Source organism: Castor canadensis, chromosome X (assembly GCF_047511655.1).
Source record: "Castor canadensis chromosome X, mCasCan1.hap1v2, whole genome shotgun sequence".
Classification (NCBI taxonomy): domain Eukaryota; kingdom Metazoa; phylum Chordata; class Mammalia; order Rodentia; family Castoridae; genus Castor; species Castor canadensis.
The window spans coordinates 143,499,026-143,559,973 of record NC_133405.1 but is presented as its reverse complement, the minus strand read 5'-3'; the positions used below and the strand labels follow the sequence as shown (position 1 = coordinate 143,559,973).

At 36.6% G+C, this 60,948-nt stretch overlaps 1 protein-coding gene across 6 annotated transcripts; it reads right to left on the bottom strand.

The window, feature by feature from the left end:
* Positions 1–10,118: 10,118 nt before the first annotated feature.
* Positions 10,119–51,223, bottom strand: LOC141419727 (eukaryotic translation initiation factor 1A, Y-chromosomal-like). Of its 6 annotated transcripts, none has more exons than XM_074063257.1 (6): positions 43,415–43,948; positions 39,780–39,905; positions 28,779–28,884; positions 22,861–22,911; positions 14,672–14,763; positions 10,119–12,255 (listed from the first exon to the last, which is right to left on the bottom strand). In XM_074063257.1, the coding sequence occupies exons 3-6, from the start codon at positions 28,794–28,796 to the stop codon at positions 12,072–12,074; spliced, it is 345 nt and encodes a 114-aa protein (XP_073919358.1). In that variant the 5' UTR covers positions 28,797–28,884; positions 39,780–39,905; positions 43,415–43,948; the 3' UTR covers positions 10,119–12,071. The 6 variants fall into 6 exon arrangements, with proteins under 6 accessions (XP_073919358.1, XP_073919357.1, XP_073919356.1 ...); XM_074063260.1 differs by lacking the exons at positions 39,780–39,905; positions 43,415–43,948 and adding exons at positions 26,205–26,552; positions 50,314–51,213 and having other exon boundaries at positions 11,442–12,255; XM_074063256.1 differs by lacking the exons at positions 39,780–39,905; positions 43,415–43,948 and adding an exon at positions 50,314–51,223.
* Between the last annotated feature and the right edge of the window lie 9,725 nt (positions 51,224–60,948).

Below are 60,948 nucleotides of genomic sequence, written 5' to 3'. Positions count from 1 at the left end.
AAGTGGCGGTGGGAGGAAAATGTATAGGAGAGGAGGGAAGACCCACTTCCCATGTGAGATGTAAACAAACACACAGGCCTGGGAGAGCGGGAGCAGTGTCACCTCCCCCAGTGTGCTTGGAAAGGGGAAAGCTTGTAGCAGAGGATCATGCACAGGAGAACTCTGAGTAAACAAAGCCTGTGGGGCCAGGTGAGTGCTAAGCTCACCCCTGAGATCTGCATAAATAACGCCTCCAGCAACAGCAGGCTGACAGCAGCGGGCAGGCAAGCCACAGCCACAGATACCATTCACAGAACTGTCTCCAAACTTTTTTTTTCTCTCTCCCTACCTCTGATGAGAGAACAACCAAACTACACCTGCATGCTGAAAAACTTACTGAAACTGTATTGCATTTGAACTTGGGACACTTTGTGGGTTTTTGTTTTTGTTTTGTGCAGTTTTGTTCTACTTTATGCGTCCCCTTTGATGAGAAAACTGCAGAACAACATCTGAGGCACCATCTCCAGGACTGGAGACTGTTTTTAGAATGCTATTTTATTTTTCTCTCATAATATTACTCCTCACAGTAATTTTTTGGATTGTTTTCCTAGGATTGAAATTTATATACCTTAATTAAATTTCAACATGTACTTCTATTAATACGTTACTACTAATAGAAGTCATTTCTCTTTTTTGTTACAATTGCCCTATGTATTATATTCACAGACTTTCTCCACGCAGCCATCAATGTTAAATATTCTGCTTTCTACATGCACATATACTTTGAAAATTATAAGGGAAAAAAAGCTATTACATGTATCCAGACACTTGTCATTTCTTTTTCTTTTCTCCGCTTGAAATTCTGCATCTCCTTCTCTTACATTTTCTTCAGTCTGGAAAACATCTGTTTTAGCACTTATTTTAGACTAGATCTCTGAGCAACAAACTGTCTTAGCATTTCCTTCACCTCATAATACTAGTCTCCCTTATGTCACTTGGAGGATTACCATCACTAACAGGATTTCTACACAAATGAATAATCATTAAATTAAGAAAAAATCTAATTATTATGCCAACTGTTAGAGCAATAATACCTTTATTAAACCTTTACTTCTACATGACTAATTTAACTCTACTACACTAATTTTATACCTGATTATTAATACCATAAAAACCAAATGACAATACTATAATAATACTCAACCATTTGCTCCTACTCTTCATTATTACCAAAATATCATTACCACTACCACCCATAATATTTACCCTAAACTAGGGCTTTCAGAGGCCCTAAAGTAAGTTAAATTAAAACTTAATTCCTGTTGTAAGTATTGCAAGACTTTATTGAACATCAAATGAATGCAAATCAAATACTTTAATTAAGCTAAAGCTTTACATTGGTGGGATATCCATCCATGAAGTTTTTAATTAACGGCTAATCAACTGGCTTAAAACAACTTCTCCTACTGAATAGGGGAACAAAGGTGGGAGAAGCTCTGGCAGAATTGAAGCTTTTCCTTTGAATTTGCAATTCAACATGAAATATCACCTTGAAGCTTGGTGAAAAGAGGGCTTGACTTCTGTCTTTAAATTTATAGCCGAATACTTAACTCAGACATTTTACCTCTATGTTCATTAACCATTGACTATTCTGAACTAATCAGGAAGATATTGGAACCATTTATATAATGTCTGGTGCTGAAACAAGAATAGTCAGTACTGTCTTAGGACTCTTGATTCACACTGTGCAACCAGGAACACTCCTAGGAGGTGATCAGATTTATAACGTTATTGTCCTAGCTATAGGTACAATATTTGCAATTATAGGAAGCTTTGTCCGTTGAGTCCCACTATTTTCAGGGTACACATTAGATTCTACATGAGCAAAAATCCACTTTACTGTTATATTTGTAGGAGTAAATTTAACTTTTTTCTCTCAACATTTCCTTGGGCTATCAGAAATACCACAATGATATTCTAATTCTGGAACTCCAGCCACACTGGAGAATAGTTATCACGTTTCCTCTGACATATGAATTTTTAGCAAAAGTGACACGAAATAAAAGACGGCACTATTAGGTATGTGGAAGGAGAAAAAGGGATTGGGAAAGTGTGGAGAGGAAAGGGAAAGAAACTGATCAGTGGTGGCTCGTGCCTGTGATCCTGCCTACTCGGAAGGCTGAGATTGGGAGGGTCACTGTTTGAGGGCAGCCCTGGCAAGAGACCTCATCTCCAAAACAACCAGAGCAATATGGACAGAAAGTATGACTCCGGTGGTAGAGGGCCTAATTTGCAAGTGTGAAGCCCTGACTTCAAATACCAGTCCTATGAAAGAAACAACCAGAGAGTGGATGACTATGAACAAAATACATTATTCTTATGTATGGAAATGTCATAATGAAACTCGTTACTTTGTACAGCTAATGTACATTAATAAAAATGGCCAAAAGCAATGGTAAAACTGATACGTACTGCCATGTGGACTAACCTTGAAATACTACGCTGAGTGAAAGCTGAAAGAACCCAAAAGGCACTTACTGTTTGGCTCCATTTATGTAAACACTCAATGCAAGTTAAGTATTTTCAGATAAAAGGAAAACTGAAGGATTCCTGGGGCTGGAAACATGGATTCTGCTCAGTGAGCAGTGACAGAGATATTTAGGAACCTCAGAGAGGTGGTTGTACAGCAACCACTTCTATCACGAATGTACTAAATCATTAGGTGAAATAACCCAGACGCCCAAACAAGACCTGGGTGTTTTCTCTCGCTTGTGCAACCCGAGCAGGGCAGCAAGTCATGAAAGTAAAATGGAGACTACTAGGGAAGGGAAGGCTTTTTTAAACCGAGTATGTCATGGCCTTACATTCAAAATAATCACAAACTGTATTAAAAGAGAAAGAACAGTCTGGCAAGACAAAATGGTTTAGAAGCAGGTCCAGATATGGTAGTGAGATAGGGCCATAAGTTTAAAACAAGTATAATTAATACACCAATGGCTATCACTGACAAAAGTACAAACATAAAAGAAGAGAGATGAGTAATCTAAGAAAAGAGATGAGCATCAGAGAAAGAAGCAAAACAAAATGTAGAATGACTTTGCTAAGCTCACTGGTATGCTGGACATAACTGAGAATTAATCTATAGGTGTCAGGGTAAAGCAATAGAAGATTTCCAAAATACAAAGCACAATGAAAGAAACCAACTGGATGTGTTGGCACTTGCCTGTAATCCAGCACTCAGGATGCTGGGGCAGGGGAAGCACAAGTTCAAGGCCAGCTGGGGCTTCATAGTGAGTTCAAGGTCAGCCTGGTCATAGCATGACCCTGTCGCCTCCCCCCAAGTAAAGAGTGCAAAACTTTAAAAGAGCAGAACAAATATCCAGGAAGTGTAGGACAACCACACAGAGAGCAAAATCCTGTAATGGTAATAGCAGAAGGAACAGAAAACACACACACACACACACACACACACACACACACACACACACAGTTTGCAGAGGGAATTTCAATTAACAGAAACCAAGTCCCAGATATCAGGATGGTAGAGACTTGGCATAACTGTACCTGTAATGGTAATAGCAGAAGGAACAGAAAACACACACACACACACACACACACACACACACACACAGTTTGCAGAGGGAATTTCAATTACCAGAAACCAAGTCACAGATATCAGGATGGTAGAGACTTGGCATAACTGTACCTGGAAATATATTCAAAACAGACAAAATAAAAAACCTTAACATACAGCATAAAAACACTTTGCCTATAGGAAAGCATCTATGTCTTATTCTCAGGAATCATGCAAGCAAGACAACCCAGGAGCAATATAATAAATGTGCCAAGAGGGAAAATACACACTAAACTACAACTTACATCTTGTCAACTGTCCTTTGAAAGGGAAGGAGAAGAACAAGGATGATAATCTTCTAATTTTAATTTACAAATTAAAAGGAATTCTAATCAGACACTGGGCAAGAAATGCTAAAAAGAAGCTTGTCAGAGAGAAGGGAAAAGGTAAGCAAAAGAGTTGCACACCAAAACAGAAAAGGACAAAGAATTAACTTCTTAACTGATTTAAGAAATTTACTTAAACTAATAATAGTGAGAATATATGCAGTGATCATGGTTTATGTGCAAGCGAAATAAGTGAAAGTGACACAAGGGACAGGAAGGAGGAATCAGAAATATTTTGTTACGTTGGATACTTGCACTACTTTTAAATGGTACAGTACATTTGAAAGTGAACTTAGATTAGTTGTATATGTGTATTTCAAATTTCAGGCAACCACTTTGAAAAGTTTTAAAACAAGTATAATTTCTGCAAGATAGAGAAATATAGAATCACATAATTTACCCTAGTAGGAGGTTATAAGAGCAGAAGACAGAAACGGGGACATAAGAGTAGGTTACCAAGCAAACAGAAACAGTAACAAATACAATAGAAATTAATTTATGTATAGCACTTTAAGTGTCCATGATCACAGGGGCTGCCAAAACAGCTCAAGTGGTAGAATGTCTGCCTAGCAAATGTGAAGCCTTGCATTCAATCCCCACTATTGCCAAAACCAAAACAAAATAAAAAGTCAGAGATTTTCAGATTAAAAAACAGACTCCACTGTATGTTGCCTAAAAAAATGACTTGCCATGTTTTTACAAGTACAGATCAAAAATAAAAGAATCGAAAAATCTCACCATGCTGGTACAAATCAAAGAAAGGTAGGGAAGCTCTACTAATTTCATGAGAGATTTCAAACAAAGCAAAATTGTAAGATATAGAGAGGGGTATCATATAAGAGGAAACTGGCCAATTATACAAGTAGTTGAAAGAACTCCTAATATTGCAGTGCCAAATGACAGAGCCTGAGGCAAACATGAAGCAAAAACTAGTAGAAATGCAAGAATAGATGAAATTAGTATTTTCCTGTTTGACTCTAGCACTGCTTTTTTTTCTTTCTTATTTGTCTTAGAGGTTTTGAGGTTTACAAGTTGTTAGTCTTTGATTCTTTCCTATTTTTCACTTGCTTATCTACAGTGAGATTTATTCTCTCCCAAGCTCTCATGGATGTGACTATCTGTCTTCCTCTTCTCTGTAAGATTCCTTTAAGAATCCTTTGCAATGGTGACTTGGTGGTCATAAATTACTTTAGTTTGTGCTTCTCTTGGTATTTATTTCTCTGTCAGTTTTAAAGAATAACTTTGCTGGATATAGTAATCACAGTAATCACCCAGAGTGCTTGAAATATATCATTCCATGCTTTCATGACTGTTAGTTTTTTAGCCAATAGGTCGAATGTAGTGTTGGTAAGTTTGCCTTTGGGAGTCACTCGGCACTTCTTACAGTTTTCAATAGTCTTCCTTTGTTCTGTCAGGGTCTCAGTGGGCACCATGTCATATTGACTGGGGAGGTAGCAGCCATATGAGAGATTCTCGATTTGGGGATTGACCACATTGCCAATGTGCAGACTAAAAACCTTCAGAGAAAATATACTTTTGACAGCTAGCATTTCACCTTCATTGGTTCAGCAAGAACACCTGGCACAGCCCGCATTTTGCATGAACTCATTTGGTGAAAGCTGAGAGAAAACTCAATAAGCTACAGTCATGAGCCGCTACTCCTCCCATACAGGACACCTGGGACACTCAGAGATTAGACTGTCATATTCCATCGCATCCACCCCTGATTGATTTTCCAAGTTAGGACAAGTTTCACTCAGTTTTCTCTTTCAATGTATTTTATCACTTATTGTTTGGGTTTTTTCTTTTGTGTTATCTTTACAATTTTATTTTTTATCTCTCATTTTTCCTTATGGTTTTATTCCTTTGATCTACTTTTCATTGTTTTTTCCATTGCTAGGAACTGAGACCAGGCCCACATATTCCAGAGTTGGGTATTCTTCCTCTGAGCTATCCCCACAACTCAGTTGAGAAGAATTAAGTCCACCTCTGGCCACAACCCATTCCTACTCAAACTCTAGCAGATTTTCTTCCTTAAAGAACTGGGATGATAAAAGTTGCAGACTTAGGAAGAGGCTAAAGTCCCACTAGCCCACAGTATCTGCAGAAAGAAAGAAAAACAGTAGTAGCTAACACCATATCTACACTTGTGCTGTAGATTGCAGCCACACCTGGTCAGATTGCTTACAGCTAAAAAAGAATGAAAGTGAGCACCACAGATGGGAAGATTTCAGGGCCTTCCAGAAAATTGGCAAAAATACTAGGTAAGAAAGATACAAGTTAACTTGCACCTGGTACCAAATGGACCTAACAAATACCCACATTATTACATTCAAGAGCTGTTAAATACACATTTTACCTAATAGCACATAGAACATTCTCTAGGATAGATTATGAGTGCTCATAAGCCTAGTCTTAACAATTTTTTAGAAACGGAATTCATGGGAAGTTTGTTTTCTGACCATAATGAATCAAGTTAGAAATCAAACACAAAAACTTTAAACACCATACAAATAGATGGAAAATAAACAGCTTATTTTTGAACAACAAAGGAATTAAGTAGGAAATAAGAAAAAATAAGTTCTTCTTGATAAAACAAAAATGGAGACACTAAATATCAAAACCCATGTGATGTAGCAAAAGCACTACTAAGGAAGTTTATAGCAGTCAATGTCCAAATCAAGAAAGTACACCATAAAAAAAAATTTAAAGACATGAAGGAACAGATTACCACTGCATCTCAAGATACAAGTGAAACAAGAGCGGTCTTCATCCAAAAGTAACAGAAATTAAGATCAGCGCAGGAAAAATGCAATGGAGACAAAAATATAAAAGATCATTGGAATAAAGTTCTGGTTCCTCACGAAAGGAAAATGAAGGACACGAACCTATGCTAAACGAATTAAAACACAACAAGAGAGATAACTCAAACAACATCTGAGGTAAAAAGAAGACATTCCAACAACATCATAGGAAAACACATGGACACTGCTCATCACATGCAGATTCACAGCAGTGCCACAACCGAAGAAAGATGTATTTCTTTCACCTCTCCCTCCTGCATAGTGTACAAATGCCTGTCACTAACAGGTAGGGCAAGCAAACCTTTGAGCTACTCCTGTCCCTCTACAGTGCAGGCTGATGTGACACTGAGCAGTGTAAATAGTCTTATTGTTGCCCCATCCTCGAGGTACTGCCAGAAGAATTCCAACAGAAAGTTTGCCTGGCCACAGATTCATCATACTTCAACTTGCACCCACAGGCCACTGAGCTGAAGAAGTCTAGGAGAAAAGCCCTGGGTATTACATGAGCAAAGAAGGTCCCAAGAATTTATTTGCCTAGCTCAAACCATATCCAGTTACCATTTGCTCTGTAATGGACACAACAGCTGACACAGGCAGAAGGGAACCCCAGGCTTTTGCCCCAATCCAGGTGTGAATGATTGTGGGGTTAAGGTACCATTTCTGAGAAAAAAACAAAACAAAACCCTAAGTACTAACAGCATTTGCTGTCACCACATCCATGTGACTCTTACTGCCAGGTGACGCACTATGTTATCTGAACATGCACTGCTGCCCTGACTGGTCTGAGTGTCAGATAGGTGGTGATGAAGTACCTAGGCCCATACCACTGTATGGAAGACAGTTGTATCAGGTCTGCGCTACTGTTACAGACAGAGCCAGAGACTCTGACAAATAACCCAGCTTATGCTAACAATGCCTAAAACCATTTAGAACATAATCAAAACCATGAAACCAGAAAATCTCCACACAATGTTTTCAAAACAACTCCTTCAAGTAGAGTACATAGAGCTGTGTCTTATTCCTGCTTTAATGTTTAATTGCAATTTTAGACTTTCCAGGATGAAATGGTAAAATGGACTATCAATCAAAAGCAAAAGTGTTTCACAACAAAGATCCACAAATTGCAACCACAGTTGTCTTTTCAAAGAATCTTTAGACAAACCGTATCGCTAGAAGAAAAGTGTTAGAGGAGTTTTACACTCATGAAGCACAATTCTAAGCTTTAGGCAAAGTACGGCAAGAGGATATACCCTGTAAATTCAGCAATTTCCTTTAATGTATTACTCTGAAATGTGAGTTTTGATTACTCATCAACACTGACAGTAAGTCAGCTCGTTAAATCTGCTTACTAAGTGTTAAAAGCAGTACTTACTCTCAAGACACATCCCACTTATGTCAGTGTTCAGAACTCCACAGAGTAAGAACTTCAAACTACACCGTGTACTTATATTTCTTATTTTACTTATTTCAGGAAATAAATAACCCGGCCTCGTATCTTCAATCTATGGTGTTGGTGTGTTTGTGATGTATGGCAAAATGGGACACAGTCAAATGCAGGTTTATTCGTCTTCATAGTTGTTACCTTTTTGTTACAAAGCCATGTGAAGTTGTATTCCCTTATTTTCAGTTGTGAAAATAATTGGGAGAATGTTTTACAAACTGATCAATGACTCTGTTTCCTTAAAGACGTAGACGATTGAACTGTGTGCCAGATCTTACTTTATTAGAGTTAACAAATTTATAAAATAAGCAAATCTTAAAAAGAGAGACTATGATACAAATTGCTAGTCAGATGTGCCAGTATGTGTATCATATCAGTATGTGTAACAACATGCCAGTAACACAAAGTAAGAAGACCAGATGCTCAACGTGACACTTTATTATGGTTTTATTTCTGTGAGTCTTGCATCAGGAAAATAGAGACCTCTTTTATTATGAGACTGGCTCTTCACTTGTACAATGCAATTTAATTAGAGTAAAATGACATTTTTACCTAACCAATTTTGTAAAAGTAAAAGTAAATGTTTTATGTACCACTACAACCTGTCTTTTTTTTTTTTTTTTTTTTACCCCCTCATTGCTTGCTCTTTCCCTGTCACCCTGCCCCTATCATTGCAGTGCATGGCAGTATATTGTCTGCATATACAGATGGAATGTTTCAATAGTTTTCATGATGTTTTTCACATTCTCTTACCCTTTCCCACCTCCTTGTAGTTCCCTCAGACAGACCCACTGATGCCATCCCTAATCACCTCTAATGGTCCCTCATTTCAACACAATTGCTGTGGGAATTAAGTTTCCAACATACATACTTTGGCGTTAGGGGAGAAGGGGGTCACATTCAAACCACAGCAATGCCCAATTATTTTGGTACACCTTACTAGATTAGAGCCTTTATGGGGTAAGAAAGCTGTCTCTTTTTGCCCAACTTCCCCTCCATCTCCTCTCTGGTCTTATTAGGGGGTTTGGAGTGGTATATTTTGGGGATATGAGTAGGGGAAAGTTGAGTTGGAAATAATTCTTAATTTGAGTTTAGGTATATGTTTATGTGATGTGCACTTACTTTTGTGAATACCTGTCTTGTTTCTAAACTTTTCTATGTAAATACAACAGCATAGTTATTTTCACTTTCTTTTTCCCTTAAAACCTCAAGATAACTGGTTATCACTTAGTATTCAATTTCTCCAGCTGCTAATGTTACAAACCCCAAATTGCTACCCATGCTTTTAAATTTACATTTTGAAAATGCTTTTTTTTGGTACAGTGGCAATGTAAATGACAAACAAGAATGTATAAAATATCGAAGTTTTAAGAATACACATGGGTACATGCATTTCAAAAACAGATCGATATTCTTCAACTCCAAATGCAGATTTATGTTGATGAATTCTAAAAATTTATAAATTAGATTTAAAAAGTCTCCAGAGAACGTCCAGATAATTAGAACATAACGGTTCTGAAAGCGGCTAAAATCCATTCTGGTCACAAGGGAAACAACTGAGTGATGGCATTCGTTTACTAGAAATGAAGTATTGGTTTATCAGTGCACATGGTAGCATTACATCTATGTTTTCACATGTCAGTTAACACAACATCTTCAGTCTTCAAAGAAATATAACAAATACTTTTTTTTTTTTTCATCCAGTCCTCCATGGTAACATCTTTTTTTTTTTTTTTTTTTTTCATTTTTCTTTTATTATTCATATGTGCATACAACGCTTGGTTCATTTCTCCCCCCTGCCCCCACCCCCTCCCTTACCACCCACTCCACCCCCTCCCACTCCCCCCCTCAATACCCAGCAGAAACTATTTTGCCCTTATCTCTAATTTTGTTGTAGAGAGAGTATAAGCAATAATAGGAAGGAACAAGGGGTTTTGCTGGTTGAGATAAGGATAGCTATACAGGGCATTGACTCACATTGATTTCCTGTGTGTGGGTGTTACCTTCTAGGTTAATTCTTTTTGATCTAACCTTTTCTCTAGTTCCTGGTCCCCTTTTCCTATTGGCCTCAGTTGCTTTAGGGTATCTGCTTTAGTTTCTCTGCGTTAAGGGCAACAAATGCTAGCTAGTTTTTTAGGTGTCTTACCTATCCTCACCCCTCCCTTGTGTGCTCTCGCTTTTATCATGTGCTCATAGTCCAATCCCCTTGTTGTGTTTGCCCTTGATCTAATGTCCACATATGAGGGAGAACATACGATTTTTGGTCTTTTGAGCCAGGCTAACCTCACTCAGAATGATGTTCTCCAATTCCATCCATTTACCAGCGAATGATAACATTTCGTTCTTCTTCATGGCTGCATAAAATTCCATTGTGTATAGATACCACATTTTCTTAATCCATTCGTCAGTGCTGGGACATCTTGGCTGTTTCCATAACTTGGCTATTGTGAATAGTGCCGCAATAAACATGGATGTGCAGGTGCCTCTGGAGTAACAGTCTTTTGGGTATATCCCCAAGAGTGGTATTGCTGGATCAAATGGTAGATCGATGTCCATCTTTTTAAGTAGCCTCCAAATTTTTTTCCAGAGTGGTTGTACTAGTCTACATTCCCACCAACAGTGTAAAAGTGTTCCTTTTTCCCCGCATCCTCGCCAACACCTGTTGTTGGTGGTGTTGCTGATGATGGCTATTCTAACAGGGGTGAGGTGGAATCTTAGTGTGGTTTTAATTTGCATTTCCTTTATTGCTAGAGATGGTGAGCATTTTTTCATGTGTTTTCTGGCCATTTGAATTTCTTCTTTTGAGAAAGTTCTGTTTAGTTCACGTGCCCATTTCTTTATTGGTTCATTAGTTTTGGGAGAATTTAGTTTTTTAAGTTCCCTGTATATTCTGGTTATCAGTCCTTTGTCTGATGTATAATTGGCAAATATTTTCTCCCACTCTGTGGTTGTTCTCTTCAGTTTAGAGACCATTTCTTTTGATGAACAGAAGCTTTTTAGTTTTATGAGGTCCCATTTATCTATGCTATCTCTTAGTTGCTGTGCTGCTGGGGTTTCATTGAGAAAGTTCTTACCTATACCTACTAATTCCAGAGTATTTCCTACTCTTTCTTGTATCAACTTAAGAGTTTGGGGTCTGATATTAAGATCCTTGATCCATTTTGAGTTAATCTTGGTATAGGGTGATATACATGGATCTAGTTTCAGTTTTTTGCAGACTGCTAACCAGTTTTCCCAGCAGTTTTTGTTGAAGAGGCTGCTATTTCTCCATCGTATATTTTTAGCTCCTTTATCAAAGATAAGTTGCTCATAGTTGTGTGGCTTCATATCTGGATCCTCTATTCTGTTCCACTGGTCTTCATGTCTGTTTTTGTGCCAGTACCATGCTGTTTTTATTATTATTGCTTTGTAATATAGTTTGAAGTCAGGTATTGTGATACCTCCTGCATTGTTCTTTTGACTGAGTATTGCCTTGGCTATTCGTGGCCTCTTGTGTTTCCATATAAATTTCACAGTAGATTTTTCAATCTCTTTAATGAATGTCATGGGAATTTTGATGGGAATTGCATTAAACATGTAGATTACTTTGGGGAGTATAGACATTTTTACTATGTTGATTCTACCAATCCATGAGCATGGGAGATCTCTCCACTTTCTGTAGTCTTCCTCAATCTCTTTCTTCAGAAGTGTATAGTTTTCCTTGTAGAGGTCTTTCACATCTTTTGTTAGGTTTACACCTAGGTATTTGATTTTTTTTGAGGCTATTGTAAATGGAATTGTTTTCATACATTCTTTTTCCGTTTGCTCATTGTTAGTGTATAGAAATGCTAATGATTTTTCTATGTTGATTTTATATCCTGCTACTTTGCTATAGCTATTGATGATGTCTAGAAGCTTCTGAGTAGAGTTTTTTGGGTCTTTAAACAAATACTTTTTAAAATGCAAACAAACCAATCTGCTTTCCTTGGCAAGCTAAATGAAGTCTTACTCTTAACAGCTGACGACCAAGATCCCGAATGTAGAACGACCCTGAGAATACTCGGGATATAACACATTGGGTTCAGCTTAGATCTGGAAGCAAGAAGAACAGGAGATGGATGACAATAATCATTACAACATTCTACGCAATGTAAGACGCCCTTAAAGTTCTATGAACATTCTGTATATCAAATTTTCCTCTATTCCTCTCTGTTGCCAGAATATCTTTCTCGCTTTCAGAATGTTATATGTTATGCATAATATCCTTATACGTGTTACACACTATCCATAATATCCACAATACAACTCAGCATCTCCTTCCTTCTCTGTTTCTAGAGATCTGCTGTGTTGAGGCTGATCATACACACTAAGGAATATATATAATTCTTTCCGAATAGAAGTATCACTAAACCAAATTCTCTAATTTGAGTCAATCTGGTCACAGGAGCAACACTAAATCTACCCTAACTTAATTTTAATTTAGTGTAATTTAAATTTTTGCAGATGTTCAAACCTGTAAAAAGAGAGCTGCTCTAGAAGTAGTAGAGTCCTCAGGTCTTAAACAAAAGCAGCCTTTATGAAATAGTCAAAATACCAAATTTCCTTGATAGTCCCACTTCTTTCCAATCCCTTCCCCTCTCAGCCCACTCAAAATGTTCCAGAAGAAATAGTGGCATAGATTATATTTTCTGGAAAACATGGTTACTGTGCCTACACTCTCATCTAGTCTATCATCTGTGCACACAGCTTTGTATTAATACATACAGTCTGGACAGGATCTTTAATTATCTAAAACTAAGGTCAGCTGACAAAATGTTCAGATCTGCCCTTAAGCCACAACCAATAGTGACATGATATGTCAGTCTCTTGTCTCAGGAAAGTATCATTAATATTGTTTTGTCGTAAGACTCCTTTGGCTTAGGGTCCCGAAAGAGAATTGTACAAAGAAATTAGAAGAACATGTTCACTACTCACCATTCTTCCTTTTTACACTTAGATAGCTTTAAGACTTATGTAACATTGGAGTGATGTATGTTTTAAAACTTGTACATACAATTTATAAACACACACACACACAATAGTGGTACAGAATAGGGGTAGAGGGTATGCTATTTTACAGTGTAAGTAATGTAAGTGGTTTGGAATAATGTAAAAATAGAAAATAGGATGGTATGATAAACCACGTATAAACAAATGCAAGTTGTAAAATTAGCTGATGTTTACTTGAATTGAAAATTTTCAACTTCTTTGAATAGCTTGAAGATGCTCTTACAAAGACATTAGGGAATAAAATTTTAGAGATCACTGTTTTTGATCAAGGATTCTCCATGAGGTGTGAACATCAGGGTCACCTGAGACCCAACTGACTTCCCCAAATTGGCCCTGTGCATTTTTGACAAGCTCTGGTAATTATGCCACATGCAATCTTTTTTGAAAAGTTACTCTACGTATTCTAAAATTTCAACTTAGTGTCTAATCAAACACTCATTATTTTGGCTTTATACATTTTCATTACTGGGGAATTAAAAGAAGAACCTCACTGAACTGTAAGCTATACTGCCATCCCAGTTACACACACACATTCACAGTATAAGTAATGTAAATGGTTTGGAATGGGATAGTGTGTATGTGTGTGTGTGTGTGTGTGTGTGAATGGATAGGTATACATACGCTTAAGAAAATAAATATTTTTGACTTAAATATACTGCAGATACAACAATGAAGGGCTAAGGATAAAGGTGAGTGGCAGAGGGCTTGCTAAGCATTACTTATACATGTTTATGTTTACAAACATAAACATGAATATAAACACATAAGCAATTGTCATAATAAATGTGTATCAAGGAATTTCATTTAAATGTAGAACAGCAAAAGAACACTAAAAAACATAGTACTCTTGTGAGCTCACTACTTTATGCTAGGAAGAACAGCCGTTTTTCACAAATTAATCACACAGCAACTCCAAGTGAGGTTTAGGGCAACAGTGATACCTGATAAAATAACAGGATCCTGACAACATGCCTCCGTTGAAAGAAGGTTGTCAAAGGATGCTGCAATTTCAACGCTGTATCAAATAAGTCTTTTTAACACAAATATTTTGTTTCAGAAAAGGCATGAGCTCAAAACTGCTAAAATTCTTGGAAGACACTATGCTGACCCCTCTACCAGCAACGCACACACACAAAAGAAATTGTCAACGACTACCTCTTTACGTACTCTTCCTTAAAACAGCTAGGATTATGGCACGGCTTCTGCCAAAACTAATCCTGATTTTGAGAGAAAGAAATATCCCAAGGGATTATAAATCAGAGAATAAACAGCTTGTTTCTGGCTAGTTCCAAATATTCAAGTACTGAATATTCAAGCTCAGAAACATATCCTAAATTTATGTATTCAGCATAATGAAGCCAAAGGAAAATATCAGGGTAAGAAGGGGACTTTCTCCCAGATAAGACATATAATCCATAAAGAACATACACAAAACATCTGTAAGGGTCATAATACTTACATCATCAATGTCTTCATCATCATCCCCGACATCATCAAACTGGATTTCATCATCCTCTCTGGGACCAAATGTGTCCGTTTCATTGACTTTAGCTAAACATACAATAACAAAAATGCCCACTGAATAATCAAAATATTATTAAGTATTATTAAGAAAAGAAATGGGTCTGACATAAAACAATACACATTCTTTATTTCAATTCATGCAGGTTTCTTTACCAAAAATCCCAGAGATCAAATTAATAAAAGTCCCCCAGATGATCATTCATTTAAAAATTGTTACAAAAACAAGAGCCATGTGTTCTTTTGTTCAAAAGAGTATTTTAGTAAAGCCGACAGACTCTGATTAGACTCACTGAAAACCTTCAAAATATCCTTCAGAAAGGATTTGAGAAAGGCCTAGAAATATCCTCATAGTATGCGAGTTCTCACCAGTCAGAGAGACTTAGTCAAATACCTGTAAGACATAAAAGCAAAAAGAGCTGCTAGTTTTAAAAAGGCCAATAATTTCATGAGGATCATCATTGTTAGGAAGAATCTTACTATTTTTATGATAAAATGCACTGGAATTAAAAATAAACTAGCTGCCCTGTAAAGAAAACATTGAGGCTTACAAATTCATGCATGGTCTTAGTTTAGTCTTTCCAAGTTTTCAAGTGACAATGCTTTATGTTGGCCTTTCAGAAAGAAAATAAGTATTTTTGTTTTATATACCCTGTAGATACAATCATGAATCATGAAGGGCTTGGGAATGTAACATGAGGATCCTGATGAAATTATTGGCAGTTTAAGTGTAGCAGCTCTGTTTTGGTTTTATTTCTTATGCGTAAGCATGAATTGAGTAAATCTTTCTGACTGATAAGATGTAGCTCAGTGGTTGAGTACTACATTATGTGAAGGCCCTGGGTTCTAATCCCAGCACTGCAATACAAAACCACACAAATCCTAACCATGCCAACACATAAGAGAACATTGTTCTCTATAAAAATCAAAACAAGTATCCTAATTGGTGATGCTTACATGAAAACTGCCAGTCTCTTGAGAATGGTGCAGCACACCAGCAACCCAAGCTACTCAGGAGACTGAGGCAGGGGGATCTCATCTGGGTACATAGTGAAACCCCCTATTAAAAGAAGTAACAAAATAAAGTTGCCAGCTACTTAAGAAGGTAGAGTAAGGAGGATCATATTTTGAGACCAGCCTGATCAAAAAAGTTAGCAAGACCCTATTTCAAAACAATAAACTGGGTGTGGTAGATGATTCCTATAATCCTAATTGTGAAATTAGGACGGTAGTCAGAAGCCAGCCTGAGGAAACCACAGACCCTATTTGAAAAGCAAGTGAAAGCAACTGACCTGGAGGTGTGACTTAAGAGGTAGTACACTTGACTAGTGACCCGAAGACCCTGAGTTCAAATCTACTATCAGGGGTCAGGCACAGTGGCTCACAGCTATAATCCCAGCTACTGGGAGGATTATGGTTCAATGCCAGCCCAGGCAAAAAGAAAATTGTTCAGATCACACCTCTGCAAATGAGCCAGGTCTGTGGCCCTCACTGCGTGGAAACCCATAGGTAGGAGATCACAGTCTGGGCTCATCTTGGACTAAGATATGAGACTGTATTTTTAAAAAATACCTTCAGTTCTGGAGGCATGGATCAAGTGCCTGCCTAGCATCACAGAAGTCTTGGGTTCAAAACTCAGTATTTAAAAAGGCAGGGGCAAGAGGAAGGGCATGAAGAAAAGAGAACAAAGGAGAGGGAGAAGGGGAAGGGAAAGAAAAGGAGGGAAGGAGAATGGGGAGAAAAGAAGAAGGAAGAGAAAAGAAGCCAGAGGAGGAGAAAGAAGAAAAAAAGAAAGAAGTGAAGCAAAGGAGGAAAAAAGAAGGGAGGAGAAGAAGAGAGGAAGAGGGGGAGAACAGGGAGGAGGAGAAAGAAGGAAAACAAGATAAAGGAGGAGTTGAAGTAGAAGGAGGAGGAGGAGAAGGAGAAAGTGGAGATGAGGAGGAGGAGGAGGAGAAGTAGATGGAGGAGGAGCAGTAGGAGGAGGAGGAGGAGAAGGCAGGTACGAGGACTAGGAGAAGACAGAGATGATGAGGAGGAGAAGTAGAAGGTGGAGGAGAAGGAGAAGGCAGGGATGATGAGGAAGAGAATTAGAAGGAGGAGGAGAAGTAGGAGGAGGAGGAGAAGGCAGGGATGAGGAGGAGGAGGAGAAGTGAAGGAGGAGGAGGAGGAGAAGGTGGGGATGAGGAAGAGAAGGAGGAGGAGGAGGAAGAGAAGGGATGAGGAAGAGGAGGAGGAGAAGCAGAAGGAGCAGGAGAAGGAGGAGAACCCTAGTACCAAAAAAGGAGGAGAGAGTAAGAAAAAGTTTCCTAAATGGCATTCTTGGATGCTCTATATTCAAAGCTTATAAACTCACCAACTGCTCACCAAAAGAACATTTTTTAGTGATTCCTACTTAACTTTCTAAAATGCTACCATACTTAAAATTTTGTAACACACAACAGACCCAATTCTACCAAAATCCCTCATGTTATCCCTAAGGAACCATAACAGCACATGACAGCATTTGGTAACACTATAGACATTACCATGTTCTGGAAGCTCTCCATATGCCTTCTGGCTTCTAGCTTCATTTGCATTACACTTCAAAATTACATCAGCTTTTTTATCCTTAGAAATAATTAATGTTTTAAACTGGTGAGAACAAAGTATCATTTGTTTCCTAATTCTTTTCAAGTTACACACACTAAGGAAAAACTCACTCCGTGTTTACTTACAAACTTGTGCGTCTTTCACAAACAAACAAATGCCAGGTACAAGTGGCTCATGCCTGTAACCCTACCCACTGGGGAGGCAGAGATCACAAGGATCGCAGTTTGAAGCCAGTGCTGGCAAAATAGTTCAGGAGACCCTACCTTAAAAAATCCCATCACAATAAAGGGCTGGCGGAGTGGTTCAAGGTGTAGGCCAAGAGTTCACACCCCAGTACCACAACAAACAAACAAACACAAACAACCTTTGGGTGTAAATTAACAAAAAGAAGGGTAGGGTGCATATAACTAATAGCAATTCATAAAAGGACCTTTTACAGATTTAATCTTCATAAAAGCAAAACAGACAACCTTCCCCTTCATCTTACTTAGTAATACTTTTGATTAGAAGTCTCTTGAAGCACAAAAACTGCAATGTGAACTTTGTAAGTGAAACACAATTGAAAACTGAAAAAGAGTATAATGGGTTCTAGAAAAACATATCAGTGTGAAGTTGGGCCTGAGCTGAGTGGCTTTTGCTTCCCTCATTATTCTGTTCAGTTGATGCTTGTGTAACTATTTTCTCCCTGCATCCTGTTTCCTATCTTAATGACTTTGTATAGAATTAGTTAAAATGTTTCAGCCCTTTCCCTGGGTACTGGCCATTCCTAGATTGTAGGAAAGGTCACAATCAGAAGAGCTCTCAGGAAAATGTGAAGCAGAGACTTACTGTGACAAAATCCAGACACCTGGACCTCTAAACAACAAGCTTTCTGCACAATTGCTGCTTTCTTACCTTCACAGGTCTGGGATGCTCTGCAACCTGCAGACTAAGCTAAAACACTCTCGCCCACATCGTAAAACCTCTCATTACTAAAGATTAAAATGCTACTCTGGCACCAGGTGACTGAGACTGAGAACATTCCCAGAAACGATGTTATGCACATCTTCTCTTGGCAGTATCACGTAAGATGGCCTACCATGGGTAATTCTGCTGTCACCAGAGAACCAAGAGACAGAGTGACAAGATAATACAAAGTGCTAATGCTTCCATGTTAGCAGCTGCACAGCCAGACTTTTCATGTTTGCAACTGGTTCTTAGGATTTATTGCCAATCAGAATGATCTGTGCAGTTTCAAAATACTTAACTCCTTTCTAAGACTGAGAGTAGATGTGGGGCATACCCTCAGAAACTGAATTTTGAAAAGCTCTTTCCAATGGGTGGTTTTGGTGCAAACATCCCTGAGAAGCACAGACTTAAAATGCTCAACTTTTAAAGAACCTGACTCAGCTAGACTGGTGATTGGGCAGAAGTTCCTGTTGATGCCTTACAATTAATTGCAAAGAAATCCAAAGAGAGGCAAGTAAAATAATCATGGTGATTCACTGACCATATGAAGTGAACCAGTATTTCCAAAATTGTATGTGCAGACAAATACACAAAGATTTTATTAAAATGCACATGGGATTCAAATTTGAATGAAAAATATGTAGTTTCAAAGAAAACCTGTAACTTTCTACTTTGGAAGTTTTTATAAAAGAAAATTACTATATGATTGAGTCTATTACAACAGAGGCACAGAACAGTCATAGTGGAGGAGAATCCAATGGTTAACCAGACTCCACTTTGTCTCTCACACAGTGTCCTTTTCTGAGTTGCTCTTTCCCCCTCAGATTATTTTAATTCTGGCATTGTGGATCTGACCAAAGTCCGTCCTGTGAAGCAAAGGGAGGTTGCCACCAGAGCAGCAGCACTTCGTGTCATGAATCAGGGATGATGATTATTCAGATTATGCTCCCACCAGGAGCACTAGCTGTGCAAACACCCAAGTCTTGCCTTTGTTCTTTCCCTGCTATATGACCTCAAGGCTGTTCCTAACTCCCCTTAGACCTGTCTTCCCAGAACAAGCACACTGAAGCTTTCCCATTATATCATCAACTTCTCCAGTCTGTTTTTCTTTAGCCACCAGTTAGCTGGGCCTCACAGAGAAGGGCTATTGCTCCAAGAGAGGGGCTTGTGACAGACACCAAGACTCACTGAAATTCTCTAACGAGTTGAGAATACTGCCAAAGTCTGTCACTATCCATTCTGTCAGAAGTCTGAAAATAACCGAATGCACGTGATAATCTGAAGAGTGCTTATTGGAGAAAAATGGGAGACTGTCAGAAGACCAAGCTCTCTAGTATTTTAACCTGCCCTGTCCTAAGACTCTATTCCTATGCCTCTCATATCTGTTCCATGTAGCCATGAAAATCAGCAACGCAACAGCCACTGGAAGATGTAGAACAAGTTCTGACCTCTGTCAAAACACCACTCTCTACAGAGCTATTCCGTAGTACCCGGAAGCTCCCCCTTACAGTAAAGCTTTCCTTTATTTGAAATAATTCAAAGCTTATTTACTAGCAATATTCCACCACCCTTTGTCCAGAGGATTCAGAGAAAAATAGTCTATGCAATGCCTTTAAGCAGAGGTAACATCTGGGGAAAAAAACCCAACGAAAGAAATGTAAAAGTGTTAGAAGTCAATGTCCATAGGAGATTAGAACACCCCAGCACACTTCTGTGAATCTAGAAAGCCCAAGCAGATGCTCACAAAAGAGAAGACACTAATCTCTTACCCCTGAAAGGCCTTAATCTCAGCTCTGATTGATCTTGAGACTCTGCAAAGCACGAGATGAAAACTAGGGATGAATGGTCTGTTGATTGGCTTGGTGTATCCCGACTTGTACAAAGTCACCCTCATAGACTGGGAGGCTTACCATTGTGCGTAGTTGCTGTTGTTGGGTTTTGAGACTGTCTTGCCATGTAACTAACCCGTGAACTCAGGCTCCTACACATTCCACCTCCCAGGTACCAGGATTATTGGTGGTATCAGGACACCTGGCAGGCTTCCTGCTTCTAACAAAATCTCAACCAAAAACATGAACTGTCCACTAAAGGAACCAAGCAGTTAAGGCCACAGAATTTGCTCAGAAAAGTCACTAAGCAAAAAAGCAACAGCAACCAATTTAAGACTTGCTACATTGTATTTGACATGTTCAGTTTTCAACAATAACACCACCAAAAAGTAGGAGACCTTGAGAACACAAAGTACGGCCTCCAACAAGACAAAAAAAGAGTCACCTCAAAAAATATCTTACAGAGGCCAGAAGTTGGACATTACATCAACTACTATAAATACATTTAAAGAATTAAAGGAAAACACATCTACAAATACTGATGGGATGATGACACTGATGTCTTATAGCAGGGAGGAGGACCAGAAGAGAAACAGACAGGCTGTGTTTGGTAATGAGGCAGGGGGAAGGGATGGCAAAGCAGAGAGATAAAACACTGAAACATGAAGAAGGTCACATAGCCCTGGGGGAATGGAATAGCCAGTAAAGTCACCTGCAGCCAAATGTGGGCTGAGGTTTGCTTCTTGCTTCTGTAACCTGCTTGCAAGGGTATATAACGTGAGACCCCTTTGCTCTCAGGGGCTCAGCCCTTGGACGACACGAGTCCACTGGGTCTGTGCCGGCACAATTAAACCATTGCTTCCTGCTGAACTGCCTCAGTGTCCTGTATCTCAGCTTGAGATTCCCGCAACAGTCTCACTAAATGGAAAATGAAAATGAAAACACAGAACTTCTCCAAAGAAACAAATTCCAAACCAGGCATGGCTGTTCAAGTCTGTGTTCCTGGCTGCATGGGAGGTGGAGATCCGGGAGGATAGTGGTTCCAGGCCAGGGTAGGCAAAAAGTTCACACGACCCCCTCTCAACCAATGGCTAGGCACGGTAGTACGGGGCTGTGGTTCCGGCTGCACAGGGAGGCCCAGTAGGAGAACCACGGCCCAAGGTGGTCCCACGGCATAAAGTGGGACCCTATCTCAAAATTGGCCGATGCAGAAAAAAAAGAGCTGGCGGGGTGGCTCAAGTAGTAGTGCTGGCCTGCCTACCAAGTTCAACCTCCAGCTAAGCCAACTGCAATTAGGATAATAATAAAAGGTAAAAAACTGAATAGCTGACTTGACAGGGCCACTGTATAATGAGAAGAAACAACTGGACAAATGATCAACAAGGAAATAAGAGGACCTGAAGTGTAGGGCAGCGAGACCTAACAGATACCTACAGACCCTGCAAAGCACAGCAATAGACACACTGGAAACTTCACAGTATCATAACTTAAAAGGGATGAGTTTCTTCTACATGAAAATCAAATGGATTTCACAAACTCACAAAGCATATGCAGTTTCAAGCTTGAGCTTACAGAGGGCTATGTATGACCACAGCTTTTGTGCTCATCCTAAATTGACAGCATATGCTTAAAGAACAGTTTGTATTTTGACCATTTGCATGCACATCACCATGCTCCACCAGCAGGCTATCTAAAGACCATAAGGCCCAAGAGAATGGAAGAGTTGACTTATTCAGCTGCATTCCTAGAATAACAGTTTCCCAGACCATTACATTTAAAAAATGAAGACGTAAGTAATGAACTGGGTGTGGGGGGGCTCACCTACAGTGCCAGCTACACGGGAGGTTGAGGCAGGAGGATCACTTGAGTCCCGGAACCCAGGTTGATACCCTGGGCAATGCAGCAAAACTCCTTCTCCCCAGTAAAAATACATTAAGGTGGTAAGTGACTGGAACTCCACAGGATTACTAAATTTTTGTTCTACCAAGGGAGAATAGGATCAAAGTACATTGTGTGCATGTAGGGAAAAGTCATAATGAAATCCACTGAAACAAACAATAAACAAACAAACTGTGAGACAGATGTTTCTGAGGGGACTGTGGGGGACCCAAAGAGTAATGGGGTGAAGTGATCAGAGTGCACTGCATGCATATATGGAAATATCACGATGAACGACCCCCACACACATAGTACAACTGACATGCCCTAACAAGAAAGTGGGGGAAAACAAGAAAGGAAGACTCCTTTGTAAAATGAACACCACCTCCCTAGGCTGTCATTCTTTTTAGGAAATGTAATTTAGAACCGCTAAAGAAAATGGACAGTTTTGCCATTTTACCATAAGAGCAGTGAAAAACGTCAGCTTGAGCCATTATTACTTCACAGACCAGTGTTGGGGAATCACCATCTCTTAACATCCTAGAGCATCTAACACATGGCCTTCAGATGAACAAGAACAGAAGGATCTGTGGTTTTTATCTACACCTACCAGGGATTATTTATTGCATCGTATATTTAAAATAGTAAGAGAAAAAAGCATTTTCCCACAAGACACATATACTATTAATCAACTTGGAGAATTATTCTGAACAATAAAAGAGCCATAATCTCTGACTCAAGGGTCCATAATAATGTTAAATGGCAGAATGGTGAGAGAGCCTATGGGCAGGAACTGGCCAAAGATGCCAATACTGTGATTTCAAACATTAACCACTAAGTAACAAGGACCCAGTACAAATTCAAATGAGATTTTTTTTTTTACCTGATAGTCTCGTAGACCAACCAATATAACATCTGAGGTGTTTATCCAAACCTGTAAAAGACAATTTCCTGCATATTATTTAAAAGATATATGGTACAGAACAATGTTAGATGTGTGTCCCCACAAACTAGATCCTCAATTTCCCCACTTTGGGAAAAGCATCTGTCGAGAATTAGGTTGCAAAAGGGACAAGGTGGTGGTGCAGGCCTGTAATCCTAGCTGTAAGGAATTATTTCTATTTTCTTATATTTGCTGAGGCTTGCTTTGTGCCATAGAATATGACCTATTTTGGAGAAGGTTCCACGGGCTGCTGAGAAGAATGTATATGGTGTAGAAGTTGGATGAAATGTTCTGTAGACATCAAGTAGGTTCATTTGATCTATTGTATATTTTAGATCATGGATTTCTTTATTGATTTTTTTGTTTGGATGACCTATCTATTAATGATAATGGGGTGTTAAAGTCTCCCACAACCACTGTGTTGGAGTTGATATATGCTTTTAGGTCTTTCAGGGTATGTTTGATGAAATTGGGTGTGTTGACATTGTGCATACAGGTTGATAATTATTATTTCCTTTTGGTCTATTTCCCCTTTTATTAGTATGGAATGTCCTTCTTTATCTCATTTGATCAATGCATATTTGAAGTCTACTGTGTCAGAGATATGTATTGGACTCCTGCCTGTTTTGGGGGGCCATTGGCTTGGTAAATCTTCTTCCAGCCTTTCATCCTAAGCCTATGCTTAGGATGTCAGTGAGGTGGGTCTCCTGTAAGCAACAAATTATTGGATCTTCCTTTTTAATCCATTTCATCAAGTGGTGCCTTTTGATGGGTGAATTAAGTCCATTAACATTAAGTGTTAGTACTGATAGGTATGTGGTGATTCCTGTCATTTAGTTGTCTTAGTTGTTTGAAGGTTTGATTGTGTATACCTAGATTGAGGTTACTCTCTACTTTCTTGCTTTTTCTTTTCCTGTGCTTTGGTGCTTCCTGTCTTTCATGGTTAAGTTGGGTTTCACTTTCTGTGTGCAGAATCCCTCGAAGAATCTTTTGTAGTGGTGGTTTTGTGGTGACATTTTGTTTTTCTTTCTGCTTATCATGGAAGACTTTTACTGCTCCATTTATTTGGAATGATAGTTTTGCTGGGTAGAGTGTCCTGGGGTTGAAGTTATTTTCATTTAGTGCCCAGAAGATCTCACCCCATGCTCTTTTGCTTTTAATGTTTCTGTTGAGAAGTCTGCTGTGATTTTGATGGGTTTACCTTTGTATGTTACTTGTTTTTTCTCTCTTACAGCCTTCAATATTCTTTCCTTAGTTTCTGAACTTGTTGTTTTAATGATGATATGTTGTGGGGTAGTTCTATTTTGATCTGGTCTGTTTGGTATCCTGGAGGCCTCTTGCATCTGTATGGGAATATCTTTCTCTAGATTTGGGAAATTTTCTGTTATTATTGTGTTGAATATATTACACATTCTCTTGGCTTGCACCTCTTCTCCTTCTTCAATGCCCATAATTCTCAAGTATGGTCTTTTGATGGAGTTGGTGAGTTCTTGCATTTTCTTTTCACAGGTCTTGAGTTGTTTAATTAATAGTTCTTCAGTTTTTCCTGTAATTACCATTTCATCTTCAAGTTCTGAGATTCTGTCTTCTGTTTGTTCTATTCTGCTGGATTGGCCTTCTGTTTTATTTTGCAGTTCTGTTTTGTTCTTTTTTCTGAGGTTTTCCATATCCTGGCTGGTTTCCTCTTTAATGTTGTCTATTTCTGTCATGAGTTCATTTATCTGTTTATTCATCATGTTCTCTCTTTCACTTTGGTGTTTATACAGTGCTTCTATGGTTTCCTTTATTTCTTCTTTTGCTTTTTCAAATTCTCTATTTTTGATGTCTTGGAATTTCTTGAGTGTCTCCTGTACATTATGGTTGACCCTATCCAGTATCATCTCTATAAAATTCTCATTGAGTACCTATAGTATGTCTTCTTTTAGATTATTCTTATGTGCTTCATTGGGTTCTTTGGCATAGTTTATCTTCATTTTGTTGGAGTATGGATCTGAGTATCTGTTTTCTTCATTCCCCTCTGGTTCCTGTACTAATTTTTTTGCTGTTGGGAAACTGGTTTCCCTGTTTTTTCTGTCTTCCTGTCATTGCCCTTAGTGTTGTTACTGTCCCTGTACTGCATGCAATTAAGTATTTTCTAGCTTGTAATAATATATTTAGAATGGAAGGGTGAGAGAAGCTGGAAAGTAAAGAAGTTAAAGAAAAAGGGAAAAACAAATAAACAAACAGTAGGAAAAAACAAAACAAAGAATCAAACAAAAACGTTTCAGAGATATAAACAGGGAGCATTTGTGTACTAATCGATAGTAAGCTGAACAGGCATTAGAGAGACAGAGAGAGGATTGAGAATCAAAAATAAAAGGAATAATGATAAGAATAAAAATAACAAGTAAGTAAATGAAACATATATTATATATATATATATATATAAAATAAGATAAAACAAAATGAAAAATAGAAAGTAAAAAAAAACCTCCAAGTTCAAATGCAATGAAGTTTCAGTCTTAATAATTTTGGTGTCCATCTCAGTCTCCAATCCTGGAGATGGTGCCTTAGATGTTGTTCTGTAGTTGTCTCATCAAAGGGGACACATAAAGTAGAACAACACTGCACAAAAAAAAAGCCCACAAAGTGTCCCAAGTTCAAATGCAATACAGTTTCAGTAAGTTTTTCAGCTTGCAGGTGTAGTTCAGTTGTTTTCTCATCAAAGGTAGCGAGAGAAAAAAAAAGAGTCTGCAGACAGGTCTGTGAATGGTATCTGCGGCTGTGGCTTGCCTGCCCACTGATGTCAGCCTGCTGTTGCTGCAGGCATTACTTATGCAGATCTCTCTGGGGTGAGCTTAGCAATCACCTGGCCCCACAGGCTTTGTTTACTCAGAGCTCTCCTGTGCATGAGCCACTGCTACAAGCTTTCCCCTTTCCAAGCACAGGCTTTCTCTGGCCTGTGTGGTTGTTTACAGCTCACATGGGAAGTGCATCTTCCCTCCTCTCCTGTGGAGTTTTCCTCCCTCCACCATTCTCACAAACTTTCCTGCTCCTGGTTGCTGGGCGCATACCCCCGCTCCCACCAGAGCCTCTCAGGCCAGGCCTGGCTTGTTTATTTACAGCTCCAGGAAGGATTCCCCTCACCCCCTCTTCAGTGCTCAGTATGCCACACTCTCTTTGCAACGTGTCTTTATTGTTCTTATTGCTTATTACTCAGTTTCTCTTTTTTCCCCAGGTGGAGGTCGGTCTGTCCAGGGGTCTATGCTGTTCTGGCCAGGGTTGTCTGTTTGAGTACCACTTACCACTTAGCTCATCTTGTCCACTTCTCCCAAGCCATCTGGGCACGGGCAACTGGTAGCCTGGGGGCCCTCCTGGTTTCTCCATTTAACGTGAAGTAGAGATTCTGTGCTGGCTGGAGGTATGGAGGGGTCAAAGTTTTGCCTCTTCTTGGTGGTTTTGCCTGCAAGGTGTGTCTCCAGCGTCTCTCCAAGATTTTACTATAAGAGGAACGCTTTCTGCTTTCTTCCTCTAGCTGCCATTTTGGAATTCCTCAGTTAAGTTCATCTTGAAGTTTAATCTTGCTTTTCTGTGAGTCTTTATGCATTCCCAGATTCAAGGAACAGAGAGCATTTTGGTGAATAATAAATTATCTTTAAAGAATAGGGACAAATTAAAGGCATAAGCTTTACCAACAACCACACATATCAAAACAATGAAAAAGAAGTATGAAACCAGAGGAAGAACATATTATCCCATATGTTATTGATATAAAACAGATAACTAATCATGATGAGACAAATAAAAATTTTAGAACAAGTACAAAACTATTTATATGTATAAATATATATATGTTTATTTATTTATATATAAATATGTATAGATATCTCAAATTACCTATCTGTCTCTCTGTATATATACAAGAAGGTAACATTGGTGTCTACTTGGGGGAAGTTTACAATAAAAGTAAAATAAAATAATGGGCAATAATATTAAATTTATAAAAAGTAAAAATGTTAAAATATCTATATTTTTGTGAGACTGGCATTAAATAGTAAGTTTAGATTTACCAAATTATTTGTTCATGAAGAAAGGTGAAGAATAACTTCTAAAATAATAAACTTAAACATAACAATACAGTGAAAATTGAAAAGAAGTTAAAGTCAGCACCAAATAATGTAGGCAAATGAGGGAAAAAAATCAAACTTTTGCTGACAAGGAGGAAATAAATCAAAAAGCACTCAAAACACATATATCATTAATTACAACAACCACAAATTAACAAAACCCTCCATTTAAGTGATAATGCATTTTCATTTTCAATATTAAAAAATCTAGGTGTAACATGCTTGGACTGTTAAAGGGAAGATCTAGTAGGTTACAGAATGTACCAAAAGTTTTTGTGCAGCGCTATAAACAATTTAAAAACAAATATGAGAAAGATATCAATTGTTATTAATTATACATTTGAAAATACTTTAAAAGGTTTTCTTGGGTTTGAATTATCCCTCCGAACTCATATATTGTAGTCCTAACCTCCATTGCCTCAGACGGTGAAATTGTTTGAAACTAGGGTAAACTCAAATGTAATTTATGAGGTTATGATGGGGTGATAGTGGAGTAGGGTGTATGCTAATATAATGTGACTCATGTCTTCACACAATGGACAGTTTGAGACAGACTCTTCCAGATAAAATGCTATTTTAGCACCAAGGCAAAAATCAGTGGGATGCATGCATAAGCCAGTGCATTTCAGATTTCAAGCAAACCATTGGAAAGCTATAAGAAAGTCAAGGAACAAATTGTCTCTCTCAGTCCTAGAAGAAAACAATATAACTGACAGTTTTATTTCTGACTTCTGGGCTCCAGAACTGAGACAAAGAATTTCTATTATAGAGTCCACCTCCTTTGTAACACACTGTTACAGCAGCAAGCTGTAAAAGAGCCAAATTCTCTAGCTCTGCAATTACAATTACAAAAACCATTCTGCAATTACAAAAACCATTCAAGAAATGTTATAAATTTGGTAATCTCTTATAATATGTAAATGTACTTAATATATACTTTATCATCTTTTTATTGTTGTGCTGGGTGGCAATACATTGTAGCACTTACAGAAGTTCTTATAATGTATCAAATTTATCATAATTGAATTCCCTTTTTCCACCATTTCCTTCATCATTTGTCCATAACAAATAATAATAATAATAACTTCTTGACTGTAATAATAATTTTCTGTGTAATTATTGAGATAATCTATTCCTCACAATCTCTTCACATGTTCTATTTCACAGATTCATGGACACATCAACAAGGGCGTTTAGGTAAGATTAATTTAGATGTTTATTTCTTTATTTGGCAGATGTGGGTTTTGAATATAGGGCCATGCACTTCTTAGGCAAGCACCTATCTCTTGAGACATGCTATCGTCTTTATTTAATTTATTTTGGACATTGAAAGATGTTAATATCCATGAATCTCTTAAATTTCATATTTTTCTGATTTGTAAAATTTTAACAACTATATTTTCCTTAAGTTTATTCAAATATTGCACTATGGATATTTATAATATTTGAATATTTGAAGAAATTAAAAATAGATATATGATTTTAGTTTAGCACTTTTTATATTAATGAAAATGTAGATAATATAGCCAAGCCCACAATCATAATTGTCTATAGTGAAAGTAAATAATACTCAGGTTGCATTTCAGTTTCAAATAAATCCTTTAAAACTTAAAATTGTGTACATATCCTTAAAAGGAAAATTTTCTAAAAGTTCATAATTTCTAAATCATTATAGTGTGACAGAAGTCCCTCCAATAGTATATTATAATAAAATATAAAATAAATCACCAAATATAAAGTAAAATTACTTGCCTGATACCAGTAGCTCATCCTTGTAATCTTAGCTACTTGTGAGACTCAGATTAGGAAGATTGTAGTTTGAGGCCACTCTTGGCAAATAGTTAGCAAGACCCCATCTCTAAAATAGCCAGACCAAAAAAAAAAATGAACTGAATGTGTGGCTCAAGCAGTAGAGTATCTGCTTTGGTAGCATGAAACCCTGAGTTCAAACTTTGGTCCCCATCCTCTTGTTACTTATTGTGCTAATAAACACATTCATATGAAAAGGATATAACAAATTAATTTAGTATGCAAAATACAAAATGAAATTGATTTTTTGACTACATGTGTTAATACCTTAATAATGATTTTAAGATACAGATAATATTTAAATAAAAATTTTATTGAAATGAAAATCAATAAATATATCTTCCTTCATAATGTTAAAATCAACAGTCCGTTTTTTAATAAGAAATTATTAGAGTTCCATATCTTCATAATTTTTCTAAATCAAAGTCAAGAAAGCTAACCTTCATTATGTATCAGGATGATTTCAAATGACACAAATTCATTTCCAAAAGAAGAATTAATTTCATAGGAGAGTAAGATGAATACTGTTTCTTTTCTAAGCCATAATATATTATATAAGTAGAAAACTAACAGGAAACATATCTCTTTGGAAGAAACATTGGCACCTCTTGTGCTTGGTAATGACTATATGATAGCTAGTATCAGTGGTGCCATAAAAAGTTTGTGAAATTTTTGACATAATTTTGAGTTTCTGGTTATTGTTTGATTAGTAATCCACACAGACATGAACAAATTTTACTGTCTGAAAACTCCCTTAAAACACTGCTTTTTTTTCTGCAAATAAATGTAACTCCCTGTCTTGGATTCATCCATAGTTCTGAAGTGGACAGGACTTTTACATTTACTATTTAATAATAGTTACTCTTGCAAAAGGGAAATGAAATTAGAAGGAAGGAACTTTTGCTTAAAGTACTTGATTCTAAACCATCCAACCTAAAATGGTTTCTAGAAAATTATATAGATAAAATATCATCAATAATATACTGTAGATTTTCTCATTAATTTTCCAAATTGAACTGTGATAGCTCCTTAGTAAATATCAACTAGTGAAAACATGATAAAAATTAAAAATACCCAAGGAAAGTCACTAAGATTCCATAACTAGATGACATAGAATAGAGAAAAAAATTAGAAAATTTCTGGTTTCAGCAATAAGAGAATCCTCTGACTTCCTCAGAGGAATACAAATATGTTACTGCTAATGATTCTAATATCATAAAACTGAATAATAGAATGAAATTTATTTTGAAATTAGGACTAGAACATTTACTAGAAAATGACAAACTAAATGAGGAATATAAATCAATTTAATCAAAAATTTATGTGGGTGATAAACTAAGCAATAACTATATATGTTCTTAATTATTTCTGCAAACTGAAATAAAATGTATAAATAACATAGTTGACATTGTTACAACAGATGTCACTACACAACCATTTTTCTTAAAACTAAATGTTGCACAGTTTTGAAGTACAATCTTTTAAAAAGAGTAAATACATTACTTTATTGGGAAAAACAATTTCCAGAAAGAAAAGTTCTTAACCTCAAGATTCTCAATAATTAATTATTTTCATAGACTTATTTCTCCAGAAAATTTACAGCATCCTATGCACTTTCAGGTAGATAAGCACAAAGATGAATTTACCTTATTTTTCTAATTTCTAATTTTAAAAAATGTATAGGTAATTGATAAGTGAAAACTTGACAATTTCAGGTAGTCAAACACAAAGATGAATTTACCTTATATTTTCTAATTTATTATTGTTTTAAAAATTATAGGTAATTGACAAGTGAAAAGTGTGCATATTTCTGGTATACAAGGTGATGTTTTGAAATATCTGTACATTTAAGACTACATAAATTAGGCTAAATAACATAAACATTATCTTACACATCCAGCTTTTTGTGATGAGAACACTTATAATTTTCAAATACACAATACATTGTTAGTAACTGTGGTCACCATGTTTTACAACAGATCTCTTTAACTTACTTATTTTCTCAAATTGAAAATTTGTATCCTTTTGTCAAAATTCAGTTTTCTGCCAATACAAACTTTATTAGGTGAGAAAAACTCATAAATGAGAAATTCACACCCTTTCACTTTTTTAACTTTTCTAATTGTGGTTTTTTTCTGTTTTTAGGATTTTTCTTTTGTTGTTGTTGTGCTGCATGGAGGTACATTGTGGCATTTACATTTGTTATTACATTATGTTAAATAAATCATACTTGAATTCACCCATTCCACTTTTTTTCTTTATCCACTCTCCCCTCATTCCTGGAACAGACTCAACAGGGATTATTTTTCCATTACATACTTGTGTACACAGTATTTGTACTATATTAACCCTCCCACACCTTTTCCCAATGTGCTCTCCCTCCAATCCTCTCAGACAGAAATGAGAAAGTTCTTCCCTCCTGTTCTCTGATTTTGTAAAAGAAAAAAATTGATATTTTCGTTCATTTAATATAGCTCCATAGGAATTTTCCTTGTGACATTTCCATGTATATATGTATTGTAATCCCTATTGGTTCATCTCCTCTATTTTTCTTCACCTTTTCACTTTAATAATCAGTATGCTAACAAATCTCAAAATAAGCTTTTACTCATACCTTGAAACCTTTCCCCAACCATACATATCTTTTACATACAACACATAGATCCTTCAGTTGGAGGGGTTCCTAGTGGGCAAAACAATTACCATGGATTTTAAATTACATTTTCATGTTTTTTAATATCCTCCTTATCATATTTTATTTACTGTGCTCTTCTAATGAAATGTGTATTTAATAATCATTTTCCGTATTTTCCCTTTAGATAGTTTTATCTAAACTACTAAGATTCCAGAACTGCAGATGTGCCTCAATGTGTAGCATCTGCTTTGCAAGTGCCAAGTTTTGAGTTCAGAGACATAGTCCTACAAAAAGTAATAAAATATTATGATTCTATTTCTTTTTAATGTTTATGTTTTTAAAATAAAGTACTATAAACCTGAGTAATACAGCTTAAATTCCAGTACTCATGCTTATGGAGCCTTTCATGGGATTTCATAGGATTTATAATAGCATATTAATTCCATTTTTGGCACATCTGGACATTGCTCATTTCTAAAATAAATTAAATTGACTTTATTTTATCATCTTATTATATTATATTGCATGTATACCTACTATTTCATTATATATTTCTTACATCTTAAAGCATCTTCAGATTCATAAATACTACTGCATTGTTCTTTTTTTGATGTTTATTTTGAAATAATTTTCAAGAATAAATTCATGTATCTATTCTTCTCCCTTTGTCTTTAACATTGTCTTCCACTCAATGTTTTACATATAAATTACATGACATTGCTTATGTTATTCATATATTCCAATAATAGCAGATGGCCTCCATTTCTTTTTGTATTTTGTTTTTAGATGTGATTCTAACTTTCAGTTGACATTCCATTAAACTTCAAATAGTTAGAAAATATCTGATCAAGTGCATGCTCATGAATGTCTGTGTACATGTGGAATTTATAATTTTACTCTTCACAAATGTAAGATTTCAGAATTCTTTGTGTTTTTCAGTACAGGTATAGTACTACATGGTGTTATGTATATTTAATAAAAAAGAAATATGGTTTAATAAACCTATTGTCATTATGTGGTGAACCTATCGATCATATACACAAACCTTTTATTTGCAGTCCTTCCTATAATTTTTATAAGCCTATCACATTTATGTTTTTAGTAATTTAAAAATTATTTGTATTTATTGTATGATTTGACATATATTCTGCCTTGAAGGTTTTCTTTCAGAAAGATCAATACCATGCTTTTTAAGGTAGGGCTTAGAAATGTATTACTTTTGAATTGTATCCAGCTTCCCTTCAAATATGGCTTTTTTTCATGTAGTTGATATATTTAATCAATTACTTTCTTGAATCTATCAATTATGTTGGTTCCCAAGTCTTAAAAGACATACTGCCTGAGAAAACACAGACCCACATTCTTTAGTTCATTAATGCACCTCTATTTTATAGCAGTAACCTATCTCCACATGATAATTATAATTAAGTGTTCCTGATATCAAACCAAGAGTATCTTTATCTGCACTCATACATACAAAGTCTTTCAGAATTCCTGTTAATTTCATTGGTGTACCTTTGTCAGTTTTCTTTTTAATAAAAATCCACTCTCCCCTGAAATGTGGTTTGAGACATATTGGCTACAACAAAGAAGTTTTCTGTTGTGACTTGATTCTTAGGAAATTCTCATAACTACAAAGATTTTGGTGGGTCAATGTCCACTTTCAAATTATGTTGAAAATGAATGTATAGTGCATAAGACCTAGTCCCTATGTTGAGCATAGAGTAGAATCCAGCACATTGAGAACAATAAGCTGAAGAGTTTACTAGATTGCCCCAATCTAAAATAAGAAGACACGTCAGAGTTCAACTACCACCCAGAGTTCTATATAATTTTTCTTAAAACCCTAATTAAAGGAAAACAGGGGAAAGGAAAATCCAACTAAACTTGACCCTGGATGCATAATTCTCAATGTACAAACATGAGGCAACAAGGCAAAAACCAACTCCACCACTAAGGACTTAAGTATATAAACAACAGTGAAAAGGAAATATTAAATATTGTATTCTAAAAATTAATAGTAAAAATGATCAATATTCTCAAAGAGAAGACACATAAGCTAGTGACTGAACTCCAACAGGATGTGAATAAACAAGTATAAGAATTTAAAGAGAATTCAAACAATTAGATGAATGAAATTAAGGAGAACTTGCAGAATATGAAAGAAGAAATTAATAAAGATATAGAAGTCCTGGAAAACAACCAATTTGAAAAGAACAGCTCAAAATCCCAAATAAAAAAACTCAAAAGATAAAACACAGAAATTAAATAAAAAATGACCACGAAAGAATGTTAAGAAAATAAGAATGTAACATGCAAGACATCTGAGACATGATCAAAAGACCAAATCTATGAGTTATGGGTATAGAAGGAGAAGTGATACAAACTAAAGGCATAAATAACTTAATCAATAACATAATAGCTGAAAACTTCCCTAACCTTGAAAGGGAGGGAAATCCAGATACAAGAAGCTTACAGATTACCAAACCATCAGGACTAGAAAAGAAACACCCTCAGACATATCATAATCCAATCATTCAATATACAGAAAAAAGAAAAATTACTGAAAGCAGCAAAAGAGAAAAGACAAGTTACGTATAAAGGCAAATCCTTAAGAATATCAAAAGACTTCAACACAAACTCTAAACATAAGAAGGACATGGAAAGATATATTTAACTGTCAACCTAGACTAGCCTAATTGGAGGAGAAATGTAAACCTTCCACAACTTGTAGAAAGTAGATGATTTCATGACCACCAAGCCAGCACTACAGAAAATGCATAAAGTTCCCCTATACACAGAAGAAGAAATTTGAGTCAGCCAGGAAATTTCAAGGAGGAAAGAAAACTCCTTTAAACCAAGCAGACTGTGCAATAGGTAAGCATCAGTGAAATGAAAATTATCAAAAGCACCACACACCTCTCTCTGTACTAACATTGACTATTAATGACCTCAATTCACCAACAAAAAGGCATAGAACAGCAATTGGATTAAAAACCAAAATGTAACCATCTGTTGCTTACAAGCAATACATCTCACTGTGAAAAACAGACAGTAGCTTAAGGTGAAAGGGTGGAAAAAGATTTTCCAAGAAAATGGACCCCTAAAACAGGCAACAGTAGCTATACTTATATCTGACAAAGTGGACTTCAGATTCAAGTCAGTGAGAAGAGACAATGAATGATACTTCATAATAACAAAAGGAACAATTCACCAAGAGGAAATAATTTTTAGAATATTTGTGCCAAACATGGTTGTAGCCAACTACACTAATTAAAAAAAAGTAATGGATGTAAAAGCACAGATATAGACCCCACCACAGTGATAATGGGAGACCTCAATACCCTATTGTCACCACTATCCAGGTCGTCCAGACAAAAGATCAACAAAGAAGCATCAGAATTACTAGACATCTTAGATCAAATGGACATAATAGATATCCACAGAGAATTTCATCCAGTCATCATGTAATACACATTCTTCTCAGTAGCTAATGGAACTTTTCCCAGAATAGATCACATTCTAGAACACAATATAAGAAAGTCAAAATATTCCCCTATATCCTATCAGATCACAATTATATAAAACTAGAACTCAATAAAAAAGGAAATGATAGAAAATATTCAAACAACTGAAGACTGAACAATACATTGTTGAATGACTAGTGAGTCATCAAAACAATGAAAAAGGAAAAAAGTTCCTAGAATCTAATGAAAATGAAACTGCAACCTATCAGAACTTGTGGGACAAAGCAAAGGTCTGTTAAGGGGAAAGTTTAAAGCTATCAGGGCCTACATTTAAAAAAAAAACACAGACATCTCAAGTAAAGAACATAATTAAACTCCTCAGTTTCTACAAAAACAGGAACAACCCAAATCCAAAACTAGCAGACAGAAATAATGAAGAGCAAGGTCAAGGTTAACGAGATCAACACCAAAAATACTATACAAAGAATCAATGAAACAAAAAGTTGTGTCTTCTAAAAGATTATAAGATGACAAACTCAGCACATGTGACAAGACAGAGGAGCAAAAAGACCCAATCAATACAATCCAACAAATACTAGTGAAATTCAGAGGATCATTAGGGCACACTTTGAAAACTTATATTCAAGTAAACTGGAAGATCATGAAGAAATGGATAAGTTTATAGATGTATTTAAATTTAAACAAAGGAAATATAGACCACATAAATACATATATAACAAGCAATGAGATTGAAGCAGTAATAGAATCTCTCAACAAAAAGAGCCCAGAACCTTATAGACTCACAGCTGAATTCTACCAGATCTTTAAATAAGAACTAAAACCAACAGTCCTCACAATTCTTCAGGAAATAGAAAGGGAAGGAACAATACCAAACTCATTCAGTGCAGCCAGTATTACACTCATTCCAAAACATAACAAAAATTCAAGAAGGCAAGAGATTTACAACAAATACCTTAATGAATATAGATTCAAAAATTCTCAACAAAATACTGGCAAACTGAATTCAAAAACACATTTAAAAAATCGCATACCATGACTAAGTCAGTGGTCATCTCCTCATCTCAAGGATGCAGAGATGGTTCAACATATGCATATCTATATCTGTAATATAGCATAGAAACAGAAGCAAAGAGAAAAATTACATATCACCTCAATAGATGTAGAAAAAGCCCTTGAAAAAAGTTAGTGCCTTTTCATGATAAAAGCACTAAGGAAATTAGGAATAGAGGAATATTCCTCAGCCAAACTAAAGGTTATGTATCACAAACACAGAGCCACCACTACACTACAGACTATATGAAACCAATCCTTCTAAAGTCAGTAACGAGATAAGTATATACTCTTCCCCCACTCTAATTAAATACAGTCTTGGAATTCCTATCCAAAATAAGAAGACAAGAGGAAGAAAAAAGGGATCCAAATACAGAAGGAATATATCAAACAATCCCTATTTGCAGATGATATGATCCTATTCCCCAAAAGACCCAAAAAGTCCACAAAAACGATTAGAAATCATAAGAGCTTCTTGCAAACTAGCAGGATACAAGGTCATTATACAGAAATCAGTAGCCTTTCTGTATACCAACTATGAGCAGACTGAAAAGAAATTAGGGAAATAATCCTATTTATAATATTTCAAAATTAAAATACCTAGGAATAAATTTGATGAAGAAAACCGAAGACCTTTCCACTGAACACTATAAATCACAGAAGAGAGAATCCAAAAAACCAAAGAAGGCATCATAAGATAGAAAGGTATCCCATGCTCATGACTCAGAATCAACGTTGGGAAAATGGCTATACCAACAAAATCAATCAATACATTCAAGGCAATCTCTATCAAAATTACAATGACATCCTTTACAGAGATAGAAAAATCAATTCTAAAGTTCATATGGAAACAGAAAAGCCATCAAATACCCAAAGTAACTGTTAGCAAAAAGTCCAATGCTCGACTTATCAAACATTGGTTAGATCACATCAACCATATCATCTCCCATGATAAGATAGAAAGGTATCCCATGCTCATGACTCAGAATCAACATTGGGAAAATGGCTATACCAACAAAATCAATCAATACATTCAAGGCAATCTCTATCAAAATTACAATGACATCCTTTACAGAGATAGAAAAATCAATTCTAAAGTTCATATGGAAACAGAAAAGCCATCAAATACCCAAAGTAACTGTTAGCAAAAAGTCCAATGCTAGACTTATCAAACATTGGTTAGATCACATCAACCATATCATCTCCCTCACTACACAACTGATGAATCAGTTAAGAAGAAGTTGTGGTGTGTTATACATATATATAAAGGAATTTTGTTCAGCAATTAGTAACATAAGGTGGTTTGAAAATAAATAGATGCAAATGGAGAACATTTTGTTATGTGAAGTAAACCAGGCTCAGAAAGACAAAGACTGCCTGTTTTCTTTCATATGTGAAACCTACATCAAAAATATAAAAATATACACAAAAACAAATATTATCATATACAAACTTTTATGTATAATAGTGGAATTACTATATGGAACTGAGTGGAGGTGAGAAAAGAAAAGAGAATGATAGTCAACAATACAGAGATATGTATGTGCAGTGGAGGTAATAATGATATGTATTGAAAGCTGTTGAATAATGGCAGTTGGGAGGAGGGCTATGGGAGGATTATAGCAAGGGTTTAACTAGTTAAAATAAAGCATACTTACAGTGGGGATACATAAAGAAACCCCTTTAAAAATTGATGTTGGAATTATTAACTAAAACAGAACAGTATAAAAGGCACAGTGTATGGAGGAGTACTTATGGGACTAGGAGGCTGAATGCAGACGATTAAGGTGAGGGAGTATGGTTGATGTGCTTCATATACATGTAGGAAATAGACTGATGAAACTTCTTGTAAATGCTTTGAATGGGGCAGGAACAAGATCGAAGGGAGCAAAGGGTGGGGGTGATCTAACCAATGTACAATGAAGATTTTTGAAATTGTCCCAAGGAAACTCTCTTGTAAAATGAATATATCCTAATAAAAAAAGAACCTATTTTAATAGAAATTACCATGACAGGATTCTCACTGCATCTCTTCTTCCCACAACTTGAGGTTCCACTCCACAGTGAATAATGTGGGTATTATTTTCTTGGGGCTGCCATAACAATGTACCATATACTTGGTGGCAAAACCAACAGAAACTTATACTAAAAGAGCTCTTGGTGATTGAATACTGAAATTAATCCTTCAAGGAAGATTTGACCCAGTACACTGTTTCTTAGCACCAATTTTGATGAACATCCTAGAAAATCTCAGTCAAAGACTAACACATTGAAACAGTGGCTCCATTTCTTCATGTTCTAATGTGTGCACTCTATTCTGAACTGTGAACTCCTAGCTGTGGTTACCCTACAAACCAACCAAGAGAGAGACTGGGGATCTCACACAGAGCAAAAAAGAAGCTAAAATCCATGACAGGACCAGGCTCTACATGAAGGCAAAGAACAGATGTACAGAGAATCTCTCTAAACAGAGCACAGAAACAACATAAACAAATAAAATCATTCCATATTCATTCTTTTGCAATGTCCATATGGAATCTTCATTTTATTTGTTTTGTTTTGGTTTCAAACAAGATCCCCTATATAGGACATGACGACCTTGAAATAGCGATCCTCCTGCCTCAGCCTCCTGAAGAGTGGAGGAAAGAATTCTTAAGAAATACTTTGATTAATCTGGCATATAATATAATGAGGGAGTATGATAATGACAGGATATTTACCAGATTGAACAATCCTTACACACAGAATTTCATATTCACACTCTAAGACATAAAAAGTCTATACTTTTCTCTGTTAGAACTCTATCTGTAAGTGAAAGACTTGAATATTCTTAAGGAGCACATTAGTTACCAAGGAAAATCATTTCTAACACCTGGTGCTAATAATCCTAAAGAGTTATTCTGGTAACAAAAATTAACAGACTACTCTTCAATTAGCTCAAGTCCATGTAGTTATTAGATAAAGCCCTTAGGTATTATTAATAGTGGGAGTGGGCACTGGTTCCTTCTCTAGACTAACTAGGAGAGAACCAAACAGGGTGGCCTTTCCTCTCCCTAAGATTGACCTGGTTAAACACCTCCTTTTTGTTGGGCCTAATTAGGGGATGGGGTCATGTGGATTGTGCCTTCCCCACAGATACAGACTTTCACAGTATGGTCCTTCTCTTCATTGCTGCATGTTCTGCATCAGTTTTCCTCTAAACACAGAAGACATTTCCCATCACTTGAATTGCAAGAGAGGGCCTTACTCTCCCTTGGCTTTTCTCACACTGATGCAGCCACTAGAAAATTGACATATTGTTCCTAAAGGAGGACAGTTCCTTTTTAAGTCTGAGATAAATGTCCTGCTGTAATCTTGTCTTAATTGACTAGGGCTACTCAGTTCAACTTCTGAAAATGAGGTGCCTTGATCTGCTCCTGGAACTTCTGATGGTCTGGATCCCTGGTAAGGACAGAGGGAGAGTAGGGAGATAGGGTAGGAGAAAGAGATCTATGACTCCCTGCTTACCATGTGTGTTCTATCCATGTGTGAGATGTGCAATTCTTTTCTCCTAGCATGGGCATGTTAAGTTTTCATTTACAATGATGATGAAGATTCCAGAAAAATGAAAAAGACTAACACTGATGTTGAGGGATTATGTATGAGAAATCATCAGTCCTTTTTATGCTCTTCAAATATCTTTATGCTTATTCTTAGAACATGCACTAGGGGCATAAAAATATTAAAAAGAAGTAAACAACAAAAGAAAAAAAAACATAAAAATGTACATACTTGCATTTCCGTCTTATTATGATTTCAGGTTCCAGAAGGGATGTTGTGTTGATGCAGACTCCACTATCCTTGCCCATCACCTCTGGAGAGCCAGTATCCATCCCCTGAGTGTCTAGTAAGAGCCTCCTGCATAGTAATGGAATGACCAATTTTCTTGATACCAACAGAATTCGGGCCAGTCTCCACAGCTACTGATATATTTGGCTTCTAAGGGTTTTCTGGGGCCCCAGACAAGTTCAGTGGCAGTGGATCAGGGACAGACTTAACAATGAAAATCAGTAGGCTGGATGCTGAAGATGTTGGAGTTTATTATTGTATGCAAAATTCACATGTTCCATCCACAGTAAAACAGCCTCAAAAAAAAACCTCCTTGCTTCATGTGGCCCAACTGCCTTTATGAGTTTTTGTCTAGTATATGCCACAGACGTTTTTCTGAGTTTGTATATGAGAAAGAGAATAGGCTGAGACCTCTGAACCAGGAGAATGTTTACTCTATCTCAGGGATGACCTGCAGCTCCTACATTCTTGAATACCATAGACAACACTCAAATGGAGAAGCTCCGAATGCCTTCAGAACAGCCAGGCATGAATAAGGGAGTACTCATCCTCATTCCCCCTACTTTATGAACATACAATGATTAACTTCATTATAACAGAAATATATAATTGAGATCAAGGGTGACACACAGGAATGAAAAGAAATACATTTTCTTTTTAATATTTGGTTAATTTAGTGTTGATTTATTTTCAGATTTTGCTTTATCCATTGCTAGTATACACACCCAACAGAACAATGTTTGTAGTTATTAAGATAGTGATTCCCTAGCCTCCACACCCTTCTCATTTCCACTTTTTCTTATCATTTATCCTTCCTCAATGTGGAAGAGGTGTAGCACTGTATACTACTATGCTCTGAGAAGCAGCTGATTTATCAATGTGTACTTTTGGTTTTCGAATTTCTGTACTGGCTTTGTCATTGTACACCAAGCAAAGATCTTGTGTCAAAAAGGCTATGAATGTTCTTAGTCATAACATGTCAAAATGAAATGCATCTTTTCTGAATTCCAAGTTGGATTTCAAAAATAAGGAATCATCCTTTCAAAATTATAGAGTATTGTAACACTTTAACTAATGTAACTTGAATGGATAAAAGAACACAAGTGGATTTTCCTTCCAGAAAAAAATCTGAGGTATGTTGGCCAAGAATAGCAAATGAAATCATGAAGGTCACATGGGAGAGGTCAACTATTGGTAAAACATCTATCCTGTAGCTCACATTTTGGATTGGGGAGGCTGTTAGAGTTGGAGTTCAGTTTCAGCCACGTGGAAACTGAGATGAATTTATTGGGAAGAATCACAGAGGGACTACATGAAACTAAAAAGCTACTGTACAATGAAGTAAATGGTCACCAAGAAAAGAATCAGCCCACAGAATGGTAGAAAATCATTGTCAGCTTTGTATCTGACAGATTAATAATCAGAATATATTACTATATTACAGTGAAGAAAAATTGGGCAAATGAGCCTAACAAAGTTTTTTCAAATAAGGAAGTCCAAATGGCTAAAGAACACATGATGAAGTGCTCAACATTCCTGGCTATAAAGAAAATTCTAATCAAAACAATGATAAGATTCTGCATGACTCCTGTCATGGCACTTAAAAAGAACACAAGAAAAAAAAGTTTTGGAGAGAAAGTAGGGGAAAATGAACCTCATACACTGTTGGTGGGAAGGTAAATTTGTACAACCACTATGAAAAATAGTATGAGGGTGCCTTAAAAAACTAAACATATAACTGCCATATTTCATCAATACCTGTCCTAAGGATATACCCGACATTATGTGGTTACAATAAACATACCTGAAGTAATGTAAGTCAAGTTACAATAGTATTTAGTGTAACATTATTGATAATAGCTATATAAATGGCCAAGATGCCTCAAAATTGATGAATAGGTTAAGAAAATACAGTATTTTTTTTAAATGGAATTTTATTCAGTCATAAGAAAGAATGAAATTTTGTCAGTAGCAGGTAAATGAATGAAACTGGAGAACATCATCTTTAGCAATGTTTGTCAGGTTCAGAAAGCCAAAGGCCACGTGTTTTTTTTCATATGTGAAACAAAGCCCCAATACAAATACAAGCAATATTATGATAAAGAGGTTTACCAAAGGGGAGGTCAGTAATGGGAACTGAAGTGTAAAGGAAGTTAAGCAGCTGAATATATTTGATGTATTACTACACAAGAATGAATACAGATTTTTAAACCTGTTGAAATCACCATATGAGAGGAATAAGGTAGAAAGGAGGAAAACAGAAGGAATGGACCAATTCAGGTTATAACTCAGACATACATGGTGGAAATGCCACAATTAAACTCCCAGCACAACCGTCTTAAACAAACAAAAATATCTTGTTTCAAAAAACTAGAAATGGAAAACAAAACAGTTCCTGTCTGGGGGTTGGCACCAGTGGGAGGGTGAGTATTTAAGGAAAGGGTGTAAGAGATTGAATATGGTGAAAATATTATGTACTCAACTATGAAAATGGAGAAAAAATACAAGTTAAAACTGTTCCAGGAATAATGGTAGAGCAGATAAAGGGGAATGATGGAGAGGGTGAATTCAACTATGACATATTTAAGAAATTTGATAAATGTCATAATTTATCTCCCAATACAACAATAATAAAAATGAAAAATACTAAATAAACAAGTTCCAACAAAAATAATTTTTAAACCTTTTGAAATTATCATAAGAAGGGGACTAAAATAGAAAGGAAAAAGAGAAGGGATGAGCCAGTTAGTGTTATAACACATATGTACATAGAAATTTTCTGTATAGCTATTTTAAATGAACCCCAAAATGTCTTTTTTCAAAACAAAAAACAGGGAGGTTAAAAAGGTCCTTTCTGAGTGTTTACACAAGTAGAAGGGGGCAGATATAAGGAAATGTGGTAAGAGGGTGAATATGATGACAATATTATTTACTCTTGTATGAAAATGGAAATATGGGACCTGTTGAAACTGTTCCAAGAATGGTGTTAGTAGAGATAAGGAGCAATGATGGAGCAGGTGAATTCAACTATGAAATATGGTAAGAACTTTTGTAAATGTCACTATGTATCTCCCAGTACAGCAATAAAAAAAGTGAATAAATAACAAAAAATTAAAAGAAAAGAAATATATAAAAAGAATCACAAGGATGAAGGGACTACTGCCTGTATTTCAATATCATGCCCTGATACAACTGCAAACTCTATGAAACTAGTGCATCATTCAGTAATTTAGGTTTGTAGTAACTCTATACTTAGTAAGTTTCTTCTCTAAATTCATGCTAGATTGTATTATACATGGTTAATGTATCTAATAGAACACAACTGTTTCTGAAAGTCGATTCTACCTCCTACATATACATAGGCGTGACTTGAGAGAGAATGGTCGTTCAGCAGAGACTATGTAGCTAAGATAAAGAGGACCAGAAGGAAAATCTGGGGCTGGGAAAATCAAGATGAGATGCAGTAGGAACTCAAAGACAGTGTCTTAGACACATATAAGGGACAATAAATACAACATTATGGGGGAAACACATAAGGATACTGAAGGTTGCTGGGCCCCAGTGACCTATAATCTTACCTACACAGGAGGTAGAGATTAGGAGCATCATGGTTTGAAGCCAGCCCAGGCAAATGGTTCTCCAGACCCTAGTTTGAAAAACCCCATCACAAAAAGGGCTGGTGGAGTGGCTCAAAGCACAGGCCCAGAATTCAAAACCTTAGGAGTGTGAGAAATAAATGTTTAATCTTTTGCTCTACATTTTTAGTTAGCCACTCAATCTGATTTCACAACGTAGACCTCAACAATTACCCTAAGGTACCACCCATCTTGCTTTTAAGGACTCTGCTTGTGTGCAGTCTGCAAAGGCAGCTCTAGCAACTATCAAAGCTTTGCTGGATTCTTTTTCACCACAAGAGTCACTCTCTCTTGACATGTCAGAATCTCTGTGAACTTTAAATTTGTCTAATTTCCAGAGGGATCAAAAATGACAGGAGAATATCAGCTCACCTACAGAGGCATATTACTTCTCTGGAATTTCGGGTCATCTAGTCCTCATTTCATCCACAGCATTCAGATATCATCATAAACTGATATTTGTGTACATTTATTTAAAAATTTTTCATCCACACATGCCACAATGGTTGTAAGAGTGTTCACCAACAACATTGTAATTTAATCCAGAAGTTTATTGGTAACGAATTATAATATAAAGATGCATATTTTATATTATACTGCAAAAATAGCTCTAGATGAATAAAAACATACAAATGAGATAATTACTCAAAAGTTTAAAAGGAAGTAACATACTCCTAAAGACAATGAACTTGTTCTCAGCAAAATTGTGTGGTATATACATAATGAAAGTGATTTCTACATTCCAGTAATAAATATAAACAAACACATTTTTAAATATTGTACAATGAAAATAGTGTCCAAAAAATGTTTTTGATTCAATGTCTAGAGCCTTTAATATGTACTGTCATGTTACAGTAGAAATAAATTAATTTCCAAACTAAGGCAATCCTCTATTTTGACATAATTACCTATTTGAAGGTAATATATCCCCTAATGGGTACATTTAAAAATCCATTCCCTTATTTTTGTTAACTTTAAAAAATGAGTTGTAGTGAGTGCCTGCAGAGCCTGTATGGAGCACTGACCTGAGTAGTGCATGCCCATGACAAGAGAAGCATTGTTTGGCCTGGGGATACCCAATTGTACAAGTGTTGGGCTATTAGAGAGGCAACACTTGCTAACCTTCATGCTAAGGTGCTACCACCTTTGCTTCCCTTAGCTCTACCTATCTCTGTCTTACCAGTGGAAAAGTGGGAACCCCAGGGTAACATGGTGGATGATCCATCTGATGACATGTGATGTGGGCTACTTGGGCTCAAAGTTGCATGCTCAGGCAACCAAAGTGTGTGGGTTCGCAACTTTTTCAGCAAATTAAGATTCAGTGTCTGGTCTACCCCAAGGTGAACTGAAACATAAATCCCTGCTTCATGTCTGAGTTGCAATGTCACTTACAGACAAAGATTATTTTAAATATTATTAAATAATTGTTGAGTATAAACAATTATTTTATATTCATCTAGTGATTTCCATAATTTGTCCTTTTTGACACCACTAGCTAGAGGTCTTTTAAAAAGATCTATGCAAAGGAGGCTCTTACAGTGTGCAGTAGCTGGCATAGGGAAGGAAATCAGTATTCTGTTTTCAGGGTTGGGAGCAGGACAAAGCTTCAGTTTAGGAGTCTGAGGTCCAGAATCTACAATTCCCCAATGAATGTCCCTTTGCCACATCTTACATTAAAGTAAATGAAGCTGGCTGTCAGAGTTCAAGTGAGGTGAGCCAACAAAAAACCCATTTCTCGTGTTGATTTACATATAATATATAGTGTATCCTGTGCCCCTAAAAATGAGCATCCTTTACTGCTTATCAAACACTTGGAACATCTCCCTTTTCCACCTCCAACCCAAACTTGAGCTTGAAATTTTACCTTTTACCTTTCACAATTCCCTTTGCTCAGCACCATTGTCTTTATATTAACATTTGTAACATGAAGAACAACTAAGTTCATTTCTTTGAATATGTTTTCTTTGCACTTACACATTCAAGGATAGTTTTTGGTCCCTCATCTGGACAATGGGAACACAGACTTATATAACAGGTGGCTAATGGAATTTTGTAAATGACTTTAGTGTATTTGTTCAAAGAAAATGCTATGAGTTTTCCATCTTTGTGTCATCACATCACCTTTGAATTCCAAAGTGAAAAAGTGTGGCATAAAGTGATACTTTACATATAGTTTTAGGAAAATAACCTCACCAATTTTCTCCATAGGATAGTTTCAAGTTAAAAATTATCATTTGGAGAAATTGGAACTCTATGTGTTTTTATTAAACCGAAATGTTCAGAAAAGATGAAGAAATATGGCAGTTTGTAATATAATTTAGTTTACATGTGTGTGATCTATCAACAAGTGTTTTGAAACACATTGTTTTCAATATTTATTCCACTGATTTAATGAGTATATGAATGTCTTCCCAACAGGAGAAGCTTCTAAGGACAAAGCTCAAAGAAAATAGCTGCACTTATTTCACTTTCCTGGTATTCCATGGCTGCTGGAACTGAATCGAGCACATCCCTACCTTCTCCACCAAACACCCCCAACTGTGGTGTCTATCCTTCCTTCCTTGTTAAGTGCAATAAATCATCACCTTTGCACATATTACACAGAAAATGTAAACACAAGAATGCTTGTCTCTACTGCAAAATTGTTTTTCACTGCCCAACTGAACTTTTTGAAGTATGAAAATCCTAAGGTGCCTTGAGTTGAAAAAACTGCAACAAATTCTTTCCAACTAAAAAATTCAACACATTTTTTTTACACTTGACAACTTTTTGTGGAATGTGGTGGTAATTCATTTAATCACAGCTACTCTGGAGTCAAACACAGTAGGACTGCAAATTCAAGATGAGTCCGTGAAATGTGAGGGAAATCTCATCTTAAAAACAAACTGTAGTGCAGAAGCAGACAGCATGAGCTCCATAAATCAAATATATTGCTGAGATGATGGAGCACACTTGGCAGGAAAAAAAGCACCAAGAAGAATCAAAACAATGACACCCTGAACCCCCAGCCCATGCAAAATTTCTCTGTGCCACATTAGACTGAGAAAACAGGAGGGCTCCTGTGCCACCAAACAGTGGTTCCAAACCTGCCTTGGGAGACATCCAGCAGACCAACAGGGGAGCAAATAAGTGTCACATGGTATTCACACAACCACCCCTGGGATAAACCAGCATAGCTCCCCTGCACAGACTGACTCCACTGTCCCACAAAAAAAAAATAAATAAATAAAAACTGAATAATAAACAAGGAACTGAGAAGGAATATGCAGCAGAGGGGGCAGGGTGCTGTGCACATTGGAGAAAGGGGGAGTGGTAAGGAGCTGATCTCCACACGAACTTTCAGTGAACAAAGACTGGAATGGTAGCTGGGACAACAGCAGGTGGGTGATAAGCTGCTACTTAAAACAGGACAAATAGAGGTCAACAAAGCTCATCTCTTTAGCCAGTGAGCAACATCCAAAGTCAAATGACATTGAAAAATTGAAAAAGAGTGACCAAACCATAATAACATGTTGACAGCTGGGAGCCAGCTGACAGATCTCTGACTCGCCCCTGAGAAAAGGAGTGAAGCAAAGAAACAAACCTCCAACAAGCCAACACAGAAAAAACCCAAATCCGAAGCAGGATGGCTTCTGGACTATAGAGCTGATCTCCAGAACCTGAGGAAAAGACACACCCTACTGAAGGAGCAGCTGACTAAGAAGCTGCCACTGAAAGACAGGAAAAAAAAAACTGGTGAGTCTCCCCAACCACCTGGCAAGACTAAAGAGACCTTCTGTTTAAATACCAACACCAGAACTGGATGTTGAAGGAGTAACTCCAGAATTACTAAGACTGAAATTCTTTTTTTCTTGAACCTGGAATTTTTTATGTGTTTGTTTGATCATTTGTTTGTTTTGTTCCCTGTTTGTTTGTCGACTCTCCTGTTGATTTCTTTGGTTTTCTTCTTTTTTTCATTCTTTGTTTTGTTAGTGTTACTATTGTGAGATAGCTAATACTAAATTGCAAACAGACCAGGGACAGAAACAGCATACATACACTAACCTAAAACCCAACACACCACAAAACAAAATTAACCCAAGTGAAAGAAAACAGGTGGCTGAAACCACCTATAGCCTATCAAGAACATAGTTACACATTACCAAAGGAAGTGATAGGAAGAAGGAGATGGAAACCTATCTACCCCCAAAAATAATTTAATACAGCATTCAGAGGGAAATGAAAAACTGACACCCAGTTACAGAATCCAAGAAAATAAAGATAAACTATGCCAAGAAACCCAAAGAAGCCCACATGTCTAGTAACTCAAGAAATTCAAAGATAACCAAAATAAAGAATATGAGAAGACACAGGAGGAACTATATGAAATTTTAGGAGCCCTAAGTAAACACCAAAGAGAAACAGCAAACACTATAAACAGAGAAGTAATCAAATTAAAGACAAAATAGACAATATTAAAGAGGAAGTGTCGCATGACATGGAAAATCTCAGAAAAAAGAATGAAGCAAAATTACAAAACACAATGGAAGGCCACTCCAGCAGACTAGAACAAGAGCAGAACAGAGAATCTCAGAACTTGAAGATTAAATGGAAATTAACGGAAAAGCTGGAGAACTATTACTCAAACAACACAAGGCCTGTGAAAGGAATAAGCAAGAACTCTCTGACTCCATCAAAAGACCAAACCTCAGAATCATGGGCATTGAAAAAGGAGAAGAGGTGCAACAAAAAGGAATTCACAGTATATTCAAAAAAATAATAACAGAAAATTTTCCAATTCTAGAGAAAGCTATGACCATTCAGGTACAGGAAGCCACCAGGACACCAAGGACTTGACCAAAATAGAACTACCCATGACACATTATCATTAAAACAACAAGCACAGAGAATAAAGAAATAATATTGAAGGCTATAAAAGAGAAAGAACAAGTAACATATAAAGGTAAACCCATCAAAATTGCAGAAGATTTCTCAATGGAAATCTGAAAAGTAAGAAGAGCATGGAGTGAGATATTCTGGGCACAGAATGAAAATAACTTCAACCCTAGGATACTGTACCTAGTAAAACTATCAATCAAAATAGATGGAACAATAAAAATCTTCCATGATAAGCAGAAACTAAAACACTATATAACCACTAAGTCACCACTACAAAAGATTCTTCAAGAAATTCTGAATACAGAAAATGAAAGCAAACAAAACCATGAAAGGATATGCAATAGCAAACCACAGGAGAGTTCCAGACAAGGAATCAGAGAGTAACACTGATTCAACTGCAGACAAGCAAACCTTCAACAACAACAAAAAATAAATGACAGGAAAAACCACATACCTATCAATACTAACACTGAATATTAATGGATTCAACTCCCCCATAAAAGACTATTTGGTAAACAGGATTAAAAAGGAAGATCCAGAAATCTGTTGCTTACAGGAGACCCATCTCATCGACAGAAACAAGCACTGACTTAGGGTGAAGGGCTGGAAGAAGACATACCAATCCAATGGCCCCCCCCAAAACAGGCAGGAGTAGCAATACTTGTCTCAGACAAAATAGAATTCAAACTTACATTGATCAAACAAGATAAAGAAGGATACTCCATACTAATTAAATGGGAAATACACCAAAAGGAAATAACAATTATCAACCTATATGCACCCAATGTCAATGCACTCAATTTCATCAAACACACTCTGAAGGAGCTAAAAACATATATAGATTCCAACACAGTGGTAGTGGGAGACTTTAACAACCCCCTATCACCAATAGATAGACCATCCAAACAAAAAATCAATTAAGAAATAGACTAACAAATCACACTATAGATCAAATGGACCTAGCTGATGTCTACAGAACATTTCATCCAACTTCTGCTTGATACACATTCTTCTCAGAAGCTCATGAGACTTTCTCCAAAACTGATCATATCTTTGGGCACAAAGTAAGACTCATCAAATATAAGAAAATAGAAATAATCTCATGCATTCTAGCTGATCACAATGCATTAAAACTAGAACTCAACAAGAAAAGCAATAGTAGAAAACATGCCAACAACTGGAGGCTGAAAAACACATTGCTCAATGATCAATGGGTCATTGATGACACAGAAGAATAAAATAAAACATTTCTGGAAACTAATGAAAATGAAAACACGACCTACCAGAACCTATGGCATACAGCACAGGCAGTCCTAAGAAAAGTTTATAGCCATGAGTGCACATATTAAAAGTACAGAAAGATCTCAAATCAATGACTCAATGCTATATCTCAAACTCCTGGAAAAACAAGAACAAGCATATCCTGAAACAAGCAGAAGAAGAGAAATAAAAATAATATGATCTGAAATCAATGAAATAGAAACAACAACAAAAACTGTACAAAGAATCAATGAAACAAAAAGTTGTTTCTTTAAAAGAAGTAAATAAGATTGACAGACTCCTGGCCAACCTGACTAAAATGAGGAGAAAAAAACAAATTTGTTTGTTTTTGTTTTGTTTCTCCTTTTGCAGAAGGGGAGATAACAACAAACACCATTAAATCCAATAAATCATCAGAGACCATTTTGAGAACGTCTATTCTAATAAATTTGAAAAATCTTGAAGAAATGGACAAACTTCTAGATTCTTATCACCATCCAAAATTGAACCAAGAGGATATTAATCACCTGAATAGATCTACAACACAAAGTAAAATTGAAGCAACAGTAAAGAGTCTCCCCCCAAAAAAGAATTCCAGGACCTGTTGGATTCTCTGCTGAATTCTCTCAGACCATTAAACAGGAACTAATATGAACCCACCTTAAATTGTTCCATGAAATAGAAAGACAAGCATCATTACCTACCTCATTTAATGAAGTCAGTAGTACACCCATCCAAACACCAGACAAAGACACCTCCAAAAAAAGAGAACTATCAGCCAATCTTCTTAATGAACATCGATGTAAAAATCCTCCATAAATTAAGGATAAACTGAATACAAAAACACATGAGAAAGATCATTCGTTATGACCAAGTCGCTTAATCCCAGGGATCCAGACATGATTAAACATAGGCAAATCTATAAATGTAATACAGCACGTTAATAGAAGCAAAGACAAAAACCACCTGATCATCTCAATAGTTACAGAAAAATTCTTCAACACCACTTCATAATAAAAGCTCTAAGAAAACTAGGAATACAACGACTGTACCTCAACGTTGTAAAGGCTATACACGACAAACCTATAGACAGCATCATAGTTAATGGAAAAAAATTGAAACCATATCCCCTAAAATCAGGAATGAGACATAGGTGCCCACTATTCCCACTTCTATTCAATATAGTCCTGGAATTCCTACCCAGAGCATTTAGGCAATATGAAGAAATAAAAGGAATAAAAATAGGTCAAGAAACTGTCAAAATATCCCTATCTGCAGACAACATGATCCTATATATTAAAGAAAAACCAGCAGCATATTTCTCAATCAAAGTATAATGAAATTAAATGATTTGTTCTTCAGTTATGCTAGGTACATTTCAAGTCCTCAATAGGTATATGTAGCAAATGGCACAACAGAATCATCCATATTATCCTAGAAAATTTACTTGATCAGCACTTGTCTAATTACTTAATTCACTGAAAGTTTGTAGCTAGATCAGAAACCACACAGCTCTTACTCCAAATGGCTGGGTGTCCCCAGATGGTCCTTTTGACTGTGCACCTGCTTAGTTTTATTTTTTTCTACATTGAATTGATGCATGACATGCCATATGAAAATAAATCTGGTGTCAAATATTATCTTTATCAATGATATTTTGTTATAAAAGTACTATACTTCTCCATACCATAGGTATTTTGCATAATGATTATTTGAAAACATTTGTCTGTTCAAAACCATAATCCAAATGCTTTCTAAATATTACAGTGTGGCAGTAAATACATACAGGAGGAAGAGAAGACAGAAGGGAATAACATTTATCCAAGCTCAGGGTTTTGTTGCAATGAGGAATTTAGGAAGTATGAAGAGACTTCCTGGAGAGAGTCAGTGTGATGTGAACTCACTGAGGAGTTTAAGAAATACGGGGCTTGGGCAGTGAAGGTGTAATGGGTGTGGACCCTATGTGCTCCCCTCTTCTTCAAGGAGTAAATCCTATAACCTGATATGACTGTAGAAACAGAGGTTCATCCTGTGGCTTCCAGATGGCTCCAGAGCTTCCTCTCTGCTCAAAATGCTTGTTGCCATGTAAAACTGACAAAAGTTCTTTCAGTTCACTTGATTTCTTCAGCCTCTGACCTTACACAGGGTAGCTAACTGCTAGCAAAGTCTGAATGCACTAAGACCATCATGCAAATTGTTAGGGATCTCCAGTTCTTCCCCTCTAGGATAGAACTCAGTGCTAGGTTACTTACCCCACTTGCTGATAAATTTATCATAAGGTCCTAAACTTTAATGCTTCCTGTTCTTTAGGGCACAAATGGGGGAGGGTTGCAAAGGGCTGGAATAAGTGAGTACATATTCAGCCCATACACTGCAAAGCTCCTTGAGTCCAACAGTGGATCACAGTACACAAAAAATGGAAACTTCTATATTAAATGCATACCTAAAGCAAATAACTGAGAGTCAACCAGTCCTCCCTTCCCTCAGACCACATAAAATACCAACTTATAAATCATGAAATGCGAGAGTTTCCATGTAATTTTGTTTGGTTTTGTTTTCATTCTTCCTTTCTTTCTTTATTCTTTGTCTCTTTCTTTCTTTCTTTCTTTTTCTTTTTAAATTCTTCTTCTTGGCAGTATTGGTGTTTGAACTCAGTGACATTTTCTTGCTAAACAGTCACTCACAACTTGAGCCACACCCCCAGCCCTCTAGGGCTGCTGGGACTGGGTCATTGACATGATCACATGATGAATGTGTGGATAACAAGCTACACACCATGTCCAGTGGTGTGAAACAGTACCTAACCCTACACTACCAAGTCTTGACAAAAAAATTGAGAGTACTTCAACAAAAAGAATTCATAGGATGACAACCTTAAACCAATGACTTGGCCTTAGATGCATAAATCACAATGAAGAAACACAATTAATATGAAAAAACAAGCAACTTGACTCCTCCAAAAATCATAGTTCCATAATAATGGACTCTAATGACTGAGAAGTACATAAAACATCAAAAAAATTAAAAGAATGATTATAAGTATGATATAATTTTGATAGGTCATATCAAAATTAAAAGGTACCAATAAATACTTCAAAGAATACAAACAGTTGAATGAACTAAAGAAGATAATGAAAACATTCAATTAAAGCATAGAATGCATGAGAAAATTAAATTGAAATTCTGGAAATTCTGGTAGGTCACTCATATGAGTTACCATATGTAACGTCATAAACAGCACTCGCCAAAGTCAAATATGCATCCAAGAACCAAGCTCCTGAGCACTCTTGACCTATTGTGTCCCATACTTGCATTCCTACTGTTCCATCCTCCATGTTCATGGTGTTTGATAAAATGTCAGTGTAACTTTTGCCAGAGTGGTGTTTTCAAAACTGTCATACATGAATCTGATAATCAAGGTGGCCTTGCTGGGAAGGAGATGCTTTTGGAAGCATGGGTGCATTTCAGCTTGCAGGGCCAGTGGATTCCTTCAGCAGAATCCTGTGAAAATATTGGCATGAAAAAGACAGAAGATGATATTTTCTGGAATGAGTATGGTAAGGCTGGATTGAAAGATTTAGGTCATCATCCCTCAGTTCACCATTTTTCCCTACAGGACACTCATGGTCCCTTCTGCTTGCTGAAACCACATCTTTAGCATCTCATGTATATGACACAACATAGACCTCTACCTGTCTTGTGATCATTTTCATTTCATAATTCCTGGTGAATTATAGTTTTGTGTCCTCAACGAGCTGAAAAAATTATTGAACAGAGGAATCATTTGAGTTTTCCCAAAACTGATCTTTCAGAGCATAGAATAGGATTAGCTTCATAAATATGAGTGAAAAGATTTACTACCTAGACACTGTGACCCCAAAGTTAGTATTCTGTAAGTTGTTATGTCACAGACCTGCCATTTGTTGACAAACAAACTCCATAATAAACAAGTTGACATTAGACACTCTGGGAAAGCAGGACTGATGCTGCCCCACAATCAATAGGAGCCCAGAGGTGTGGGAGCTCTCTTCCTGGCTTTCATTGCTTACATGATTTTTCTGAAATAAAGTTCACAATGGGCCATATCTCTTTGGGCAATTTCTGGAATATATTCTATTTTACTTTGTGATACTAACTCACCACATTTTGACTATGACAACCTTTGCACCAATATTCTTGGAGTGGACACAGAAATTCAGGTCAACAGTGGGCCATGATGTCTGACAGAACAAAAATGGCAACTCTGAGGATGTATCAACCAACTGTGCAGTAAGAATGACTTGGCCTGTAAATTTGCATTGGAATGGCAAAAGGATACAATGAAGGATCATCTCTGATATTAAGTTCAGAAGGATGGGAGGTGTCCCTTAGTGAATTGGAAGGCAGAAGGAGGGAAAGAGGATTAAAATTTTAATGCTGTTTGAAGGAGTCCTCAGAAATGAGCAGGTTACCTAGAAGATCAAAACTGTACATATTGGTTTAACTTGTGCATAGTGTGTTTCTAAGCCAATGACACATTGAATGAGACTATATATTGCAATGGGGTCATTTGTTGTTACTCTTCATTGTTGTGGCATATGGGATCCAATATGTAAAGCAGAAAGGGAAGTGAACCACACAGCCAAGCAAAACTGTGAGTTCCTGGTTGCTCAGTGTTATATCCTAGTTGTGACTTTTGGCTACACTCAACTACCACGACTTTTGTTCACCTTCTTCCCTATATGCCAGATAGCCCCATCACTCTTGTTAACCTTAGGTCCTCAGCACCACCACTGAGAAGAGCAACAAATTCCTCCATAGCTCAGGGCCAAAGCATATCAGTTCTTGGGCATTATAAACTGAACTTTCCCTGGTTTACAGACCCTGTTCAGAATCGCTCCCATTTATTCTGGTCCCCAAAAGATGCGGCTAGCATTTTGGGACTCACTAAATGTAACATTTCCAGATGAATCATTAAAATTTAATTTCTCTGTAATCCTCAGGGCCTACCTTCTTCCAAACCTACCAGACTAAGGTGCCCTTAGGAGCTGTCTTCCTCATCCAACTTGCTTGCGTTGTGAGATGTAGAAGGTGGCAAAGATCTCACTTACACAATACCCAGCCTCCTTTCCTTTGTGTTTGTTTACTATCAGCTCTGACCTGCAGTGCATGGTAAGATTAAGAGAGTCTCTCAAAGACCTGGGCTTGAACAGATATCACAAGCAATTAGATAGAAATAAAATATAAATGGAGGGAGAAGAGCAAACATAGGATTTTGATAGGATTTTGGCTCATTATAAAGAAGAGATAAAGTAAAATATTTGCCAAATATTTCAGTGATTTTTGTAGCCATCACCAGATGAAATATGATGGAGGCTTGCTCTAAAATGATCATGGAGGTGAGGAGTGGTCACACTTGGGATGAATTGGAGGTGTGCTTTTGGTGGTTCTGCTTTTCTTGGTTACAATGTGTGAAGTGCAATGTGTTGATTGTGCACAACCTAGGTGTAACTTGTGCATAGTATGTTTCTATGCATTGACAATTTTTCTTCTGCTTTCTTTTTGTGCTCAGTAAGCTCCAGAAAGAGATTTCTCATTTCCTCTTAGGATTCTTTTGTGTTAGTGTTATTGAACCTAGCACCATTTTTTTTTCGATTTATCTATTTTTTTTCTTTTATTATTCATATGTGCATACAAGGCTTGGGTCATTTCTCCCCCCTGCCCCCACCCCCTCCCTTACCACCCACTCTGCCCCCTCCCTCTCCCCCCACCCCCTCAATACCCAGCAGAAACTATTTTGCCCTTATTTCTAATTTTGTTGTAGAGAGAGTATAAGCTATAATAGGAAGGAACAAGGGTTTTTGCTGGTTGAGATAAGGATAGCTATACAGGGAGTTGGCTCACATTGATTTTCTGTGCGTGTGTGTTACCTTCTAGGTTAATTCTTCTTGATCTAACCTTTTCTCTAGTTCCTGGTCCCCTTTTCCTATTGGCCTCAGTTGCTTTTAAGGTATCTGCGCTTTAGTTTCTCTGCGTTAAGGGCAACAAATGCTAGCTAATTTTTTAGGTGTCTTACCTCTTCTCACCCCTCCCTTGTGTGCTCTCGCTTTTATCATGTGCTCAAAGTCCAATCCCATTGTTGTGTTTGCCCTTGATCTACTGTCCACACATGAGGGAGAACATACGATTTTTGGTCTTTTGGGCCAGGCTAACCTCACTCAGAATGATGTTCTCCAATTCCATCCATTTACCAGTGAATGATAACATTTCATTCTTCTTCATGGCTGCGTAAAATTCCATTGTGTATAGGTACCACATTTTCTTAATCCATTCGTCAGTGGTGGGGCATCTTGGCTGTTTCCATAACTTGGCTACTGTGAATAGTGCCGCAATAAACATGGGTGTGCGGGTGTGCGGGTGCCTCTGGAGTCACCTGTGTCACAGTCTTTTGGGTATATCCCCAAGAGTGGTATCGCTGGATCAAATGGTAGATTGATGTCTAGCTTTTTAAGTAGCCTCCAAATTTTTTTCCAGAGTGGTTGTACTAGTTTACATTCCCACCAACAGTGTAAGAGGGACTTTTTCCCCGCATCCTCGCCAACACCTGTTGTTGGTGGTGTTGCTGATGATGGCTATTCTAACAGGGGTGAGGTGGAATCTTAGTGCGGTTTTAATTTGCATTTCCTTTATTGCTAGAGATGGTGAGCATTTTTTCATGTGTTTTTTGGCCATTTGAATTTCTTCTTTTGATAAAGTTCTGTTTAGTTCACTTGCCCATTTCTTTACTGGTTCATTAGTTTTGGGAGAATTTAGTTTTTTAAGTTCCCTATACATTCTAGTTATCAGTCCTTTGTCTGATGTGTAGCTGGCAAATATTTTCTCCCACTCTGTGGGTGTTCTCTTCAGTTTAGAGACCATTTCTTTTGATGAACAGAAGCTTTTTAGTTTTATGAGGTCCCATTTATCTATGCTTTCTCTTAGTTGCTGTGCTGCTGGGGTTCCATTGAGAAAGTTCTTACCTATACCTACTAACTCCAGAGTATTTCTTTTTTTTTTCTTTTATTATTCATATGTGCATACAAGGTTGGTTCATTTCTCCCCCCTGCCCCCACCCCGTCCCTTACCACCCACTCCGCCCCCTCCCTCTCCCCCCCAATACCCAGCAGAAACTATTTTGCCCTTATTTCTAATTTTGTTGTAGAGAGAGTATAGGCAATAATAGGAAGGAACAAGGGTTTTTGCTGGTTGAGATAAGGATAGCTATACAGGGCATTGACTCACATTGATTTCCTGTGCGTGGGTGTTACCTTCTAGGTCAATTCTTTTTTGATCTAACCTTTTCTCCAGAGTATTTCCTACTCTCTCCTGCATCAACTTTAGAGTTTGTGGTCTGATATTAAGATCCTTGATCCATTTTGAGTTAATATTGGTATAGGGTGATATACATGGGTCTAGTTTCAGTTTTTTGCAGACTGCTAACCAGTTTTCCCAGCTGTTTTTGTTGAAGAGACTGCTATTTCTCCATCGTTGGTTATAGTTGTGTGGCTTCATATCTGGGTCCTCTGTTCTGTTCTACTGGTCTTCATGTCTGTTTTTGTGCCAGTACCATGCTGTTTTTATTGTTATTGCTTTGTAATATAGTTTGAAGTCGGGTATCGTGATACCTCCACCATTGTTCTTTTGACTGAGTATTGCCTTGGCTGTTCGTGGCCTCTTGTATTTCCATATAAATTTAATGGTAGAGTTTTCAATCTCTTTAATGAATGTCATTGGAATTTTGATGGGAATTGCATTAAACATGTAGATTACTTTTGGTAGTATAGACATTTTTATTATGTTGATTCTACCAATCCATGAGCATGGGAGATCTCTCCACTTTCTATAGTCTTCTTCAATCTCTTTCTTCAGAAGTGTATAGTTTTCCTTGTAGAGGTCGTTCACATCTTTTGTTAGGTTTACACCTAAGTATTTGATTTTTTTTGAGGCTATTGTAAATGGAATTGTTTTCATACATTCTTTTTCAGTTTGTTCATTATTAGTGTATAGAAATGCTAATGATTTTTCTATGTTGATTTTATATCCTGCTACCTTGCTGTAGCTATTGATGATGTCTAGAAGCTTCTGAGTAGAGTTTTTTGGGTCTTTAAGGTATAGGATCATGTCATCTGCAAATAGGGATATTTTTACAGTTTCTTTATCTCTTTGTATTCCTTTTATTCCTTCTTCTTGCCTAATTGCTCTGACTAGGAATTCCAGTACTATGTTGAATAAGAGTGGAGATAGTGGGCATCCTTGTCTCATTCCTGATTTTAGAGGGAATGGTTTCAGTTTTTTCTCCATTACGTATTGTGCTGACTGTAGGTTTGTCATATATAGCTTTTATAATGTTGAGGTACTTTCCTTCTATTCCTGTTTTCTTAGAGCTTTTATCATGAAATGGTGTTGGATCTTATCAAAGGCTTTTTCTACATCTATTGAGATGATCGAGTGGTTTTTGTCTTTGCTTTTTTTAATGTGGTTTATTATGTTTATTGATTTTCATATGTTGAATCACCCCTGCATTCCTGGGATGAAGCCTACTTGGTCATGGTGAATAATCGTTTTGATGTGTTGTTGAATTCAGTTTGCCACTATTTTATTGAGGATTTTTGCATCAATGTTCATTAAGGAGATTGGCCTATAGTTCTCCTTTTTGGAGGTGTATTTGCCTGGTTTTGGGATAAGTGTAATACTGGCTTCATAAAATGTGTTAGGCAGTTTTCCATCCCTTTCTATTTCGTGGAACAGTTTAAGGAGGGTTCGTATCAGTTCTTTAAAGGTCTGATAGAATTCATCAGAGAATCCATCAGGTCTTGGACTTTTCTTTTGGGGGAGACTCTTGATTGCTTCTTCAATTTCATTTTGTGTTATAGATCTATTCAGGTGATTAGTTTCCTCTTGGTTCAGTTTTGGATGATTGTGTGTGTCTAAAAATCTGTCCATTTCTTTAAGATTTTCAAATTTTTTTGAATATAGGTTCTTGAAGTAGTCTCTGATGACTTCCTGGACTTTTGTAGAATCTTTTGTAGTAGTGGTTTGGTCATCATAGATTATTTTAGTTTCTGCTTATTATGGAAGACTTTTATTGTTCCATCAATTTTAAATGATAGTTTTTGTTGTTTTCTCCCCTTTTGCATTCCTGATTCTACTAATTTGGGTTTTTTCTCTCCTCACTTTCGTCAGATTTGCCAGGCATCTGTTGATCTTGTTTATTTTTTCAAAGAACCAACTTTTTGTTTCATTAATTCTTTGTATGGTTTTTTGGTTTCTATTTCGTTGATTTCAACTCTAATTTTTATTATTTCTCTCCTTCTAATTGTTTTGGAATTTGCTTGTTCTTGTTTTTCTAGGAGTTTGAGATGTATCATTAGGTCATTGATTTGGTATCTTTCAGTCTTTTTAATATGTGCACTCATGACTACAAACTTTCCTCTCAGGACTGCCTTTGCGGTGTCCTTTAGGTTCCAGTAGGTTGTGTTTTCATTTTCATGACTTCCAGGAACTTTTTAATTTCCTCTTTTATTTCATCAATGACCCATTGCTCATTAAGTAATGAATTATTTAGTTTCTAGCTGTTTACATGTTTTTTGTCTTTACTTTTGTTGTTGAGTTCTAGTTTTACTGCATTGTGATCAGATAGTATGCACGGTATAATTTCTATTTTCTTATATTTGCTGAGGCTTGCTTTGTGCCCTAGGATATGATCTATTTTGGAGAAGGTTCCATGGGCTGCTGAGAAGAATGTATATTGTGTAGAAGTTGGATGAAATGTTCTGTAGACATCAAGTAGGTCCATTTGATCTATTGTGTATTTTAGATCTTGGATTTCTTTATTGATTTTTTGTTTGGATGACCTATTTATTGATGATAATGGGGTGTTAAAGTCTCCCACAACCACTGTGTTGGTGTTTATATATGCTTTTAGGTCTTTCAGGGTATGTTTGATGAAATTGGGTGCGTTGACATTGGGTGCATACAGGTTGATAATTATTATTTCCTTTTGGTCTATTTCCCCTTTTATTAGTATGGAATGTCCTTGTTTATCTCACTTGATCAATGTAGGTTTGAAGTCTACTTCGTCAGATATAAGTATTGCTACTCCTGCCTGTTTTGTGGCCATTGGCTTGGTAAATCTTCTTCTAGCCTTTCATCCTAAGCCTATGCCATTTCTGTCAATGAAATGGGTCTCCTGTAAGCAACAAATTGTTGGATCTTCCTTTTTAATCCAGTTGGTCAAACAGTGCCTTTTGATTGGGGAATTAAGTCCATTAACATTAAGTGTTAGCACTGATAGGTATGTGGTGATTCCTGTCATTTAGTTGTCTTAGTTGTTTGAAGGTTTGGTTGTGTGTACCTACATTTAGGTTACTCTCCACTTTCTTGCTTTTTTTTTTCCTGTAGTTTGGTGCTGCCTGCCCATTCATGGTTAAGTTGGGTTTCACTTTCTGTGTGCAGAATCCCTTGAAGAATCTTTGTAGTGGTGGCTTTGTGGTCACATATTGTTTTATTTTCTGCTTATCATGGAAGACTTTTATTGCTCCATCTATTTTGAATGATAGTTTTGCTGGGTAGAGTATCCAAGGGTTGAGGTTGTTTTCATTCAGTGCATGGAAGATCTCACCCCATGCTCTACTTGCTTTTTAATGTTTCTGTTGAGAAGTCTGCTGTGATTTTGATGGGTTTACCTTTGTATGTTATTTGTTTTTTCTCTCTAACAGCCTTCAATATTCTTTCCCTAGTTTCTGTACTTGTTGTTTTAATAATGATATGTCATGGGGTAGTTCTATTTTGATCTGGTCTATTTGGTGTCCTGGAGGCCTCTTGCATCTGTATGGGAATATCTTTCTCTAGATTTGGGAAAATTTCTGTTATTATTTTGTTGAATATATTACACATTCCCTTTGCTTGCACCTCTTCTCCTTCTTCGATGCCCATGATTCTCAAGTTTGATCTTTTGATGGAGTCAGTGAGTTCTTGCATTTTCTTTTCACAGGTCTTGAGTTGTTTAATTAATAGTTCTTTGGTTTTTCCTTTAATCACCATTTCATCTTTGAGTTCTGAGATTCTGTCTTCTGTTTGTTCTATTCTGCTGGATTGGCCTTCCATTTTGTTTTGCAGTTCTGTTTCATTCTTTTTTCTGAGGTTTTCCATGTCCTGGGTCGTTTCCTGTTTAATGTTGTCTATTTTTGTCCTGAATTCATTTATCTCTTTATTAATCATGTTCTGTGTTTCACTTTGGTTTTTATACAATGTTTCTATGGTTTCCTTTATTTCTTCTTTTGCTTTTTCAAATTCTCTATTTTTGTTGTCTTGGAATGTCT

Bases quoted from the DNA above. Each gene is read 5' to 3' on its own strand.
- LOC141419727 (XM_074063255.1), bottom strand. From the start codon at position 50,343: ATGGGTGTACTACTGACTTCATTAAATGAG. The intron at 22,912-50,313 runs GTAGGTAATGAT...TGTCTTTTACAG, and splicing joins TACTGACTTCATTAAATGAG to GTTTGGATAAACACCTCAGA. The intron at 14,764-22,860 runs GTAAAAAAAAAA...TTGTATGTTTAG, and splicing joins TTGGTCTACGAGACTATCAG to CTAAAGTCAATGAAACGGAC.